Consider the following 72,089-nt stretch of genomic DNA (forward strand, 5'->3'; position numbering starts at 1 on the left):
AAAAGGGTAAACATGGTCATTTTAACGCGATAATGCCAACTTTATACCGGCCTTAAAAGTGAAACTAAGTACAAAATTATTCGTTAATAAAAATTCAAATTTATTTGTATTTCTAAATTAATGGTGTTACATGCTAGCAAATAATTGTTCACATCTAAATAAATGTATGTGTTGGTTATAAAATTATTGTTTAGAATTTAAATATAATGTGCTTTTGAATGGTTATCGTTAACTTTAGGATTCGATGAAAAAATATTTATATATGTAACATATATACTCGACTTCACGTTCTTCTTTTGTAAGAGTTTATGAATTTCTTCGTAAATTTGAAACATGATACAAAAACCTTTTTGTTACAAAAATTTTATTTTTCGCTGCTAGAAAAATATGTTTTTCATATGTTCCGATATAAACAAAATGTGTTTCGGGCAAAATTTTAAAACACAATATATTTAAGTGCAAACATGTAATGTTCCTAAACTAACACTAAATATTTGGGACATCTATGTTAATATGTTAGAATATATTATGTTTGGGGCATGAATGTTTCATAAAAATCATATGTGTGAATGCAAACATATATAAATTTACAAATTTCGACTAAACATACATATGTTGTAATATTTTATTCAAAGCGACAGAGAGAGTATAGAGAAAGAAATAGAGATGGGAACCGGGAGAGTTGACGAAAGACATCAACATAACACAGCGAAAGAATCAAAAGAGAACAATTTCTGTGAAACCGCTTGTATGTTGTTTCGGAAAACTGTTTTATGATAAGACCAAAAATTTGATATGCTTAAGTCTAAATATTATTTAATTTGAATAAAGGGAATAGACATTCGGAACCAAGAGAATAGGCATTTGAAAAACAAACAGCATATGTTTCGCCTTGAGAACAGCATTTTATGCAAAAACAATGGAAGATGAAGATGGGAAAATGGCAGCAGAGGGTATCAAACCATTGACGGCGTTCGATGCAAACGTGTCGTTTATGATTTTTTGTTCCACAAATTAAACTAATGGCGTTTTCTTTTCTTGTAAAAAATGCACACTTTTTTTGCATTTTGCCCGGAAAATGTACTCTTTAGGTTCTTTTCTAAAAAACAGGCAAAAGTGCGAAAAGGCTTCGAATTCTGTTGTGAAAATAGCGCCACGCATAGAGGCAAATTACGGGCATTTTCAGCACTGCCAACAAACGAGAGTGCTGCGATTGCCCTGTTTCCTTCTTTGAATTCTTTTCTGCCCGCTGAAATGATAGCATTTTTTTAGGTTTCTGGTAACATTTTAAAAATGCGCATTCTGTACAGACAAAATGAAGGCAAAGCACTTTTTTCAGAAAAGAAAACACCATAAGAATAAAAAGAAATTTATATCAGGGAATGACGTAGAACAATCGGTCAAAAGTTTCTCATTATTATTTACACAAAATTTAACATCATTTGTGAGTTTTTAACAAAAAATATTGCAAATTAAAAATGAACGAACGTGTATGTATCGAACACCGTAAATGCAACTTTTGGTATGACGTCGCCCATTTTCCCGTCTTCATCTTCCATTGTTTTTGATTTTATGTATGTGTGGACATGTGTTTTGTTTATCATTTTTGTATTATGGTGCCCATATTTTTTTCTTGGTTCGTTAAAAGAAATCAGGGGTCTTCATAAAAATAACGAAAGGGCACTATACTATTTTTAGAGTTGGGACAGTAAAATGAAATAAGGAGGAAATAGTGAAAAATTACACAGTAAAATGTATAAAAACAAAGTTTAGTTCCTCTTTATTAATAAGTAGTCCACGAGGAGTTGACTGACACCTTCAAATATAAAAGCGGACATTAAATTCGAGTTTTGCAGCTAAAACAATTTAAAAATTTTATTTTCTTTAAAATGAATTATTAAAGAAAACAAGTATGTACGGCCGTAAGTTCGGCCAGGCCGAAGCTTATGTACCCTCCATCATGGATTGCGTAGAGACTTCTTCTAAACACTGCCATCCACAATCGAATTACTTGAGTTGCGGTAACGCTTGCCGATGGCAAGGTATCTTAAAACCTCCTAACACCGTCTTCTAAATTGTATGTAAGTCCATACGTGGTATATATTAAATCAAAAAAAAAAGATCGATCCAATACGTATATAATTCAGTTTGACAAAGTAGACATAAAATTTTGACAAAATTTTCTACAGAAATAAAATTTTAACAAAATTTTCTATAGAAATAAAATTTTCACAAAATTTTCTATAGAAATAAAAATTTTCACAAAATTTTCTATAGAAAGAAAATTTTGACAAAAATGTCTACAGAAATAAAATTTTAACAAAATTTTCTATAGAAATAAACTTTTGACAAATTTTTCTATAAAAATAAAATCTTGGTAGATTATTTTTGGCTCGAGTGGCAACCATAATTATGAACCGAATAAAATTTGAACAAAATTTTCTATAGAAATAAAATTTTGACAATGATGAAAATTTTATTATGAACCGAATAAAATTTTAACAAAATTTTCGCTAGAAATAAAATTTTGGCAAAATTTTCTATAGAAATAAAATTTTGGTAGATTATTTTTGGCTCAGTGGCAAACATGATTATGAACCGATATGGACCAATTTTGGTATGTTTGTTAGCGACCATATACTAACACCACGTTCCTAATTTGAACCGGATCGGATGAATTGTGCTCCTCCAAGAGGCTCCGGAGGTCAAATCTGGAGAACGTTTTATATGGGGGCTATATATAATTATGGACCGATATGGACCAATTTTTGCACGGTTGCTAGAGACCATATACCAATACCATGTACCAAATTTCAGCCGGATCGGATGAAATTTGCTTCTCTTAGAGGCTCCGCAACCCAAATCTGGGGATCGGTTTATATGTGCGCTATATATAATTATGGACCGATGTGGACCAATTTTTGCACGGTTGCTAGGGACCATATACCAATACCATGTACCAAATTTCAGCCGGATCGGATGCAATTTGCTTCTCTTTGAGGCTTCGCAAGCCAAATGTGGAGATCGGTTTATATAGGGGCTATATATGGACCGATGTGGACCACTTTTTGCATGATTGTTAGAGACCATATACCAACACCATGTACCAAATTTCAGCCGGATCGGATGACATATGGTTCTCTTAGAGGCTCCACAAGCCAAATCTGGGGATCGGTTTATATGGGGGCTATATATAATTATGGACCGATGTGGACCAATTTTTGCATGGTTGTTAGAGACCATATACCAACATCATGTACCAAATTTCAGACGGATCGGATGAAATTTGCTTCTCTTTGGGGCTCCGCAAGCCAAATATGGGGATCGGTTTATATGGGGGCTATATATAATTATGGACCGATGTGGACCAATTTTTGCATGATTGTTAGAGACCATATACCAACACCACGTACCAAATTTCAGCCGGATCGGATGAAATATGCTTCTCTTAGAGGCTCCACAAGCCAAATCTGGGGATCGGTTTATATGGGGGCTATATATAATTATGGACCGATGTGGACCAATTTTTGCATGATTGTTAGAGACCATATACCAACACCATGTAGCAAATATCAGCCGGATCGGATGAAATATGCTTCTCTTAGAGGCTCCACAAGCCAAATCTGGGGATCGGTTTATATGGGGGCTATATATAATTATGGACCGATGTGGACCAATTTTTGCATGGTTGTTAGAGACCATATACCAACATCATGTACCAAATTTCAGCCGGATCGGATGAAATATGCTTCTCTTTGAGGCTCCGCAAGCCAAATCTGGGGATCGGTTTATATGGGGGCTATATATAATTATGGACCGATGTGGACCAATTTTTCCATGATTGTTAGAGACCATATACCAACACCACGTACCAAATTTCAGCCGGATCGGATGAAATATGCTTCTCTTAGAGGCTCCACAAGCCAAATCTGGGGATCGGTTTATATGGGGGCTATATATAATTATGGACCGATGTTGACTAATTTTTGCATGATTGTTAGAGACCATATGCCAACACCACGTACCAAATTTCAGCCGGATCTGATGAAATATGCGTCTGTTAGAGGCTCCACAAGCCAAATCTGAGGGTCCCTTTATATGGGGGCTATACGTAAAAGTGGACCGATATGGCCCATTTTCAATACCATCCGACCTACATCGATAACAACTACTTGTGCCAAGTTTCAAGTCGATAGCTTGTTTCGTTCGGAAGTTAGCGTGATTTCAACAGACGGACGGACGGACGGACGGACGGACGGACGGACGGACATGCTTAGATCGACTCAGAATTTCACCACGACCCAGAATATATATACTTTATGGGGTCTTAGAGCAATATTTCGATGTGTTACAAACGGAATGACAAAGTTAATATACCCCCATCCTATGATGGAGGGTATAAAAATAAAAGGCATTTTAGAGCGATGGTGTTAAATGCTAGTAAAAAACTGTTCACGCCTAAATAAATTTATGTTTATATTATAAAATTATTTATGTATGTTTATACTCGACTCCACGTTCTTCTTTTGTTAGAGTTTTTGAATTCCTTCCAAATTATAAAGTTTTGTACCAAAAACAGTTTTTTGTTACAAAATTGTTATTTTTGCAATACAAAAATAATATTTTATCCAAAAATCAGTCAATTTCGTTTATATCAAGCACTGTTACTGACTTAAATCTTTAATAACCCACATTTCGAAGTTTCATTATAAAAATTTAATATAGTATAAATATAAATGTGTAAATTAAAAAAAAGTGTTCGGTCGGAGCAGGGATTGAACCCACGACCCTTTGCATGCAAGGCTGACATGCTAACCACTGCTCCACGTGGCAAACAAATGTATGTTTCTGTTAAATAATGTTATGTTTGCATGGGCTCGTGGGCGCTGCAAAGTATGCTATATAAATGTAACTTATAACGATAATTATCTACTGGTGACTATAACAGCTACGTAGCCCAGTGGATAGTGTATTGGCTTACAACTGTATGGTCCTCGGTTCGATTCTCCGTGCAGGCGAAAGGTAAAATTTAAAAAATTTATATAAGTGAATAATTTCTTCAACATTATTTGTATTACAGAAAAAGGTGCTAAGAACTAAAAAAAACTCGTGGAAGTGAGAAAAATGTGAGGGAATATACAATTAGGCAGAAAAAATGTTTGAGCACAATCTTCTTTGGGAGAAAATTCTTCTAATCATATAATAGTTTTGGGTTCAAAATGCTTCCAAACATATTATATGTTCACATAATAACATAAAGTTTGTTGGAAGACAACATTATTGAATTTGGATGGAAAATACGAAATGTTTAGAACTTAGACTACCCAAACATATTAAATTTTTTAGACCAAATTGCTTTCAAACGTATTATATATTGGAAGAAATCAAATATATAAATGTTTGGCCAATACCCAAAAATGTACATGCTTCAAGCAAAATGTGTTTGGGAGTATATGTTACAGAAGCGAGGGTGTGTAATCAATCAAGAAGGAATCATCAAGTACTAAACCTACCTAAAAACTATTTTAGATCTACCTGTGCCAATAATTTTGTTAATGAAATATGTGTCCTTTCAAATTTTTTATAATGTAATCTAAAGCTATATGCTCCTAAAATTTGCTTACGCCTTACACAAAATGCAGGACACTCACACATGAGGTGTTTTATTGATTACTTTTCCTCCGCATCATGATAGCTCATACAATAGTCATTATACCTCGCGCTAATAGTTTTTGCAAAATCGCCTATCAGGTAGCGACCCGTTATAGCAGATATCAGGAGTGATATCTGGCGTCTCGAGAACACTAGCATATCTAGTGTGCGGTTTAAGTTTAAATGGGGCCATATTTGCTTGGTGTCGTTACAACCCTTGCAATTTTCCCATCGAATATTGACCATCATAACAGCCTTCTCACGCGGTAAGAGCTTGCAGGTGGCCAGAGGCATACCAACAGATTCTAGTTCCCCTGGAATATGTAAGGTAGTTCCTAGCCTTGCTAACACATCTGCTTCGCAGTTCCCCGGTATGTTCCTATAGCCAGGCACCCATATTAGGTTAGGTTAGGTTAGGTGGCAGCCCGATGTATCAGGCTCACTTAGACTATTCAGTCCATTGTGATACCACATTGGTGAACTTCTCTCTTATCACTGAGTGCTGCCCGATTCCATGTTAAGCTCAATGACAAGGGACCTCCTTTTATAGCCGAGTCCGAACGGCGTTTCACATTACAGTGAAACCACTTAGAGAGCTTTGAAACCCTCAGAAATGTCACCAGCATTACATTTCTGAGGGTTTCAAAAGGCACCCATATTAGGTGAATATTGTACTGCTCAGCCATCTCGTTGAGAGATTTGCGGCAGTCTATGGCCGTTTTCGAGTTAAGGAACACAGAGTCCAAGGATTTTATTGCAGGTTGACTGTCTGAGTATATATTAATGCCAATATTTGTTGGAACATTACTTCTCAGCCAATTCACCACCTCTCTTATTGCCAATATTTCAGCCTGAAAAACACTACAGTGATTAGGTAATCTTTTCGCTATTCGAATTTCCAGATCTTTAAAATATACTCCGAACCCCACTTGTCCATTCAATTTGGAGCCATCAGTATAGAAATCTATAAATCTTTTATTCCCCGGGGTCTGTGTACACCACGCCTCACTGTTGGGAATTAGAGTTTCAAACTTTTTGTCGAAAAGTGATTTTGCCAGTGTGTAATCCACTACGTTAGGCACATCTGGCATTACTTTGAGGTCCGAACTATGACCGTACATTTTTTCCGACCACAGCGAAAGCTCGCACAAACGCACAGCCGTTGTTGCAGCTGACTGTTTGGCCAAAATGTCTAAAGGCAATAGATGTAGCATGACATTAAGGGAGTCTGTTCCTGTCTTACTAAATGCGCCTGAGATACATAAGCTCGCCATACGCTGAACTTTATCTAAACAATTAGGTTTCTGAAGTGCCGGCCACCAGACTACAACACCATATAGCATTATAGGTCTAACTACTGCCGTGTATAGCCAATGCACAATTTTTGGTCTTAGTCCCCACTTTTTCCCCATTACCTTTTTGCACGAGTACAAAGATACCGTGGCTTTTCTCGCCCTCTCTTCAATATTAAGCCTAAAATTCAGCTTCCTGTCCAAAAAAACGCCAAGGTATTTTGCACACTCACCAAAGGGAATTTCAGTACCCCCTAAGGAAATGGGCCTAACCGTGGGAGTTTTGCGATCTTTGCAGTACATGACTAGTTCTGTCTTTGCTGGATTTACATCAAGACCATTATCTTTCGCCCATTTCTCAGTTATCCGGAGAGCTCTCTGTATAATATCTCTGATTGTGGATGGGAATTTTCCCCTGACTGCTAGCGCCACATCATCTGCGTATGCCACCACTTGTATCCTTTCTTTTTCTAGGGAAACCAGAAGGTTGTTTATAGCAACATTCCAAAGAAGAGGTGATAGAACTCCTCCTTGGGGAGTGCCGCTGTTCACATACCTTTGTATGTTTGCTTGCCCTAGTGTGGCTGAAATACGTCTCTTTATTAGAAGTTCGTCTAAGTATACCTGGATCAACATTCAGAGTTGTCAGTCCATTTAATATCGAGCTCGGATGGACATTATTGAACGCCCCTTCGATGTCTAGCAAACTTGAATCCACGCTAGTTCTAAGATACATGTCCATCAACCTCTCCAGGGTCTTAAGTAGGAATGAGTATAAGCTGATTGGTCGGAAATCCTTCGCACTCGAGTGAGAGGCTTTTCCTGCTTTAGGTATGAAGACGACTTTTGTTTCCCTCCACTTTTCTGGAATATATGCTAAGTTTACACATTGTTTATATATCACCGTCAACCAGGGGATAATTCTTTCAGCCACTGCCTGTAACTCCGCCGGAGTAATTCCATCAGGTCCGGGGGATTTGAATGGTCCAAAGCTATTTAAAGCCCATTTTATTCTAGATTCCGACACAATTTCCTCGATAGGAAATGATCGCTGAGCCTCTGTTACACCGCCGGAACATGGTTCAACCGTCTGATTTCCAGGGAAGTGTGTGTCAAAAAGTACCTCCAAAGTCTCCTCACTGGACGTTGTCCAATTTCCCTCCGATGTTTTAATGAAACCTGGAGCGGTGTTAGTGGATGCTAGTACCTTCCGTAGTCTGGAAGCCTCTGACGTATTCTCAATACTGCTACAGTAATAATCCCAAGAGTTTTGTTGAGACCTTCTCAGTTCTCGTTTATATGCTCTCAGATTCATATTGTAAGTGTCCCAATCCTCCGGAGCTCTTGTGGACTTTGCTTTGTTAAAGAGCTTCCTGCAGGATTTCCTCATATTACTTAACTCCGTAGTCCACCATGGCGGCCGATTTTTTCCCTTGGCTTTCCTCTAGGGCAAGCAGCTTTCAGTGAAATGTTGAAGGCCTTACTAATCCGCTCCACTGCGTGTTCGATATCTTGCACAGTGTTCATATTTGTCTCCGGCATTTCTGGTATCATCAAATTGAACGATTCCCTATACCTATTCCAATCAGCTTTCCTAACATTTGGCGGAAATATGGTCTTTGAAGTACGAACAGCCAATCTGAAACTGATGTAGCGATGATCTGAGAAGCTATATTCCCTCAAAACTTGCCACTCAGATATCTTATCATTCAGTTCCGGAGAGGTCAACGTGACGTCCAAACCCTCTTGTCTGTTCCTGGTGACGAAGGTTGGTGCATCTCCCTTATTGCAAACTACCAGGTTAGTACGCAAAATAAACTCTATTAGCGACTCTCCCCTTGCATTAGTATCACTACTTCCCCAAATACAATGATGTGCATTTGCATCGCATCCCATGATGTGCATTTGCATCGCGTCCCATGTAGACCGAAGATACCCAATAGTTGCATGTGGATATCTTTAGACTGGCTACGACAGTGTCTGTATTGCTCAATGAAGGAAGCAGAAACAAGTTTAGTTCGTTTTTAGCAATAATACATGCTCGATTTATATCGTTACCGGTATTATGCAAAAGTTTGAAACCCGAAGTTCTTAATTTACAGATCTTGTTCTTATATATGTATGGTTCTTAAATAAGAACTATATCTATGTCTCCTTTCTCTCCTTTCCTTTCATCAGGAGAAGATCTGGGTTACATTCGTTTAGTCTCTCTAGTATTGACTCAGGATCAGGAGGGTTTGCAGGTATCCATGCATGTGATCTAGGTTTAGCCGGTATGTCTTCTTTATCGACTAACTCCAAAGCGGCTCCTTCCCAAACTTCACCAATTAGCATCAATGCAGCTTTAAAGCAATCCATAGACCTCTGGTCCGCAAAAGCTATTAACTTATATCGTCCTTGATACCATCCAGCATCTTGCCGTCGAGGACTTGGTCCGGGAAACTTTTTTCGCACCTCTGAGTAGACACCAGACATCGCGTTCTCAATTTCCCCCCATTTTTGCCTTGGAATCATACCGTCCAATGCTCCTTTATTAATAATAGCCATCACAAGGCTGTCTTTTGCAACTGAGGCAAACGATCTTTGATCCCGTTTAGAGGATGGTAGCTCATCCGGTGATCGTTCCCTTTTTATACCCACCACCATAGAATGGTGACGGGGGTATAATAAGTTTGTCATTCCGTTTGTAACGCATCGAAATATCGATTTCCGACTATATAAAGTATATATATTCTTGATCAGGGAGAAATTCTAAGACGATATAACGATGTCCGTCTGTCTGTCTGTCTGTCTGTCTGTCTGTCTGTTGTAATCACGCTACAGTCTTCAATAATGCAGCAATCGTGCTGAAATTTTGCACAAGCTCGTCTTTTGTCTGCAGGAAGGTCAAGTTCGAAGATGGACTATATCGGTACAGGTTTTGATATAGTCCCCATATAAACCGACCTCCCGATTTGGGGTCTTGGGCTTATAGAAATCGTAGTTTTTATCCAATTTGCCTGAAATTTGAAATCTGGAGGTATTTTATGACCATAAAGAGATGTGCCAAAAATGGTGAGTATCGGTCCACGTTTTGGTATAGCCCCCATATAGACCGATCTCCCGATTTTACTTCTTGGGCTTATAGAAACCGCAGTTTTTATTCAATTTACATGAAATTTGAAATCTAGAGGTATTGTAGGACCACAAATACGTGTGCCAAAAATTGTGAGTATCGGTCCATATTTTGGTATAGCCCCCATATAGACTGAACTCCCGATTTTACTTCTTGGGCTTATAGAAAACGCAGTTTTTATTCAATTTACCTGAAATTGGAAATCTAGAGGTATTGCAGGACCACAAATACGTGTGCCAAAAATTGTGAGTATCGGTCCATATTTTGGTATAGACCCCATATAGACCGATCTCCCGATTTTACTTCTTGGGCTTATAGAAACCGCAGTTTTTATTCAATTTATCTGAAATTGGAAATCTAGAGGTATTGTAGGACCATAAATACGTGTGCCAAAAATTGTGAGTATCGGTCCATATTTTGGTATAGCCCCCATATAGACCGATCTCCCGATTTTACTTCTTGGGCTTATAGAAACCGCAGTTTTTATTCAATTTATCTGAAATTGGAAATCTAGAGGTATTGTAGGACCACAAATACGTGTGCCAAAAATTGTGAGTATCGGTCCATATTTTGGTATAGCCCCCATATAGACCGATCTCCCGATTTTACTTCTTGGGCTTATAGAAACCGCAGTTTTTATTCAATTTATCTGAAATTGGAAATCTAGAGGTATTGTAGGACCACAAATACGTGTGCCAAAAATTGTGAGTATCGGTCCATATTTTGGGATAGCCCCCATATAGACCGATCTCCCGATTTGGGGTCTTGGGCTTATAGAAACCGTAGTTTTTATCCAATTTGTCTGAAATTGGAAATCTAGAGGTATTTTAGGACCATAAAGAGGTGTGCCGAAAATGGTAGTATCGATCCATATTTTGGTATAGCCCCCATATAGACCGATTTCCCAATTTTACTTCTTGGGCTTCTAGAATCCGAAGTTTTTATCCTATTTGCCTGAAATTGGAAATCTAGAGGTATTTTCGGGTCACAAAGAGGTGTGCCGAAAATGGTGAGTATCGGTCCATATTTTAGTATAGCCCCCATAAGAACGATCTCCCGATTTAACTCCTTGGGTTTCTAGAAACCGTAGTTTTTATCTGATATGCCTGAAATTGTAAATATTCTGGTATTGTAGGCTCACAAAAACGTGTATCAGATTAAGTTTTTATCGGTCCATTTGGTAATGCCTCCATATAGACCGACTTCACTTCTTGAGGGTGTAGAAGGCGCACTGATCATGAAAATTGTTTGAAACTCAATGTAAAATTTCCAGATTTTACTTCTACAGATTTAAGATTTCAAATCAAGACGTTATTTTATAATTTTCTTGCACACTTACAAGAGATGTTAATGATTCCTCTAAACCTCAAACAAAAATGGTTCTTATAAATCCAGAATCTGATATAGTCCTCATAGGTGAAATCTTTAAATTTATCTTCGGGTTGTGTCCTCAAGTCCTCAAGCCCTCCTGAAATTTCAAAGGAAACCCTAATATTTGGTTCATGGTGGTGGGTATTTAAGATTCGGCCCGGCCGAACTTACTGCTGTATATACTTGTTCCAGCTTCAAGAATTCCTTGAGCCCATTTTAAGGAATCGCTTTGCTTAGCCGACAACGTGCTTGGGTCGACTGATCCTAATTTCTTTAGGATAAACAAAGCATTTCTTCGTTCCTTGAATCTCTTTCGAGAGGGATTGCCTCCTTTTGAGGTTCGACTTGCCAAAGTGTCACCACCAGTCGACCCGTCTACAGGTCGACTAATTGGACCTGACTCTTGGTCGCTGCCCAAATTTATAACTTCAGTCGTTACGCGGGGATGACTTTGAATTTCGCTGCGTGGTGGCTTATTATTTCCACCACACGTGAAATTCGTAATAAGTACTTATTACGATGAAATACTCCGCTATTAGAAAACACGTCCGTTCAGTTCGACGGTTGAATAATAAGGCTAGGTACTACCTTACATATTCCAGGGGAACTGAAATCTGTTGGTATGCCTCTGGCTATCTGCAAGCTCTTACTGCGTGAGAAGGCTGTCATGATGGCGACACCAAGCAAATATGGCCCCATTTAAACTTAAACCGCACACTAGATATGCTGGTGTTCTCGAGACGCCAGATATCACTCCTGATATCTGCTATAACGGGTCGCTGCCTGATAGGCGATTTTGCAAAAACTATTGGTGCGAAGTATAATGACTATTGTATGAGCTGTCATGATGCGGAGGAAAAGGAATCAATAAAACACCTCTTGTGTGAGTGTCCTGCATTTTGTGTAAGGCGTAAACAAATTTTAGGAGCATATAGCTTTAGATTACTGGCGGTTCTGGAAAACGTTAACTTAAGCAGACTGCTAATGTTTTTGGAACAATCTGGTTGTTTCAACAAAGAAAAATAATCAAGAAGGTTCAGCGGTTAAAACTAGAAGTGCTCATATGTAATAGCTACTTTTAGTTAATGTGGTATCACAATGGACTGAATAGTCTAAGTGAGCCTGAATTTTAATCGAGCTGCCACTTTAACCTAACCTACCACGTATTGACTAACTCATAATTTAGAAAACGATGATAAGAAGTTTTAAGATACCACAACCCAAGTAATTCGATTGTGGAGGACAGTCTTTCGTAGAAGGTTCTACGCAATCCATGGTGGAGGGTACATAAGATTCGGCCTGGCCGAACCTACGGTCGTATATACTTGTTAATTTTAAATAGCTTCATATCACTTTTAATATGTGATTATTATCAAAATTGTTTAGTGTGCCAATACTTGTGTTTGTCACATTATGTCCCCTTTAATCAGGAAGACTTTTGGGGCATATAAGGATGCTTGCAATGGGGAAGATTTACCTGAACCATAGAATCATAAAGATTTTCAACCACAAAGACGGTGGTTGAAAATCTGCCGTTTCGATAGAGTCATCCAGAATTTCCCCTTCATAGATTTTGGTGACTCTTACAAAAATTCTCGATTCATCTTTGGTACATTTTGGGGCTTTAGAGATCTTCTCTCATGTTTTCATCCCCCTCGAAGATGCCTTCATTTCTAACATAGGTTTGCGCTTGTCTGTGTCGGAATACTATGGCTGCTCGCACGAAAAAGTTTCGTTATATTAACGAAATGTTTCATTAAAAATGAGCCAATGAAACAAATTCGTTAATACAATGAAATTTTTCGTTATATAACGAATTTTAGATAAACGATTTATTTCATCGTATTAATGAAAAATTTTCGTTATATCAATGAAAAATTTTCGTTGGCTCAATTTTAATGAAATTTTCTTTGTGTGCGGTTGGACGACCCTTGAATATGGCTCGAATATGGGATTGTTAGTGATAAAACGTACTCGTATATGTTCCCCAGCCACCGTGGTGCAATGGTAAGCATGCCCGCTTTGCGTACACAAGGTCGTGGTTTCGATTCCTGCTTCGACCGAACACCAAAACGTTTTTCAACGGTGGATTATCCCACCTCAGTAATACTGGTGACATTTCTGAGGGTTTCAAAGCTTCTCTATGTGGTTTCACTGCAATGTGGAACGCCGTTCGGACTCGGCTATAAAAAGGAGGTCCCTTGTCACTGAGTTTAACACACTGAAAAAACAGTGAACCCACCAGGAAAGATAACTTTCGATTAATTTTAGAAAATTTTGAATTTTTTTAGAAAATTTTAACTAAACAGTATTACAAGCGCTGGCATCACTCCGATATGGTAAAAATAAGTAAATATTTTTCGACAAATTCAAGAAAATTTATTAGACATAATTAAGTTTTTGCACTTGTTAAAGAAAATTTTGTAGTTTTAAGAGAAATTTTGGAGTTCAAAATTGCAAGAATGTCTTTAGTGCCATACGAAGTTCATGATGGACACATTTTTGGTAAAATTTACAAATTTAAAGAAATAATGAACTATTTTGTGAGAAATACGAAATTAGGAAACCTTTATGCTTTATTTTTGTATAATTTTTTCCTGTGTTTTAGTTCATTTAACTAACGTACGCAAAAAATTATTTGAGTAAAGTAAACTTTTTCCAAACATAATGATTCTATGAACTAATATAAAGTTAAACTGGCTTTAGTGAAATAGAGAGTTCACTTTTTTTTGAGTGCATGGAATCGGGCAGCACTCAGTGATAAGAGAGATACATCGGGCTGCCACCTAGTGATACATCGGGCTACAACCTAACCTAACCTATGATCCCCAGCCAAAAATTTGCTGGCACAACTTTAAAAGCTCTCCCAAAAATGTCCTCCCACACCCAGAAAAAAGTGACCCCTTCTTTAAGTTAAAATGAACTCATTGTGAAGAAAGTTGAACTTCGTATAGCGCCAAAGACATTTTTATTTGTTTGAACGATGTGATTTTCGTAGAAATTAGGAATAATGCATTCCATATATTAGTTAACATTTTCCTATATTTATATACCACTATACTACAGAATGAAAAAATTTAACTAATTTGAATTCATATATGGAATGATTTTATTGAAATTTTTTCATTCATTTCGACAAATCTTACACATTTGTGGTAAAACTTTTACTTCATAATTAGAACTGCTTACCTTCGTTTTTAAATACAATTTTATTTATTTCTATAAGCAATTTTATCTTCAATAAAAGACATGTTTTATTAATATATTGAATATATTTATTAAGAATCAACAGCATCGAATCTCTTTGAAATATTAGTTTATTAATCCACTATTTCCAATTTCCGTGTGATATTATCAACTGTAAAACGCACTTTTTCTTCTTCTTGTACTTTTCACTTTTAATAAGTTGCTGCCTAACGATTTTGTCCTCCCTTTACAATTTCAATACCTACAAATATAAAAAATCATAAAACATTTTTGTTGCAAAAGGTTAGCGTCACTGAATATTACCTGATAATTGAAGATTCCAAAATGAAGACAAATGAAAGGGTTGTTATTCTGCTGGTGTTTTCTTTCTTTATACACTATCACGAACATTAATAGATTTATTTAAAAAAACGAAAATTTTTCTCACTAATTTAAAATAACAAATATTTTATATATTTTATTTGTTATTTATTATATTATTTTACCATATTATTTTTTAACAATCTCTCCGAAACAACGCGATTCCAACTAGAAAAAACAACCGACGCCCAAACATATCGATTACACCCACGCGCAAACACATCGATTACGATGACAGGTATCGATTACAGGTAGACAATAGAAAAAATTTCCCATATTCTAACAAGTGTGTTTCCTTAAGTTTTGAAAGGATTGCATACTTCTTAGTACGAATGAACTAAAATATTTTTCTATGCCAAGTGTTGTTGGTATGTATGAAAAACTTTCTATTATAAAGGAAGTCGCAATTATCATTTTATAAGAAATTTTACTAATTTTGAGGAAACTTGGTTTTAGTTCGGTTTTTGTTTATTTTTACGAATGCTTTGTTATCGGTGAATAATATTTTCTTTTTCAGTAGTAAATTCTTATACCCAGCGAAGAAAATAGTATGAGTAAAATTCCATGCCTTATTCTAGTTAATGAACTATTCCTAACTGCTTACAGTTTAGGATTTTTTTACTGAAACGAGTAAATTTTATTATTTTTCACAAAAATTTACCTTAATGGAAATAAAATGGATAAACTATATTGATGAAAATTTTTTCCTTTAGTTTCGAAGGCACTTTTTTCTGGGTGCAAAGATGTTCTTTATTTTAACTGCACAGAAAGTAATTTGAGTCAGTTTTTTATACCCTCCACCATAGGATGGGGTGGATGTTCTAAGACCCCATAAAGTATATATATTCTGGGTCGTGGTGAAATTCTGAGTCGATCTGAGCATGTCCGTCCGTCTGTTGAAATCACGCTAACTTCCGAACGAAACAAGCTATCGACTTGAAACTTGGCACAAGTAGTTGTTATTGATGTAGGTCGGATGGTATGCAAATGAGCCATATCGGTCCATTTTTACGAATAGCCCCCATATAAACGGACCCCCAAATTTGGCTTGCGATTGCTCTAAGAGAAGCAAATTTCATCCGATCCGGCTGAAATTTGGTACATTGTGTTAGTATATGGTCTCTAATAACCATGCAAAAATTGGTCCACATCGGTCCATAATTATATATAGCCCCCATATAAACCGATCCCCAGATTTGACCTCCGAAGCCTCTTAGAGGAGCAAAAGTCATCCGATCCGATTGAAATTTGGTACGTGGTGTTAGCATATTGTCTCTAGTAAGTAGTAGTAAGTACTTCTTTATTTAATATTATTTTCATTTTAACAATTTTGCAAATATATACATTGTTTGATTGATTTCATTTAAATTTAAAATATATCTTTAGTTTGAAGTTAATATAAAGGTTTTGCGACATGTTTTCACGTCAGTCGCATAATCATTTATTTACTTTTATTCTTTATTTTGATTTTTTTGTTTTTATTGAAATTCTGTAATTAAAAAATGTCTATAATTGTATGCTGATTTTATATAATTTACTAAGCTGCTCCAGTCACTTTCTCCTCTGCCATCCAACATTCTAAGCATTTCTTCTTCGTTCAACCTTGGTTTCCCGAAAGCTGCAATTCTAAATTCGCTTAATACAGGGCAGCAGGCAATGAAATGTTGGGTCGTTTCTTCAACTAGCATGTTACAAAGTTTACATATTTTATCCTCCTCATTCCGTCCATAATTGTTTCCATTTAAGTGAATCATTCCACTTCGGGCTTTAAATATCCAACTAATTTCTTCCAGTGTATATTTTTCATTTATGTATAACTGCGCTCTGAAGGAACTTAGGGATTTATAATGTCTGCTGCTTTAAGCTTTCGTTTGAAATCGTCTTTGCTTCAGATTTAATTTCAATGCACATAGCAAGTCTGTACTAAACGTATTCCATGATTCGATATCATTTATTACTTCAGGCCATAGCAAGTTCATGTCTTCTGCAAGTGCTTTCAGTTCTTTTACCCAGAAACAATTTCTATTCATCAATAAAGTGGTTAACTGGTGCGGAAGGCGGTTGCGGTTATAGAGAAAACAACCATGCCGAAATTGGTCCATATCGCTCCATAATTATATATAGCCCCCATTCATCCGGACCGGTTGAAATTTGGAACATGGTGTTAGAATGTGGTCTCTAAGAAACACGCACGAATTGGTCCATATCGGTCCATAATTATATATAGCCCCCATATAAACCGTTCCCCTGATTCGATCTTCGGAGCCTCTTGGAGGAGCAAAATTCATCCGATCCGGTTGAAATTTGCAACGTGGTGTTAGTATAAGGCCGCAAATAACCATGCCAAAATTGGTCCGTATCGGTCTATAGTTATATATAGCCGATCCCCAATAACACAAAAATTGGTCCTTATCGGTTCATAATCATGGTTGCCACTCGAGCCAAAAATAATCTACCAAAATTTTATTTTTATAGAAAATATTGTCAAAATGCTATTTCTATAGAAAATTTTGTCAAAAATTTATTTGTATAGAAAATTTTTTCCTAATGTTACTTCTATCAAAAATTTTATTTTGTCAAAATTTTATTTCTATAGAAACTTTAAACTTAATGATATACGTATTAAATCGACCTTTTTAGTTTAATATATACCACGTATGGACTATGTGGTATATATTACGGTGTTAGGAAGTTTTAAGATACCTTGCCATCGGCAAGTGTTACCGCAAGCCAAGTAATTCGATTGTGGATGACAGTCTTCACTAGAAGTTTCTACACAATCCATGGTGGAGGGTACATAAGCTTCGGCCTGGCCGAACTTACGGCCGTATATACTTGTTTATAACTCGCTTTTTATACCCAACACCATAGAATGGTGACGGGGGTATAATAAGTTTGTCATTCCGTTTGTAACACATCTAAATATCGATTTCCGACTATATAAAGTATATATATTCTTGATCAGGGAGAAATTCTAAGACGATATAGCCATGTCCGTTTGTCCGTCTGTCTTGCTGTCTGTCTGTTGTAATTACGCTACAGTCTTCAATAATAAAGCAATCGTGCTGAAATTTCGCAGAAACTCGTCTTTTGTCTGCAGGCAGGTCAAGTTCGAAGATAGGCTACATCGGTCCATGTGTTGATATAGTCCCCATATAAACCGACCTCCCGATTTGGGGTCTTGGGCTTATAAAAACCTTAGTTTCTATCCAATATGACTGAATTTGGAAATTTATGACCACAAAGAGGTGTGCCAAAAATGGTGAGTATTGGTCCATGTTTTGGTATAGCCCCCATATATACCGATCTCCCGATTATATTTCTAGGGCTTCTAAAATCGATAGTTTCTATCCAATTCGCCTGAAATTGGAAATCTAGAGGTATTTTAGCAGCATAAAGAGGTGTGGCAAAAATGGTGACTATCGGTTGATGTTTAGGTATAGCCCCCATTAGACCTATTTCCCGATTTTACTTCTTGGGCTTCTAGAATCCGTAGTTATTATCCAATTTGGTTGAAATTTGAAATCTAGAGGTATTTTAGCAGCATAAAGAGGTGTGCTAAAAACGGTGAGTATCGGTCCAGGTTTTGGTATATCCCCCATTTAGACCGATCTCCCGATATGGGGTCTTGGGCTTATAAAATCCGTAGTTTTTATCCAATTTGCTTGGAATTAAAAAACCTAGAGGTATTTTAGAACAATAAAGAGGTGTACTGAAAATGGTGAGTATCGGTCCATGTTTTTATATAGCCCCCATATAGACCGATCTCCAGATTTTATTCTTGGCCTTATAGAAACCCACCGTAGTGCAATGGTTAGCATACCCGCCTTGCATACACAAGGTCGTGGGTTAGATTCCTGCTTCAACCGAACACCAAAAAGTTTTTCAGCGGTGGTTTATCCCACCTCAGTATTGCTGGTGACATTTCTGAGGGTTTCAAAGCTTCTCTAAGTGGTTTCACTGCAATGTGGAACGCCGTTCGGACTCGACTATAAAAAAGGAGGTCCCTTGTCATTGAGGTTAACATGGAATCGGGCAGCACTCAGTGATAAGAGAGCAGTTCACCAATGTGGTACCACAATGGACTGAATAGTCTAAGTGAGCCTGATACATCGGGCTGCCACTATACCAAACCTATAGGTCCATGTTTTGATATAGCCATCAGATAGACCGATCTCCCGAAATTACTTTTTGGGCTTCTAGAAACCGTAGTTTTATCTAATTTGCCTGAAATGAGAAATCTATAGGTATTTTAGTACCTTAAATATGAGAGCCGAAAATGGCGTGTATTGGTCCATGTTTTGGTTTATCTTCCAAATAGACCGATCTCCCGATTTTATTTCGTGGGCTTTTATAAACCATAGTTTTTTCAATGCAAATTGCTTGAAACTGAATTATACTTTCCAGATTTTACTTCTCGTAATCATTTAAATAATGGGGGTAAAAATCTACAGATATTAGATTTCAAATCAAGGCGTTATTTCATCGTTTTATTGCACACTTGCACACGATGTTTATGATTCCTCTAAAACTCAAACAAATATGGATCTTATAAATCCAGAATCTGATCTTGTCTTCATAGGTAAAATCTTTGAATTTATCTTCGGGAAGTGTACTGGTTGAACTGATCTGCTTGTCACCAAATCCCCCTGATATTTTCACAGCAAACTATAACATTTGATTCATGGTGGTGGGTATTTAAGATTCGGACCGGACGAACTTACTGCTTTATATACTTGTTTCATATTCTTAATGGGAAATTTCAAATTTTATTGTTTAAAATAGGTTAACCCTTTCGACCCTAAAGTTGCCTGTGGGCAACTTTTTGTGTTTTGAGACTCACTGTCAGCGTTGTTTTTGTTCATAAAATTGTAACGGTATCGAAAGCTACAAGTGTTTTCTTCAAGTTGAATGAATTTGGTTGTCAATTAGCAAAAAAATTTTCATTAATACGCACGTACCTCAAGAAAAAAATATTTGCGAATTTAAAAAGAGGTTTTTATACATGTGACTTTTTTCAAAAATTACAACTAAAATGTTGAAAGTTTTTATTAAATCTATTGTAGTACATGTCAAATAAAATATTTCTGGAAGTCAAATCTTAGAACTGCAAAAAAACAACAGATGGGAAATTTTTAAAATTGAAAAGTTGCCTGTGGGCAACTTTGGCAATTGTGGTAGTAAAATTACATATTTTTGAACATAAGACCTGGATAAAAAAGGTTTGAAAAACAATGATTTTGAAAAAATTTTGAACTTCAATTGGGATGTCCCATTGACGAGAAATGCGGCGATGATGTGGAAAACATATCTGCAGTGCAGTGGGGAATTTGGAAGGAATCGTAAAAAGGGAGGAAGCCACTTCTTGGCAACTTACTAGTGGATTAGCACGAATATTGACGCTTTATAATACTTTAGTTTTTTACATCACCAGTTAAATTGACATGGGTTAAAAACAAAACATTTTCGTGAGTCACGCGTGATTCACGCGAAGCCGTGAATGAAATTTATACGAAATCTCGTGAATGAAATTTAAACGAAACCTCGTGAATGTGCGTGAACGGGATTAAAGAAAAATGTGTGGCGCGTGAGCGTGAGTAAAAGTCAAATTGTGTTCGTGGTTGTGAGTGAGTAAACTTTCTCACGCTCCCGATAAAAAATTAACTTTCACGATCCAACTCACGCTCAAGATAAAATTCACGTTAACAATAAAATTCATATTCACGATAAAATTCGCACTCACGGTAAAACAGACACAAAAAGTCACAATCACGAACAAATTCACGTTCACGATTAAATTCAAGCTCACCGATTTTAATCACCTTTACATATTTAATCGCGCTTAAGATTTTAATAGCGTGAGTCACGAGAAATTTCGTTAATTACCAGAATTTTATTGAGCCACGAAAATTGTCGTGTTCCGAAAATATTCGTGACTTACGAGATTTGTCGTGAATCGTGCGAAAGCGTGAGACATAAACATTGTTCATGTGTGAGCGTGTGCGGGTATGACTTTTCATTTCGTGACCGTGAATTCCTACCCACATGGCATGCGTGAGTACAAATATTTCTTCGTGAATGTGTTTGAGCGTGATTGAAATTCCACTCACGCGCACATCTAAGTATATATTTACTGTAAAATAACAAAAAACTTGACAAAAATCCAATAAAACGTAATACGTCTATCATTACAAAACAAAATAGTTTGTAGTCACAATTGCCCAAAGTTGCCCACAGGCAACATTCTCTACCGCCTAAACGAATGGGCGTGGCGACCCGAAATTTTGGCTAGACGCTTCTTAAATAACTTCAACATGATTAAAAGTAAAAAAAAAAATTAGCGATACCTATAAAAATTCGGGGTCGAAAGGGTTAAAAACAGATTAAGAATTAATCAAATAGTGCAATTATTTAAATTTTGCCGAAAAAATGCTAAATTCTTTCTAGAAAAATTGTGAAGTTTTGAAAATATTAGATGTCAAACGTTCTAGATAAGCGTTATAATGCGTTAAAAATCATATAAATTTGTAAAAATTATTTGTTCGTCAAAAAATCACAAAACGTCTTAACCCTACGGTCCATAACCGGGTACCCGGGTAACAATTTGAAATTTAAAGTGCTACTGTTCCTACAATATTGAAGATATCAACATGAAACTCCGAATCATCAGCCATTTCGGCTAAACTTAGAGACTAGAAAAAAGATTATCACATTTGGTTAATTATTTTAGCCAAAAACTGAGTGTAATGTTTTTGCATACAGGGGTCCTTGACCAGGGTACCCGGGTACCTTAGTGCAAATTATAAATTATTTTTCATTTCTATTGGTATATAGGCTTTGTTTCGACGCAGTGTTCCGACAATGCTTAGTTTGAAGGACATCAGCTGTTTTCCCAGTGGCAGCGTCGTAAAAAAATTGTCCATGGTGATATTACGTCCGCTTCCATGGTATGGTCCCACCAAATCTCTGACTACTCGTTCGCCTACACCAATTTCGCGAACATTGTCTTGTTTGTCAGTATAGATTTGGCCATGAAGAGGATATGAATTTTTAGCATCGCATATCCATCATACCTTGATACCATATTTCGAAGGCTTTGATGGAATATACTGTGTAAATTTCGTTCTTCCGCGGTACGAATACAATTGTTCGTCGATTGTTAAATTTTCTGTAGGCACATAATATTTTACGACATTGGCGTTCAATATTATCCAAATATCTCGTATTGGAGCAGCTTTATCTGTGCGCTGCCTCTCGTTTCTTGTTCTCGCGTCATCAAAACGTATAAAACGAATAAGATCCCAGAAGCGGCTTAATCCCATCGTTGCGCGGAATAGAGGATGCGACAAGTGCGTCCATAAGTCCCTCGCATTTTCATCGTTAGAATGATTTGTGCATGCCATTATCAGAATTCCAATGAATGCGTACATTTCTTCCACTGTCGTATCCCTCCACTTCAATTGGCGCTTTGTTGGATTCGCTGCATTGTAGGCATCATAGGTCCAATTGGCTGTTTTGTTGGTATGACGCACGATTATATCGACCATTTCTATTGTAAAATAACTCTTGATGCATTGCTTGCCAGTCATACTTTCCGTCATTCGTAATGGACCACTGCGAGTTCTAATGATGTTGTGACTCCTTATTTGTTGAAAAACAACTGGTGTTGTTTGCCACTGAGTACCATCACGCGCAGTCATACATTCTGTTGTGCTTGATGTTGGTGCATTTTCTTCAGCATTAACACTTTCATTGTCACTCTCATCTTCAAATACATCTTGCTCAATTTGCATTGGCGTATCAATACCGTTTGAAGTTTCGTTGTAATTTCCCCAGTCTTCACTCTCTGAGTCTTGCACTTCTCCAGCAAATACCTCTTGTTCTTCCTCAATTGGCCCGGAAGCGTCGTCATCCAAAGTCATATCATCAAGTAAAGACTCAATATATATTCCTCTGGCTTGTTCACTCAAACGCAGATATTGTCTTTCAGTTAAAAATTCTTTGTTGCGGTTCATTTTTCTTCAACTTCATTGTACAAGTGTTTAACTTATCATGACGAAATGTGTAACTGTACACTTGCTACCAAAAAACACAAACAAATCACATACATGAAATTTGTACAGTTGAGGCGTTAAAACTAAGCGTTTCTAATAATCTGCGACGATATATACTATTTTATTTGAAAATGAACGAAAAAACTGCACTAGGTACCCGGGTACCCTGGTTATGGACTCCTGTTCATCCAACTGGTTATGGACCGTAGGGTTAATTCACATCCAAAACACTGAATTCGCACCACACCTTAAGAAGTGATGCAAATTCAGTGCAACAGCTGTTGAAATGGTGGACATCCGTCCTATGAAAAGCCAATGTTAAATTCATCGCTTCTGCGTCAATTTTGCATAACTTACGGATCCAAGAAGAACATTTTCAATACTTTTTGGCGACGCTTTTTGTCCTGGGTCTTTGATTATCGAAGAAAAATTGCCAAATATTTAATTTCATTAATATTTCCTTCTTCGTATAAAAATATTTATATAACTGCCGTTTATAGACATAGAATTGAGTTATTTGGCTTCCTATAAGAATCGCCTATATTGGTCCATTATGTTAAGTTACACAACTATATCATTTATCCGGCTTATTCGAAGACTTAAATGCAATTTGATAACCTTCAAATGTAGCTTTTTTGTTGGGTCCTATCATGTCCTTAGTGTATTTTCTGATTTTTTTTTTGTTACAAAAAATTTGAAATATGAGGTACTTTATTTTAGGCTTTCATTTATCTTTCTATTGTTCTATTAAAAAGGAGTAGAGAGGCCAAGAACTCAAAAAGAAAACGAAAACAAGCCTTAATGGTTGACATGTGTCACAGTTCATAACATTGAACTCATTAAAGGCCTTATTTATGACCTATTTGCTGTTAAGAAAAACATTTAATTTCTGAGTATTTTCGTTTGGCATTAATAACATCGATAATGTCCACGTTTTTCACATTTATCATCTTTTTTGGTCGATTCCTAATTTCTTACGACACGCACGCACGTTTCGTGCGTTAATAAATGACCAAAATGGGAATGTGACAATTGGATGTCATAAAATGAAAATATATGGTCAAATGTTATTGTAGATCAGGTTTTGCTTAAACGAGTTTTCCGATATATATAAATGCATACATTTTTAATTTTTCAGGATGTTTTTATACCCTCCACCATAGGATGGGGGTATATTAACTTTGTCATTCTGTTTGTAACACATCGAAATATTGCTCTAAGACCCCATAAAGTATATATATTTTGGGTCGTGGTGAAATTCTGAGTCGATCGGAGCATGTCCGTCCGTCCGTCTGTTGAAATCACGCTAACTTCCGAACGACACAAGCTATTGACTTAAAACTTGGCACAAGTAGTTGTTATTGATTTAGGTCGGATGGTATTGCAAATGGGCCATAAAGGGTGATACGTATTAGGATGACGTATTTCTTTCAATTTTGCATTTAAAAAACCTGAACACCCCTCATTTTGAAGGTGTGTGTGTGTGTAGAATGTTGCTCCTATTTTGAATTTGGAATTTACTCTTCAGTTGTCAAAATGCCGTCCAAGCAAGAAGAGCAGCGTATCAAAATTTTGCTCGCGAATCGCGAAAATCCGAGCTACTCGCACGCAAAGCTGGCAAAATCGCTAAAAGTTGCCAAATCAACCGTTACAAATGTAATTAAAGTGTTTGGGGAACGTTTGTCGACAGCCAGGAAGTCTGGATCGGGGGGAAATCGAAAACCGGAAGCCGCTGAGACGACAAAGAGAGTTGCCGGTAGTTTCAAGCGAAACCCTAACCTCTCTCTCCGAGATGCCGCAAATAAGCTGGGTGTATCGTCTACAACCGTGCATCGAGCCAAACAACGAGCCGGACTATCGACTTACAAGAAGGTAGTGACTCCAAATCGCGATGATAAACAAAATACGACGGCCAAAGCGCGATCCCGGAGGCTGTACACGACGATGCTGACGAAGTTTGACTGCGTGGTAATGGATGACGAAACCTACGTCAAAGCCGACTACAAGAAGCTTCCGGGATAGGAGTTTTATACGCCAAAAGGAAGGGGAAAGGTAGCAGATATTTTCAAGCACATAAAACTGTCAAAGTTCGCAAAGAAATATCTGGTTTGGCAAGCCATTTGTACCTGTGGCTTGAAAAGTAGCATTTTCATAGCTTCCGGGACTGTCAACCAAGAAATTTACGTGAAAGATTGTTTGAATAAACGTCTGCTGCCTTTCCTGAAGAAACACGGTTGTTGTTGAATCGATTGAGGAATTAGAGATGTGAACTTAGGTTCATACGTGTTGGGTAAAAGCCAGAAAAGAGAGCGAAGGTGGAGATGGGTCTTTAAAGGCAAACGGGGACCTTAGGCATCGATATGGTATTATTAAATCACTGTGACATTGAGCTCAGGCTCACTGGATAATCATGAACTCCACACAAGAACGGTTACTTACATATTTCGCTATCAAAAAATGATCAAAGTAAAAAAAACCACGGGAGGTTTGGAATTCGTTGTAGACTTTTATTATTTGATCGAGAGATGTGTCCCAGGCGACGGCTGGATAGAGAAAGAGAAGGTGGAAAGTGAGCTCGCAGGTTACTAGATCAAAGAATAAAAGGACAGAAAAAAAGCAGAGTTGCCACTTAGACTATTTTTTCCTTTAGCCTATTACATTATTTTCATTTAATCTATTACATCTTAACGGATATTGGAAACTTAATAAGACAGAAAGAAATTCAAAATCTAGGAGAATACAATTATATCTATTTTAATTCAATCCAATGTAATTCATTTCAAATTGTTATATATATTAGACTTAATTAAGTAATGTGGCGTACTAGGAGAAAGTACATTAAACATTCTCCCCGGCTTGGGCGAGAAGACCAATTAAGGGTGGTCCAAGACTTCACTGAGTCGTTTGAGGGTTCTTATGGCAATCCGGAGAATGTGTACTGGGAGAGATCTAGGTATTCGTTGCCGTCCGGCTAATCGTATTTCTCTCATTCGTTCCTCTCGAACTTGTCGCCTAGCTTCGATACGATTGATTTCGTCTCTCAAATCTTCCTGCCTGTTCTGTGGCGCAAAATGGTACCCGGGCTCATGATGATTGCGACCTCGCTCGATGTCGTCTAAGCTTACCCTCGGTATGGGATGTATATGTAGAAGCGAATGGTGTTCGTCGTTGCATATTTTACACCCGCTTTGAGAAGTACACTCGTATGTCCTATGTGAACGCGCCAGGCAATTGAAACAATATCCTAGGCGTCGTACTTCCCGTCGGCGAGCACCAACATCTAGGTCCAAAAAACGGCGACAGAATCGTAAGGAGTGATAGCGCTCACACACTAAGCATTTGTGGAGGTCGGGGTTTCGAGGAGCCCTGTGGATATAAATGGAAAAAAAAATTGAGTATACCTATGACTAAAGCTAGCAGAAACAAATCATATTCCTGAGAGGAGAATTTTGAGGAGAACCAGCATAAACTAGTGGAGACTGGTGGAAGAGAAGAGAATATTTAGAGAAAAAACGATAGGTGTCAGGTTGAAGAGGAGGTCAACGGAAATACTTTATGAGAAGTTTGTATACTTTTGAAAAATTATTGCGATGCTGAGGATTCATTGGATTTTATGGGCGGTTCGTAGAAAAGAGGGCATATTTTTGTTATATCTCTGGTAATGGAGCCATTACTTGTGCGTATATCGACCACCCGAATAAGGCCATCACGTCCCTGATGCACAGCTTTAATACGGCCTAGTTTCCATTCGCACGGTGGTATTTGATCATCCTTGATTACAACGAGTTGGTGGATTTTTAAATTCTCAGTTGGGTAGTGCCATTTATATCGTTGTTGCAATTCCTTTAAGTATTCATCCTTCCAACGACGAGCAAATTCGTGCTGTTGTGATTTCAGTTTATCCCAACGATCAGTGTATGACAAATTATCTTGTACAGTTTCTGGAGTGGCTACGAGAGGAGCACCTCGAAGAAAATGACCGGGTGTCAAAGCAAGCATCTCGAAAGGATCGTCAGTCATGGAAGATAGCGGGCGTGAGTTTAAAACGGCTTCAATTCTTGTAAGTAGCGTCGCAAATTCTTCGAATGTGTATTTGTGATTCTGGGCAACTTTGCGGAAATGAATTTTGAAAGATTTTACCCCGGCTTCCCACAACCCTCCCATATGTGGGGCATTTGGAGGAATGAAAGACCATTCAAAACCGTATATTTCGTATTTCCTGGCGATATCCTTCGCGGCGGAATTTAGGAATGCTTTAAATTCGTACCTTAGTTTCCTTTCAGCACCGATAAAATTTGTTCCGTTGTCAGACATTATTTTCGACGGAAGACCTCTTCTTCCTACAAATCGGATAAACGCAGCGAGAAAAGATTCGGAGGAGAGGCTAGAACACAATTCCAAATGGATGGCTTTTGTACTAAAGCAGACGAAAACGCATACGTAACCCTTCTGATAGATAGCTTGTCTGAGGTTCGAGGCTTTTATAGTGAAAGGTCCTGCAAAATCTAAACCGGTAATAGTAAACGGAAGTGAAAATGAGCTTCGTTCCTGGGGAAGTGCGCTCATTTGTTGGGATAGGAGTTTCCGTTTGTAGATAGTACAAGTTTTACAAGACCGTATACATTTTTTGATCGCTGACCTTAGTCTAGACACGTAGTATTCCTCTCGCACAGATCGCATCAATAAATTGTTTTCTGCGTGCAACAAAGTCAGGTGAAGATACGCAATGTACAATTGACAGAATCGAGATTTAACTGGCAAGATTATGGGGTGACGTTCGCTAAATCGTAAATTCGAATTAGCTATTCGCCCATTTATACGCATAATACCGCTGGGATCAAGATAGGGGTTCATTGAATAAAGTGAGCTTTTGCGATGAACTTGTTTAGACAATGTTAGAGTATTATATTCATGGGGATAATATTTCCGTTGTGTGACACGAATGAGCAAGTCTCTAGTCTCTTTAAATTCCTCGTGAGAGATTGTTAACGAGGAGGAGACCATTTGTCGTCGTGATGATTTGTAAAATCGCACTACATAAGTGATAACTCGTAAAGCGTGAGCCCAGCATGAAAACCTATTCAACATATCATCGCTGCTCTCACTTAAGTGAAATGTCTCAACCTTTCGAACTTCTGGCGGATTTTCAACGAAGACAACAGATTTCGGCCAGTTTTCGGGAGGTTCAATAAGCCACTCCGGGCCGTGCCACCAAAGTGAGTTGTTCATAAGTTCCGTTGGAGAACAACCACGCGAACCCAGATCTGCCGGGTTTTCGTTAGAACGTATATGACGCCACGAGCGGTTTCCTATATTTCGTAATATTTTAGCTATGCGATTGGCTACAAAAGTTTTCCATGTGTGTGGAGGTTTTCCTAACCAACCCAAAGCAATAGAAGAATCGCACCAAAGAAACAATTCAACTTTGTTCAGGGAAATGTCTCTGAGAACATGTTTAATCAACTGAGAGAGAAGGACAGCACCACAAAGTTCTAACCGGGGTAAGCTGAGCGGATCAATGGGGGCTACCTTGGTCTTGGACACCAAGAGATTACTTAATACTGACCCTCCTGTGTCTACACGTAGGTACAGTGCAGCGCAATATGCCTTCTCAGAGGCATCACAAAATCCGTGAACCTGAGTTTTGAATTTGGGGGAGAAATGTATCCATCGAGGTATTTTTATTTGAGAGGTGTAATGAAGAGATTCTAAGAATTGATTCCATTTTAACAATGTATTCGGTTTTACATTCTCGTCCCATCCTGTGCCCTCTAACCACAAATGTTGTAGTAGAATTTTGGCCTGAATCACAATGGGAGAGATCCAACCAGCAGGATCAAATAATTTGGACACCGCAGATAAAATTTGTCGTTTTGTAGCGGATTGTGTGATTCTCGGGGGATCAATTTTGTAAGAAAAACCATCTTCGAGAGCATTCCATTGGACGCCCAAGGTTTTTGTTCCACTGGTTTCATAAAACTTGAGAAATTTTGAATCCAAAACTCTATCCTCGGCGACGGAATTGAGAATCTCCGCATTATTTGAAGTGATTTTCTTGAGTTGGAAACCAGCAGAGCTTAGCATTTCAAGTAGTTGGGACAAGGATTCTATCGCAGATTCTGGATCGTGAGCTCCAGAAAGTACATCATCCACATACATCTCGTTCCTAATGATTTGGGCGGCACGGGGATAAGAATCTTCTGAATCCTGAGCAAGTTGGATTAAGGTTCTTATAGCCAAATAGGGAGCACAATTCACTCCAAATGTCACTGTTCTAAGAGCATAATCTTTGATAGCACTTGTGGGTGAAGGACGGAAGAGTATTCGTTGGAAATGAGTGTCGTCGTCGTGGACTAATATTTGGCGATACATCTTTTCGATGTCGCCGTTAAAGACATACTTGAAAAGTCGCCATCTGAGGATAAGGGTCATTAGGTCAGATTGAAGGGTGGGACCAACATGGAGAACATCGTTGAGTGATGTACCAGAAGTGGTTCGCTTTGAGGCGTTGAAGACTACTCGAACTTTTGTACTGACACTTTGTGGTTTGAGAACAGCATGATGGGGCAGATAAAAGGATCCAAACGAGCCATTAAGAGACGTTTCCTTCGAAGTAGTGGGTCTCATTTGATCAAGATCCAGATATTCTCTAAGGACATTGTGATAAGTCTGACAAAGTTCAGGTTTGTTCTGAATGGATTGCTCCATCCGAGCGTATTGGATGAATGCCTGAGTTCGAGAATGACCCAGAGGGGATCGGAATTGGTAGTCTTCCTTGAAAGGGAGACGAACAATGTATCGACCGTCCTGGTTCCGGACAGTAGTCTTAGTGTAAAGGGCTTCACAGAGTTTATCAGAAGGGGAAAGCGCCTTTTCTTCCGGGACCTCTTCTTGCTCCCAAAACAAACGCAGCTGTTTGCTGACGGGGTCATCAGTAACATCTGTTACTTGAATGGAAAAGGAAGAAACAGACCGAGTATCGACTGGTCCACTAATTACCCAACCAAATATAGTCGCCTGAGCCAGAAGGGAATCACAAATATTCCTTACTCCATGAAGAAGTATCTGAGGGAGGATATTACTTCCTAAGAGCAAATCCACATGACCCGGGCGGTGAAATTGTGGGTCCGCCAAATCTAATTCTTGAACGTCAGAAACGTTAATTTTTTCTTTGGGAACAAAGAAGTTCGGCAAAAGCCGAGTGATTTTGGGAACGACAATAGCTTGGGTGTCAATAATAAGATCGTGAGATTGTGATAATAGGGAGAGGGAGCAAACATGACTGGAATTGGCAACAACTTGTCCACCAACACCGCGAATCTCAAAATTCTTGCTTTCAGTAGGAAGAGAAATTCTCTGCTGAATACTTCGAGAAATGAAAGTTTTCTCTGATCCTTGATCGAGAAAAGCACGGGCTTTAAATGTGTCTCCTCTGTGTTTAATGGTAACAATTGCCGTGGGTAACAAAGTGTTTTCTCTAGAGGAAGTCTCATTAGGAGAGGAAAAGTGTGCAGAAGTCTGCAAAACAGTAGCATTACCGGGTGAGCTAAATGTTTGGAACGAAGAGGTTTCAACTTGGTCTGCATCCGCTGACGCTGTTGTAAAATTCAACGTCGAAGACTGGGGATGCATTTCTGAGCCGGCAGGATTAATCGAAACTCTACTCTTCGGAAAGTGCAAAAGAGTATGATGATTCCTTTTACATTCAAGACACACGAATTTACTCTTGCAGTCCTTTCGTACATGTCTATAGGAAAGACAATTGAGACATATATTGTTATCATTTACAAATCGGTTGCGAGATGGAGGGCTTAAATCTCTGAATTTAGTACAATCCTTGAGGGGGTGACTTAGGTCACAAAGCTTGCATTTGAGACTTGCATTGCCTTCGGTCTTGAAAGAGTTGACTTCGGCAGATCTCTTAGTGGGAAAAGATTTCGGACCGTGGATACTGTCAAGCCTCTCAACAATCTCGTATCGATTGGAGAGAAAACTGTCCATTTGGGACCATGTCGGAAGTTCTTTATGAGTATGGAGAGATTGTTCCCACAAAGACAAAGTTTGGTGCGGTAACTTACTCGAACATAAGTATACTAGAATTGGGTCCCAGTCTTCCGTAGAAATATCATGGGTCTTAAGGGCAGCGAGGCAATCGTTAATGGTTGACTGAATCCTTTGCAACGCTTCACCACTTTCTGACGAAATAGCTTTCAAGTTTAAGAGAATTTTTAATTGATTATCTACAAGTATCCTTTTGTTCTCATATCTTGCACGCAATGCTTCCCAAGCCAAAGCAAAGTTCTCACCGCATAACTGGTACTTCCTCACAATACCCGCAGCCTGACCGCTTACCTTGAGGCGAAGATGGTAAAGTTTTTGAACGGGAGTCAATTTGGGGTGATTGATATACACCGCGGTAAACATATCGCGAAAAGAAGGCCACTCCTCATACCCGCCTTGAAAATTCTCAGTATCGCATGGGGGGACCTTAATACAACTGAAGGATGAGTCTGAATTACCGAGTGGTAATGAAGCCTGAGATGGGTTAGGAGGAGCTATAAAAGTCTTCTGTGCGTCCATTATCTTTGCCTTACACGTGTGAAAAAGTAAGGTACAACTTCTGTACTTTTCCTTGGCAGCGGTTATGAATTCATCGGTGAATTTTCCGCCCTGAGTGGTGAAAATCTTTTTATAGGATGTTTGGACATTTGCCCACCTTTCATGTAAATCTTGAGAGGCCACTGTTAAAGAGGAGTCGGTATGATCCGTTTCTGGTCTCTCATCGAAGTCGGTACAAAACATGACCAGATCATCGGAAAAGAAAATAAAGTCTACCTGTAAGTCGTCCATTCTGGGAGCGTATCCGTGGAAGAGAGACAGAAGAGACACAGTGTCAAGAGAAAATATATGCAGGTGAGAGTAGAGCAAAAGATTGCAACTTCACGATAAAACAAATACTCAGTCTTTCAAAAGTAAAACTCGAGGAAAAAGAGAAGATGCGGGGCCACGTTAATTCTTTTCGAGGGAATGAAGCGTAGCGTGAAATAGTAGACGGAGTATATCCGTGGTAATATCTCTTGGGACTCGAACCGTTACACAACCAAAAAAGAAATCAGAATGCACCAGGGTTTCCGAGGATTGATTTCGTTGCAGGCTACCGAAATGAGACATTGACTAGAGCAGGCGACCTAAAACCGGCAACTGGTACCAACCTTTGAGTCTGTTTCAACCTCACAAGCCATTTGAAGCCATGACACAAGCAAGCAAGTTTGAGCGCTGACCCCAGGACTGAAATTTTAGGCCTTATAGCGAGCAATGTTCAATTGGGTAGTCGTTAACTAGTCGTTCACCCAGCCAACCCGAGAGAGCAAACTTAACTTTGTTTAGCAGAGTTATAGAGACAAAATCTTGAGAGAAAAAAATATAGAAATAAATTGACGAGAAAATTTCGTATAGAAATAAAATCCTGCAGAGACTTCCGCTTCTGAGACGAAATTCTATGGAAATCTAATTCCCACAGTACGCTCTTTAAAAAATGGAATCTCGAGAACACTTTCCCCAGGAATTAAAAAGGCTGAGAAACTCTTTCTATGGGAATGAGAACAAGAGAAAACTTTCCGTAGAAATAAAATTTTGAGACAATTTCCTATGGAAACAAACCATGAGAAAGCTTTCTATAGAAATAAAATTTTGTGGAAATTTTCTATAGAAGTAAAAATCTTGAGAAGATTTTCTACAGCAATACTATTCCGAGAACCTTTTTATAAAGATAAAATTTCGAGACAGTTTGAGAAAAATTTCTACAGAAATGAAAACATGAGAAAACTTTCTATGTAAAAAAAAACTGAGACAATTTTTCTATGGAAACAAACCATGAGAAAACTTTTTATAGAAATAAAATTTTGTGAAAATTTTCTATAGAAGTAAAAAATCTTGAGAAGATTTTCTATAGCAATACTATTCCGAGAACCTTTTTATAAAGATAAAATTTCGAGACAGTTTGAGACAATTTTCTACAGAAATGAAAACATGAGAAAACTTTCTATAGAAATAAACGCTGAGAAAAAAAAAAAAAAAAATTCTATAGAAATAAAAATTCTTAGAAATTTTTCTACAGCAATGAAAGTAGAGCAAACTTTCTATGAAAATAAAATTTTGAGAACATTTTCTAGAGAAATACAATCTTGAGAAATCTTTCTGAAAAATTTGAGAAAATTTTTCATAGAAATATTATTCTGAAAAAATTTTCTATCGCAATAAAATTTTGAGAAAACAAAAAAACGGGCAACTCTGAGAAAATTCTCTATCGAAATAAACTTTTGCGACAATTTTTTATGAAAATAAAACAGTTTTCAGAAAACTTTCTATCGATATAAATCCATGAGTTTCCATAGAGATACAATTTTTGAGAACTAAATTCTTGAGAGATAAAATTTTTGAGAAAATTTTATATATAAATACAATTTTCGGGTAAAATCTTTATAAAATAGACATTTGAGAAGACTCTTTGTAGGAATAAAATCTTGAGAAAATTTTCTATAGAAATTGAAATTTGAGAAAATTTCTGTAGGAAAAAAAAAAAAAAAAAAGAATTCCGAGATCACCAAAGGCAAATGTAAGCACGAAAAAACCACAACTTATCCATTAATGTAATTCGAATAAGTCCTTAAATTGAAAATCGTACTGTGACAGCACATGTGACGAGTGAAATAGCCATTAATTAATTAATTCAATTCAGCACGAGCTCAAAATTTCTTCGTAGCTAAGGCTTGTATCACAATATGTCGAAGCTCTTAGAGTACGGTACAATCATAACAGTTTCAACATATGTCCGAGATATCAGTCTCAACATATGCCCATAAACATAAATAAAATAAAATGAGTAATAACTAAGCACCACATTTGTAGATAACCATCTTAACGAATTATTAGAATCACCAGGTACGGTTTTTAATTCCAACGAGAGGGTGCGCCACTATTTGTAACGAGATGGGCATATATATGACACATCAACGGAGTCTGTGCGACTCGTGGTTTCTGGTAACGAAACCCAATAAACTGTTCCAATAAGACCGTATTGAATCCGTTCATATATGGTTGCCCCTGGCAACTAGTTCTCGTCTCTTACTCAAAATAGTACAAGAGTTCGGTAGCGTTATGACTTTGTAACTTCTGTTACTTTATTTTTGTATGAGATTCAATGTTATAATTCATTTATCGAATGTTGTCGAGAGTAATAGTATAAAGTTCAAAATTTGATGTAGATTAGTGTTACTGATTACAATTCTAACGTTGATGGTGGTATAGGCGGCTGTTAGGAGCGCAAAGCAATTTATGCTGGATCAATTAATTATTTAAAAAAGATCTCAGATAATTAGATTATTTTTCGGTTGCTCCCAATTTAGTAGCATATAAACAAAAAAAAAAAAAAAAAAAAAACAAAAACATGTTATGGACTTGCTCCTTTACAGCAGCCTATATGTGTTTTCGTTACCGTGGTCATTACCCAATCTCCTTATAATACATCAAACCAGCTGTGGGGTTTTAGGTGTTTCGTTGGTGTCATTTGCGGTACAACAAAAAAAAGTGGCATACTCTTAGGAGGCTGCGATTAAAACAACCACTGGGAGATTGTAACGAAAACACTAATCTACTTTCTGAATAAAAATGGGCGGTGACTTACAGAATTTCCAAGAAATTGTACCAACTTTGCTGGACTACCGGTGCTGCTGTGGTCGTATCTGCCCTCAGTTGTCGAGATTATCTTGTGCCACTGCCGTTGAAAGAGAAACGCTCACAATGGTTGCTGTAGTTTTATACGTTCCATAAACCAAAACAAGTTTGCCCAAATGACTTACGGTGGCAAGAATCGTTGGCTTTCGTTCCCTTGCCTGTTGAGCTGGTGGATGGTGGAGTTCAGCAAAATGTACACTTAGGGGATGAACATATAAACACCGCAGTTGATGACATAGGCAACGGTGGCTGCGGCGTATGCCGCTACTGTCGGTGTTCGTTGTATGGGTAAAAGTCGTAGTTATGCGGTGTTGCTTGTGCGAATCGCGGAGATGGCTACGTAGATGTTGACAGACGTTTGGTGACCAGTTGCGCCGCCGTATACAAGTCTATACTGGTAAGACGATTTTGCAGCGATGTCAGACACACCGGCGCATATGTCCTCTTCTATCAAAACAAAATCAAACTTATTCGTGGTCGAGCTGGTGATGGATGAAGATTCGTGATTTGGTTGTTACGGTTAATTCTGTTTTGTATGTTTCACACTGTTGATTTGGATGATTTTTCGTCGTGTTATACACAGGTTCCACTAACGACTCCTGGGGCCTAACCTCGAACTTAGTGGCTACCTTCAAGTGCAACGTGGAAACTTACTCGCGCCTGGCAAACTGCAACAAATATCTATTCTCTTAGTAGGAATATACCACTAGTTCGTCGTGAGGGACATGGGAGATATTTGCTTTTTCCTCGTCCACTTGTTAGGTTGTTAGGTGATGGTGGTAAAAAGTATGGCCCAATTCTTCTTGCAAGTACCACACGACGGTTTGGTTACTGACGTCCCCTGAATCGTACTGCTGAAAACTAAAGGTTGGATTTGATGCAGTCCGACGGCGCCGTATAAAACAAACCTTGGACACACGTGCAGGGTGGTTACGTAACGTTACCCCTGGTAGATGCCTCCAATCCTTACCAGAAATGTTAAATCTGTCGTTGTACGCCCAACGCTATTTTCTTCATTTAACTCGTACGGATTGATACTCCCTTCGTACGGATTACTATCAACTTTTCTGCGTTCGCTCACTGTACCTTTTAATAAACTTTACTGTCACGTCTCAAATCTCAATTAATTATTATTTTTTTCCCAGTACTACCAACATTGAAAATGTCAAGTTAGTTATTTTTTTATTTTATGACAGCCTACCATAACCATTCACAATAGGGCACCTCAAAAGAACGTTGCCACTGTAAATTTGTGGGAATTATCCAAAACGGTCGGGTGAATAGAATTGCTCAAATAATTTAACTTGTTTTTTTTTTTTTTAATTAAAGGACTGTAGCGATTAACCAATGGTTACAAGAGAGGTTCGAAGGACCATGTTGAATCGATTGAGGAATTAGAGATGTGAACTTAGGTTCATACGTGTTGGGTAAAAGCCAGAAAAGAGAGCGAAGGTGGAGATGGGTCTTTAAAGGCAAACGGGGACCTTAGGCATCGATATGGTATTATTAAATCACTGTGACATTGAGCTCAGGCTCACTGGATAATCATGAACTCCACACAAGAACGGTTACTTACATATTTCGCTATCAAAAAATGATCAAAGTAAAAAAAACCACGGGAGGTTTGGAATTCGTTGTAGACTTTTATTATTTGATCGAGAGATGTGTCCCAGGCGACGGCTGGATAGAGAAAGAGAAGGTGGAAAGTGAGCTCGCAGGTTACTAGATCAAAGAATAAAAGGACAGAAAAAAAGCAGAGTTGCCACTTAGACTATTTTTTCCTTTAGCCTATTACATTATTTTCATTTAATCTATTACATCTTAACGGATATTGGAAACTTAATAAGACAGAAAGAAATTCAAAATCTAGGAGAATACAATTATATCTATTTTAATTCAATCCAATGTAATTCATTTCAAATTGTTATATATATTAGACTTAATTAAGTAATGTGGCGTACTAGGAGAAAGTACATTAAACAGTTGTTCCATACTGTTTTGGCCGGATTTGGCATCTTGGCATTACGGTAAAAAGGCCATGGAGTGGTACGCCGCCAACAACGTGCATGTGGTTCCCAAGGACAAGAACCCTCCCAACACGCCAGAGCTCCGCCCAATTGAGAAATACTGGGCTATTGTCAAGCGGAACCTAAAGAAGACCAAAAAAACTGCTAAGGACGAGCAGCAGTTCAAGGCAAACTGGCTTTCTGCGGCGAAGAAGGTGGACAAGGTGGCTGTACAAAATCTGATGGCAGGTGTCAAGCGTGAGGCTTTGGAAAAGCGAAAGCCTAACTCAATATTTTTCCTGAATTTTATACTAATTGAACTTGAAAAAGAAATTTAATTTGATTTTTTAAATAAACGATTTCAACGATTTACACGCGTTTTCCCTTGACCAAATTTTGACCGTATCACCCTTTATATACTTGTTTACAAATAAATTTACCTTACTTTTTGCCCACATACTACCTTTTTTAATTTTTCTACGAATTAATGGCATCCCACACTGTGATGTTCTCAGCGGATGTTTATTTACACTCCGTTATGCTGGTGGCCGTTGTGAGTGTTTCCAACTTCTCTAATGATATAATCTATTTTGGAAGACATGGAAAAGGAAACTTAAATGTTTATTGTTTTATTTATGTTCAGATAACTTACAAATATTTAGCTAAAATGAAAAAAAAAAAATAAAATAACTTAACTTAGGACTTAAGTCCTAATAAAAATGAAGCTATATAACTTAGGCCTATTGATATCCTTTTGGGACACATGAACGTTGTTTGTATAGTTCATGAACGTTAAGTTTCGCATGCATAGTTAGGTCTTCCCAGAAGTTTATGTCCTTCAAAACATGCGTACAATTTCAGGAATATGAAGTTCTTTACAAACTTCATAATTTAAGAAGTAGCCCTGCATACATTTTCTTTCAAAGAAGTTTATTCCTCAGACCGCCACAAGCCATATTTTGTTCGCGTCGAAAGTTCGTCTGACATTCGAATTACTACACTGTTAGAAAAATATGTTTTTCATATTGTTGTGGAAATATGGCATCTATTTACATACATGAATTCAATTGTCGTTTTAGTTAAGTTGCAGTGAAGTTTAGTCGTCACCGCGGTAAGCATTTTAATGGCATTTGTATTAAATGAATTTGTTGTACTATCTAAGTTTTCTTTAGGAATAAAACTCTCATCCTGACAAAAACTGATTTATATTAAATAGAGTGTTTTATTTCCGAGACTCAATAAAACTTTAAAAATTCTTTTATCTCGCGTGGATGTTTTATACCAAGTGAGATTGCCCAAAATATGCCAAATAGTTGTAAGACTTTAAGAAGAAGCCCAAGATTTATGACAGGAATCGTGGACGAGTTTGGAACACCACCGGAGTCACCAGAAATGAGTTCACCTAGCAAAAACGGTCCAACAAATGGAACTCATGGTTAGGTTAGGTTAGGTTAAAGTGGCAGCCCGATTAAGATTCAGGCTCACTTAGACTATTCAGTCCATTGTGATACCACATTAACTAAAAGTACCTATTACATATGGGCACTTCTAGTTTTAACCGTTGAACCTTCTCGATTATTTTCTTCTGTTGAACCAACCAGATTGTTCCAAAAACATTAGCAGACTGCTTAAGTTAACGTTTTCCAGGTCCGACAGCTCATACAATAGTCATTATACTTCGCACCAATAGTTTTTGCAAAATCGCCTATCAGGCAGCGACCCGTTATAGCAGATATCAGGAGTGATATCTGGCGTCTCGAGAACACTAGCATATCTAGTGTGCGGTTTAAGTTTAAATGGGGCCATATTTGCTTGGTGTCGTTAAAACCCTTACAATTCTCCCAGAGTCTCAAAGTGTAATCCACTACGTTAGGCACATCTGCATTATTTTGAGGACCGAACTGTGACCGTAACTTTTTTCTGACCGCAGCGATAGCTCACGCAACCGCACAGCCGTTGTTGCAGCTAACTGTTTGGCCAAAATGTCTAAAGGCAATAGATGCAGTATGACATTAAGGGAGTTTGTTCCTGTCTTGCTGAATGCACCTGAGATACACAAGCACGCCATACGCTGAACTTTGTCTAAACTTGTCGGCTGGTGAAGTGCCGGCCACCAGACTACAACACCATATAGCATTATAGGTCTAACCACTGCCGTGTATAGCCAATGTACAATTTTTGGTTTTAGTCCCCACTTTTTCCCTATTGCCTTTTTGCACGAGTATAAAGCTACCGTTGCTTTCCTCGCCCTTTCTTCAATATTAAGCTTAAAGTTCAGCTTCCTGTCCAAAATAACGCCAAGGTATTTTGCACACTCCCTAAAGGGAATTTCAATACCCCCTAAGGAAATGGGTCTAACCGTGGGAGTTTTGCGATCTTTGCAGTACATGACTAGGTCTGTCTTTGCAGGATTTACCCCAAGACCATTATCTTTCGCCCATTTCTCAGTCATCCGGAGGGCTCTCTGTATAATATCTCTAGCTGTTGATGGGAATTTTCCCCTGACTGCTAGCGCCACATCATCTGCGTATGCCACCACTTGTATCCTTTCTTTTTCTAGGGAAACCAGAAGGTCGTTTATAGCAACATTCCAAAGAAGAGGCGATAGAACTCCTCCTTGAGGAGTGCCTCTGTTCACATACCTTTGTATGTTTGCTTATCCTAGTGGGGCTGAAATGCGTCTCTTCCTTAGAAGTTCGTCTAACAGCCTAAGTATACCTGGATCAACATTCAGAGTTATCAGTCCATTTAATATCGAGCTCGGATGGACGTTATTGAACGCCCCTTCGATGTCTAGAAACGCCACGATTGTGTATTCTTTGACAGATAGTGAGCTTTCAAAAAAGCTGACTAGTTCATGTAATGCGGTCTCAGTAGACCTGCCCTTCGAGTATGCATGTTGTCGTTTCGAGAGCAAACTTGAATCGACGCTAGTTCTAAGATAAATATCTATCATCCTCTCCAGAGTCTTAAGAAGGAATGATGATAAGCTGATTGGTCGGAAATCCTTCGCATTCGAGTGAGAGGCTTTTCCCGCTTTAGGTATGAAAACGACTTTTGATTCCCTCCACTTTCGTGGAATATATGCTAAGTTGATACATCCTATATATATCGCCGACAACCAGGGGATAATTCTGTCAGCCACCGCTTGTAACTCCGCCGGAGTACTTCCATCAGGTCCGGGGGATTTGAATGATCCAAAGCTATTTAACGCCCATTTTATTCTAGATTCTGATACAATTTCCTCGATAGGAAACGGCCGCTGAGCCAGGAAAATGTGTGTCCAATAGTACCTCCAGCGTCTCCTCACTGGACGTTGTCCAATTGCCCTCCGATGTTTTAATGAAACCTGGAGCGGAGCTCGTGGATGCTAGCACCATCCGTAGTCCGGAAGCCTCGGACGTATTCTCAATGCTGCTGCAGTAATCATTCCAAGAGTTATGCTGAGCCTTTCTCAGTTCTCGCTTATATCCTCTCAGATTCTTCTTGTAAGCGTCCCAATCCACAGGAGCTCTGGTGGACTTTGCTTTCCACGATTTCCTCATATTACCTAACTCCGTAGACCACCATGGTGGTCGATTTTTCCCCTTGGCTTCCCTTTAGGGCATGCAGCTTTAAGTGAAATGTTGAAGGCCTTAGTAATCCTCTCCACTGCGTGTTCGATAACTTGCACAGTGCTCATATTTGTCTCTGGTATTTCCGGTATCATCATATGGAACGATCCTATTCCAGTCAGCTTTCCTAACATTTGGCGGAAATATGGTCTTGGTGGTATGAACATCAAATTTGAAACTGATGTAGCGATGATCTGAGAAGCTGTGTTCACTTAAAACCTGCCACTCAGATATCATTTCACTCAGTTATTGCGAGGCCAAGGTGATGTCCAAAACTTCTTGCCTGTTTTTAGTGACAAAGGTTGGGGTATCTCCCTTGTTGCAAACTACCAGATTAGTTCGCAAAATAAACTCTATTAGCGACTCTCCCCTTGTATTAGTATCACTACTTCCCCATATACTATGATGTGATGCGCATTCGCATCGCATCCCATAATGAGTTTCGTCTTTGTTTTCAGTGACTCCTCAACTAAGGTCTTAACGGCACATGGAGGCATCTCCCTGTCATGTCCCATATAGACCGAAGATACCCAATATTTGCATTTGGCCATTTCTAAACTGACAACGACAATGTCTGCATTGCACATTGAAGGAAGCAGAAACAAGTTAAGCTCGTTTTTAGCAGCACATGCAGCCTTACAATGATGAAGATTTATCTGGAGGATCCGTAGGACCATCGAGATTTTCAACAACCGTCACATCAGCCGCTTCAATCGAGTCATCAAGAATGTCCTCTTCAGAGATCTCGCAATAACCATAGGTTCAACTTTGGTGAGTTCTGAGGCAGTAGAAGCCTCCTCACGTATACGGTGTCTATCCATATCTTCAACTTTGGTATCTCCCTCAACTTCGCAAGAGGATCCGCTTACTTCTGATTCAGACAGAGGCTTGTCCATTTCTGAATCCTTTAGCTGATCGTTTTTATACACCTTCATTTGGATATAATGAAAGCCATTACATACACGGCCCTGAGACTTTGCTAGATGTGGCAAAGACTGAGTGTTCAATATAAACACTGCAGCCGTCTTGGTCCATCCACTTCATCCAAACGCCCAACCTTCCAATCAGCTGTTGGAAGATCTGGATTGCATTGTTTCAGTCTATTTAAAATAGATTCAGGGTCAGGAGGGTTTGCAGGTATCCACGCATGTGCTCTAGGTCGAGCCGGTATGTCTTTCTTCTCGACTAACTCTAGAGCAGCTCCTTCACAAACTTCACCAACTAGTATCAGAGCAGCTTTAAAACATTCTATAGACCTCTGGTCCTCAAATGCGACTAGCTTAAATCGTCCTTGATACCATCCAACATCTTGCCGTCGAGGACTTGGTCCGGGAAACTTTTTTTGCACCTCTGAGTAGACACCAGACATCGCGTTCTCAATTTCCCCCCATTTACCTTGGAACCCTACCGTCCAATGCTCCTTTATTAATGATAGCCGTCATAAGGCTGTCTTTTGCAACTGAGGCAAACGATCTTTGATCCCGTTTAGAGGATGGCAGTTCATCCGGTGATCGTTCCCTTTTGCCAGCTTCAAGAATTCCTTGAACCCATTTTAAGGAATCACTTTACTTAGCCGACAACGTGCTTGGGTCGACAGATCTTAATTTCTTTAGGATAAACAAAGAATTTCTGCGTTCTTTGAATCTCTTTCGTGAGGGATTACCTCCTTTGATGCCGCTACCTTGGAAAAGGTTCGACTTGTCAAATTGCCGCCACCTGTCGACCCGTCTAGAGGTCGACTTATTGGGCCTAACTCTTGGTCATTGCCCAAATTTATAACTCCAGTCGATACCCGTCCACTGGTCCCTGAAGTTAGCAACCCAGTGGATGTCTTTGAATTTCTCTGCATGGTGGCCTAATATCCCACCACACTTGAAATTCGTAGTAGGTAATTATTACGATGATTTTATCCGCTATTAAAAAACACTTCCGTTCGACGGTTGAATAGCCAATATGCTGTATGAGTTCAATGGAACTCATAAGGACCAATGTTTGTATGGTTATTAGATATCATATACTAACACCATGTACCAAATTTAAGCCAGATCGGATGAAGTATGCTTCTCTTAGAGGCTCCGCAAGCCAAATCTGGGGTCGGTTTATATGGGGGCTATACGTAAAAGTGGTCCAATATGTCCCATTTGCAATACTGTTTGACCTACTTTAATAACAACTGCTTATGCCAAGTTTCAAGTCGATAGCATGTTTCGTTCGGAAGTTAGCATGATTTCAACGGACGGACATGCTTAGATCGACTCAGAATTTCACCACGACCCAAAATATATATATTTTATAGGGTCTTAGAACAATATTTCGACGTGTTACTGTTGGGATAATTTATTTATATTGTATGAAAATGTACTTTGTGCTATATAACTTGTTGTATGTATTAAAAAAAAAAAAACAGTAGGCTTTGAAATTTTGTTTTCTCTGTTATACATTTTTCTTTTAAATAAAATTTGAGTTGTCAGAAATTTTTCCAACGACAAGCAAGCGTGTTTTAAATATCGTAACAGGTTATAGGCCCAGACACCCGTATTTAAAAGAGAATTTGCTGGAAAACCATTAAATGAATTGCAGAATCTCTTAATAATGGAGGACTTCAAGATGTCCAAATTGAATGGAGTGGAAGGTTGGACGCTGTGGAAGTTTCAAATAAGAGTAATTTTACGTGCCAGTGATTTATGGTCAATTGTGGACGGGTCTTTGCAGCAGCCTTCTATTGAATCAGTAAATGAATTACGCATGTGGAAAGCAAGAGATGCCAAGGCTCAAAAGCTTATCGTTGTCTCTATGGAAGAGGAACCGATGATGCATATTATTAATTGTGAAACTGCTGCCGAAATGTGGTCTGTATTGGAGAGCGTTTATGAACAAAAGTCGGCAACATCAATTCATCTATTGCAACAACAATTTTTCCAATATTCAAAAGATCCTGGGGACAGCATTTCAGTACACATATCAAAATTACAAAAAATAGCAAAACAGTTAGGTGATTTAGGTGAACAAATTACGGAAAATATGCTGATTACAAAAATACTGATGACTCTACCGGATGAATACAGGCACTTCTTCTCATCGTGGGAATCGACAGAAAAAGGTGAGCGGACTTTAAAAAATCTTTCAAGTCGTCTCTGCATGGAAGAATGCAGATTGGGTATTCAACCAGAACAGTCAGAAGCATTTGTTGCAAAACATGGCCAGAAAAAACAGAATGACAGGAAATATTTTGAGTCAAAAGTTGCTAAGAAAGGAAACTGTTTTTATTGTGGTAAGCCAGGACATTGGAAGAAAGACTGCCCAGTACAAAAACGGTGGAAGCCACAAAACGATGGTTCTGCTTTCATAAACGAAGTGATGCTTGTAACATCTGATGAAAGCGAAAAATGGTTTGTGGATTCAGGGGCAAGCGACCATATGTGTAAGCATTTGGGTTGGTTCAAAAATTATGTGAAGTTTGAAATACCAAAGAATATACGAATTGGTAATGGTTCCATGATTCCTGCCTACGGAAAAGGTGACATTTTTATTGAGGCTTTCGATGGAAATGTCTGGAATCCGAAGTATATTAAAAATGTTTTGTATGTCCCAGATATTAAATTAAATTTATTTTCATCGAATACATGCCTTGAAAAAGGGGTTTCAATGCACGCAGAAGGAATTCAATGCACATTTAAGCACAATGGAAAGGTGGTATTGAAAGGAATTAGAAAGCAGTCCAAACTCTTTGAGTTGATAATAAAGGTGAAAACTCCTGCTAATGGGGAGGCTTATGCGGGTGAACAGCAAAATAATTTGCGTATTTGGCATGAAAAGCTGTGTCATCAAGGAAAGGAACACGTAAAAACAATTTTAAAGAAATATAATATTAAGTGCGCAGGCTCTGATTTCTTTTGTGAAGGCTGTGTAATGGGTAAGCAGCACCGAAACTCCTTTGAAGATAGCCTAAAAAGAGCTAGTCAGCCTGGTGAACTAGTTCACACGGATCTGTGTGGCCCTATGCAAGAGGTATCTCTAGGAGGCTCTCGGTATATGTTGCTGTTCAGAGATGATTGTTCGAATTATCGTCACGTTTATTGCCTAAAATCAAAATCTGATGTTTCAGAAGCCTTAAGGAAGTATTTGGATACAGTGGAAGCAGAAACAGGAAAAAAGGTTCGCACAATTCGTTCTGACAATGGATCCGAATTTGTGAATAAACAGGTATGTGAAATATTACGTACTTATAAAGTTATACATCAAAGAACAAACCCCTATACGCCGGAACAAAATGGTCGAGCTGAAAGAGACATGAGGACGATTATTGAAGCGGCTAGATCAATGATTCACAGCAAAGAGTTATCACTAAAGTATTGGGGTGAAGCTGTCAATAACGTTGTCTATACGCTTAATAGAACTGGTTCAAGCCCTAACAAAGAAAATGTTCCGTATGAATTATGGTTCGAAAAAACTCCTGAAATTAATGGCTTACATGTTTTTGGTTCGACTGCTTATGTTCATATCCCAAATGAAAAACGTCGTAAGTTAAATGCAAAGTCTAAAAAGGGAATATTTGTGGGATACGAAGAAAATTGCAAGGGATATCGTATATGGATACCAAATGAAAAATATATGGAAATATCGAGAAATATTATAATAAGGGACGAAGAGAATATTTGCATTCCAAACAGGGATTGGAATAATGAAAATGAAGTCAATATAAAATTGACTAAAGAACGTGAAAGTGATGATATATCAGAGAAAAATTTGGATGTTGGACCAATCTCACCGGAAAATAGAGTTCATAATGGCAACAACTTTGAATCTCATCAGGAAGTTCCACAAGAATTAAGCCAACAAGCAACAACAAACAATAAACAAAATCGTTATAACCTGCGGTCGAGAGCATCAGAGGAAATTGATGATGTGTTTTATGCATTTATAGACGATAATGACGAACCCAACACCTATGATGAAGCAATTTCAAGTATAAATAGTGTCCAGTGGAAGGAAGCTATGGATGAAGAGTACAACTCTCTCATAAAAAATGAGACATGGAAACTAGTTGAACTGCCGACTGGAAAAAATGCTATATCAAATAAATAGGTATATAAAATAAAGAAGAATAAGGATAATTCAATTGTACGTTTCAAGGCTCGATTAGTTGTACGAGGGTTTACTCAAAAATTCGGTCAAGACTATGAGGAAACTTTTAGCCCAGTGGCAAAGTTTACATCGATTAGAGTAATTTTGGCTTTGTCAAGTATGTATAATTATCACCTCCAACAATTTGACATAAAAACTGCATTCTTGTATGGTAAACTTGAGGAGGAAATATACATGGAACAGCCAGTTGGATATGAAGATGGATCAGAGAAAGTATGCAAATTACAAAAAAGTTTATATGGCCTTAAACAAGCTTCGAGATGCTGGAATAAGCATTTTACTGAAATATTAAAAAAATTCAATTTTAAAACAAGTACTGCCAATGACTGCGTTTTTATAGGATGCGTAAAAGATAAAATGATAATTGTGACCATTTATATTGACGATGGACTTGTAGCAGCGGAATCAGCTGAGATTTGTGAAATTTTCATTAAATATCTTCAGAATGCATTTGAAGTAAAAAAGGTTGACACATTATATTATTTGGGAATGGAAATAGTGCAAGAACCAAATGAGATACACATTTCGCAGTCGTCGTATACTAAGAAGTTGTTGCGAAAATTTAATATGGAATATGCAAAACCAGTAAGTACACCCATAGAGGAAAGTTTGATTCCAGGTAAAACTGAAAAAACAATTAGGTTCCCATATCGAGAAGCAATTGGTTCATTAATGTATTTGGGCTTAGTGTCGAGACCTGATATTGCTTTCGCTATTTCGTATTTAAGCCGTTTCTTGGATTCTTATACAGAACAACATGTTACAGCAGTTAAAAGAATTTTCAAATATTTGAGTGGAACATCAAGTGAAGGAATATTTTTCAAAAAAGAAAACGACGTTTTGTTGAAATGTTATACTGATTCTGATTTTGCAGGCGATCTGGAAAGTAGACATTCCACAAGTGGATATGTTGTAACGCTTGCAGGGGGACCAGTATCATGGTTTTCTCGTAAACAATCGATAGCTTCTCTCTCAACTACTGAGGCGGAGTACGTTGCAGCTTGTGAGGGCGTGAAAGAACTAAAATGGTTACAGAGACTATTGGAAGAACTCATAACGAATCAGGAAATTTCTATACCAACAATGTACTTGGACAATCAAAGTTCAATAAAGCTAGTAAAGAATTCACAATTTCACAAGAGAACAAAGCATATTGAGGTTAACTACCACTATATACGCGAGGTATATGAAAGCAAGTTCTTTGAGTTGACATACGTCCCAACAGCAGATCAATTGGCAGATATTTTCACCAAGCCTTTAAAGAAGCAACGATTCAACACCATAAAAGACAAATTGAATATTGATAAACGAAGAATATAAATAAATAGTGGAAGTGTTGGGATAATTTATTTATATTGTATGAAAATGTACTTTGTGCTATATAACTTGTTGTATGTATTAAAAAAAAAAAACAGTAGGCTTTGAAATTTTGTTTTCTCTGTTATACATTTTTCTTTTAAATAAAATTTGAGTTGTCAGAAATTTTTCCAACGACAAGCAAGCGTGTTTTAAATATCGTAACAGTTACCAACGGAATGACAAAGGTAATATACCCCCATCCTATGGTGGAGGTTATAAAAAAAATAAACAGTGGAAAATATTTAAAAATTGCAAAAGGGATCTTTATATACACTTTTTAGAGTTGGGACAGTTAAAATGAAAAAGGGGGAAACAGTGAAAATTAAACAGTACAATGTACAGAAACAAAGTTTAGTTCCTCTTTATTAATACGTAGTCCAAGAGGAGTTGACGGACACTTTCAAAAATAAAAGCGGGCATTAAGTTCGAGTTTGTATTATTAAAGAAAAGTAAACCTGAAATCATGGCCATTGTATAGCAATAATGCCAACTTTATTCCGGCCTTAAAGGTAACAAGTATAAACGGCCGTAAGTTCGGCCAGGCCGAATCTTATGTACCCTCCACCATGGATTGCATTGAAACTTGTACTAAAGACTGCCATCCACAATCGAATTACTTGGGTTGCGGTAACTCTTGCCGATGGCAAGGTTTCTTAAAACTTCTTAACACCGTCTACTCAATAGTAAGTTAGTCCATACGGAGTATATATTAAACAAAAAAGGTCGATTAAATACTATATAATTCAGTTTGACAAAATTTTCTATAGAAATAAAATGTTGACAAAATTTTCTATAGAAATAAAATTTTTTACATAATTTTCTATAGAAATAAAATTTGGACAAAAATTTCCATAGTAATAAAATTTTGACAAAATTTTCTATAGAAATAAAATTTTGCTAGATTACCTTTGGGGATCGGCTATATATAACTATAGACGGATATGGACCAATTTTGGCATGGTTGTTAGCGGCCATATACTGCACAATGTACAAAATTTCACCTCGTACCAAATCTTAACCGGATCCGATGAATTTTGGTCCTCTAAGAGCTCCGGAGGTCAAATCTGGGGATTGGTTTAAATGGGAGTTATATAATTAAGACCGGCATGAACCAATTTTTGCATGGTTGTTACTAACACCACGTACCAAATTTCAACCGGATTGGGTGAATTTTGCTCTTCCAAGGGGCTCCGGAGGTCAAATCTGGGGATCGGTTTATATGGGGGCTATATATAATTATGGACTGATATGAACCAATTCATGCATGGTTGTTGGATACCATATAATAACATCACGTACCAAATTTCAACCGAATACGATGCATTTTTCCAAGGGGCTCCTGAGGTCAAATCTGGGGACCATTTTATATGGGGGCTATATATAATTATGGACCGATTTCGACCATTTTTTGCATAGTGGTTAGATACCATATACTAACACCATGTACCAAATTTTAGCCGGATCATGTGAAATTTTCTTCTCTTAGAGGCTCCGCAAGCCAAATCTGGGGATCGGTTTATATGGGGGCTATATATAATTATGGACCGATATGGACCAATTTTTGCATGGTTGTTGGAGACCATATACTAACACCATGTACCAAATTTCAGCCGGATCGGATGAAATTTGCTTCTCTTAGAGGCCTCGCAAGCCAAATCGGGGGATCGGTTTATATGGGGGCTATATATAATTATGGACCGATGTGGACCAATTTTTGCATGGTTGTTAGAGACCATATACTAACACCATGTACCAAATTACAGCCGGATCGGATGAAATTTGCTTCTCTTAGAGGCCTCGCAAGCCAAATCGGGGGATCGGTTTATATGGGGGCTATATATAATTATGGACCGATGTGGACCAATTTTTGCATGGTTGTTAGAGACCATATACTAACACCATGTACCAAATTACAGCCGGATCGGATGAAATTTGCTTCTCTTAGAGGCCTCGCAAGCCAAATCTGGGGATCGGTTTATATGGGGGCTATATATAATTATGAACCGATGTGGACCAATTTTTGCATGGTTGTTAGAGACCATATACTATCACCATCTACCAAATTTCAGCCGGATCGGATGAAATTTGCTTCTCTTAGAGGCCTCGCAAGCCAAATCGGGGGATCGGTTTATATGGGGGCTATATATAATTATTGACCGATGTGGACCAATTTTTGCATGGTTGTTAGAGACCATATACTAACCCCCTGTACCAAATTTCAGCCAGATCGGATGAAATTTGCTTCTCTTAGAGGCCTCGCAAGCAAAATTTGGGGGTCCGTTTATATGGGGGCTATAAGTAAAAGTGGACCGATATGGCCCATTTGCAATACCATCCGACCTACATCAATAACAACTACTTGTGCCAAGTTTCAAGTCGATAGCTTGTTTCGTTCGGAAGTTAGCGTGATTTCAACAGACGGACGGACGGACGGACGGACGGACGGACGGACGGACGGACGGACGGACGGACATGCTCAGATCGACTCAGAATTTCACCACGACCCAGAATATATATACTTTGTGGGGTCTTAGAGCAATATTTCGATGTGTTACAAACGGAATGACAAAGTTAATATACCCCCCATCCTATGGTGGAGGGTATAAAAATGAAATTAAGTTCGTTAATAAAAGTTCATATTTATTTGTGTTTCTAAATACGATAAATTTTGAATGCAATTAAAATGGTGTTAAATGCTAATAAAAACTAGTTCACTCTTAAATAAATTTATGTGTTGGCTGTAAAATTATTGTATAGGATTTAAATGTACATAATGTGCTTTTAAATAACTTTAGGATTCGATGAAAAATATTTATGTTTATACTCGACGTAAAAAAATCCTTTGGAAAGCGTAAACCAAAAACCTTTTTCTTTTGTTAGTTTTTGAATTTCTTCGAAAATTTCAAACTTTTATACCAAGAACAATTTGTCGTTACAAAATTTTTATTTTTGGAATAAAAAAAATTATATTTTATCCAAAAATTCAGTCCATTTCGTTTATATCAAGCACTGTTCTTTTCTGACTGTAAATCTTTAATAACCCACATTTCAAAGTTTCACTGTAAAAATTTAAAATAGTAATAGGAATGTCGAACATTTTTTTCGGAATTTGTGGAATATATGTAAAAATAAATGTAAAAAAAATTGGTGATCGGTCGGAACAGGGATTGTATCCACGACCCTTTGTATGCAAGGCGGACATGCTAACCATTGCTCCACGTGACCAACAAATGTATGTTTCTGTTAAATAATGTTTTGTTTGCATCGGCATATTCCCTCTATTCTCCATCCAGGCAAAAAAGTATAATTTAACAAATTTATAAAATTGAATAATATGTTCAACATTGTTTGTATTACAGAAAGAAGTACTAAGAACTACAAAATCTGGTGGAAATGAGAAAGATGTGAGGGAATATGCAATTAGGCAGAAATAATTTTTATACCCTCCACCATAAGATGGGGGGTATTTTGATGTTGGCATTCCATTTGTAACTCATCGAAATATTGTTCTAAGACCCCATATATAAGTATATATATTCTGGGTCGTGGTAAAATTCTGAGACGATCTAAGCATGTCCGTCCGTCTGCTGAAATAACGCTAACTTCCGAACGAAACATGCTATAGACTTGAAACTTGACACAAGTAATTGTTGTTGATGTAGGTCGGATGGTATTGGAAATGGGTCATATTGGACCACTTTTACGTATAGCCCCCATATAAACCGATCCACAGATTTCACCTCCGGAGCCTCTTGGAGGAGCAAAATTCATCCGATCCGGTTGAAATTTGGTACGTGGGGTTCGAATATATTCTCTAATAACCATGCAAAAATTGATCCATATCGGTTCATAATTGTATATTTCAATCGACCCCCATATTTCAATTCTGGCTCTCTACTTACGAAGTCCATGGTGGAGGGTACATAAGATTCAGCCTGGCCGAACTTACGGCCGTATATACTTGTTTTTTATGCCCACCACCATAGAATGGTGATGGGGGTATAATAAGTTTGTCATTCCGTGTGTAACACATCGAAATATCGATTTCCAACTATATAAAGTATATATATTCTTGATCAGGGAGAAATTTTAAGACGATATAAGCATGTCCGTCTGTCTGTTGTAATCACGCTACAGCCTTCAATAATGGCGATATCGTCCTGAAATTTGGCACAGATTAGTTTTTTGTTTGCAGGCAGGTCAAATTCGAAGATGGGCTATAACGGTCCAAGTTTTGATATAGTCCCCATATAAACCGACTTCCCGATTTGGGGTGTTGGGCTTGTAAAAGCCGTAGTTTTTATCCAATTGGCCTGAAATTGAAAATCTAGAGCTACTTGAGGACCATAAAAAAGGTGTGCCGAAAATGGTGCCCATCGGTCCATGTTTTGGTTTGGGGGCTATACCAAAACATAGACCGATCTCCAGATTTTGCTTCTTGGGCTTCTAGAAACTGTATTTACTATCCGATTTGTGCCTGAAATGTTAAATCTAGAGGTATTTTGCGACCATAAAGAGGTGGGTCGAAAATGGTCCATATCGGTCCATGTTTTGGTATAGCCCCCATATAGACCGATTTCCCGATTTTGCTTCTTGGGCTTCTAGAATTCGTAGTTTTCACCCAATTCGTCTGAAAGTCGAATTCTAGAGGTATTTGAGGAACATTAAGAGGTGGTGAGTATTGGTCCATGTTTTGGTATAGCCCCCATATAGACCTACCTCCCGAATTTATTTCTAGGACTTCTGGAATCCGGCTGATCACAAATAGGTCAGCCGAATATGGTGTGTGTCGACCCATGTTTTAGTATAGCCTCCACATAGACCGATCTGCAGATTTAACTCCTTGGGCTTCTAGAAACCATAGTTTTTATCAGATTTGTACAAAAATGTAAATATACTGGAATTTTAGACCCTCAAAAATCTGTATCGCATTTATTTTTATCAGTCCGTTTGGTAAGGCATTGATATAGACCGATTTCTCTTCTTGAGGGTACACCCAAAGAAAAAATATTTTCCTCCGGAATGAAATTTTAGACAAACGAAGTTCCCCTTTCGTATAAAGTATTTTCGTTTAGAGCAAACTAAGGCGATTCAACGATTGTCTCTAAAATTTGTGTCAGAAGAAAACTTTGCTTGTCAAAAATTTTGTTCCTCAGAAAAGAAAACACTTCTTTCAGGGTATAACAGGCGCACTGATCATGATTGCTTGAAACTGAAAGTAAAATTTCCAGATTTTACTCATCAGATTTAAGATTTCAAATCATCATATACACGATATGTTTATGATTTCTCTAAAACTCAAACAAAATTGGTTCTCATAAATCCTGAATCTGATCTAGTCTTCATAGGTAGAATCTGGTTGAACTGATTTGCTTGGGAGAAAATTTGTCATCAAACCCCCTAAAATTCTGTATATTATCAAGAAACCCGCTACGACGAAGAGCTCAAACTATTATATTTGATTCATGGTGGTGGGTATTTAAAATTCGGCCCGGCCGAACTTACTGATGTATATACTTGTTTTTTAGCACAAGCTTCTTTGGGAGAAAATTCTTCCAATCATATAATATTTTTGGGTTCAAAATGCTTTCAAACATTTAATATGTTCACATTAAACAAAAATAATAATGTTTCGGCAATATCCAATAATATATGCGCTTCCTGCAAAATATGTTTAGAACATACGTTAGAAAAGCTATTTTATTTTAGGGTGTACTTGTGTCCGATTCGTGTCCGAATGCACACTTCAAAAAAAGGGGCGTACTAAAAGATGTTATGTAGCATTGGTGAATACGTGTTCACTAGCCGGTTTCGGCATTTCTAGCGAAATCCCCTTAACCGGTGTCGGTTTTGGAACCCTAGTCGAATGTTAGGTTTTAAATTTACTTTTGTAGAATGCATGGATCCCAATTATATGTTGACGAAAATATTATAGTTGTCATTATTAAATATATCTCCAATCCTTATTGGTAACGTGAGCATGATAGAAATGAAAAGCGTTAGTAAAATCTTAAATCTAAAATGACTCAAATTCTGGAATAGATTGTGACTGACGCTCATGAGTTACGAAAGTTTACGTAAATCACGTCAATTTTGTGTCACAAGCACATCTCTAAAATATTGCTTGATCATGTGTTCGGGGGTATATGTTACGGAAGCGATATTTAGGTGTTACATATATATTTTACATAACTTCTTTTTGACTTCATTTAAATTTAAGCATTCGTCTTTTGTAGCTCTAAACAAAAATTTTCGTATTTACTTGAGTATTTCGTAAATTATACTCCCAAACTTGGCACGTACAGATATTGACTACTTTAAATCTCACCTTTTATTCGAGACAATTCTTCTTGATCTTCACTTTTAATTATCCAAATTTTATTCTACACTTCGTTTATTGCCAAATTTTGTAATTTCGTATTTTTATTCATTGACTTTTTTTGTGATTGGCGGGAAAATTCGCCACTCACACTAAAAAATCGTCTCTGTAACATATACTACCAATCATATTCAGCTTCAAGCATATATATTTACAGAATTTGTTCAAACAAAAAATTTGTTGTACTGTGCAAACATATTATGTTTTACCATAAGCATATCTTTTCGAAGCACCATTAGTTAATTATTTTCTTTACTATACCCTCCACCATTGGATGGGGGTATATTAACTTTGTCATTCTGTTTGTAACATATCGAAATATTGCTCTAAGACCCCATAAAGTGTATATATTCTGGGTCGTGGTGAAATTCTGAGTCGATCTGAGCATGTCCGTCCGTCCGTTCGTCCGTCTGTTGAAATCACGCTAACTTCCGAACGAAACAAGCTATCGACTTGAAACTTGGCACAAGTAGTTGTTATTGATGTAGGTCAGATGGTATTGAAAATGGGCCATATCGGTCAACTTTTACGTATAGCCCCCATATAAACGGACCCCCAAATTTGGCTTGCAGACCCTCTAAGAGAAGCAAATTTCACCCGATCCGGCTAAAATTTGCTACATGGTGTTAGTATATGGTCTCTAACAACCATGCAAAAATTGGTCCGCATCGGTCCATAATCATGTATAGCCCCCATATAAACCGATCCCCCGATTTGGCTTTCGGAGCCTCTAAGAGAAGCAAATTTCATCCGATCCGCCTGAAATTTGGTACATGGTGTAAGTATATGGTCTCTAACAACTATGCAAAAATTGGTCGAAATCGGTCCTTAATTATATATAGCCCCCATATAAACCGATCCCCAGATTTGACCTCCGGAGCCCCTTCGAAGAGCAAAATTCATCCGATTCGGTTGAAATTTGGTACGTGATGTATATATATATATGGTATCCAACAACCATGCAAGAATTGGTTCATATCAGTCTATAATTATATATAGCACCCATATAAATCGATCCCCAGATTTGATCTCCGGTGCCTTTTGGAGAAGCAAAATTCTTCCGATCTGGTTGAAATTTTGTACGTGGTGGTAGTATATGATATTTAACAACCATGCCAAAAGTGGTCCATATCGGTCCATAATCATATATAGCCCCCATATAAACCGATCCCGAGATTTAGTTTTGGAGCCTCTTGGAGGATCAAATTTCATCCGAGTCAGTTGAAACTTGGTACATTGTGCTAGTATATGGCCGTTAGCAACCATGCCTAACTAGGTCCATATCGGTCTGCAGTTATATATAGCCCTCAGATAAATCGATTCCCAATCACACAAAAATTAGTCCATATCAATAATTGTATGTAGTCCCCATATAAGCGACCTCCATATTTCAATTCTGGCTCCCTACGTACCGTGCAAAAGACCATATCGATTCGTAATTATTAGTAGACTTACCTACACATACCTTTTTTGTCTAATATATACCACGTATGTACTAACTCACAATTTAGAAAACGATTTAAGATACCACAACCCAAGTAATTCGATTGTGGATGACAGTCTTTCGTAGAAGTAGAAGTTTCTACGCAATCCATAATGGAGGGTACATATGATTCGGCCTGGCCGAACTTACTTGTTTTTTAAATAAATCTGTTCACAAATTTTTAATTACTTTTATTACTTTCTCAAATTCCGCCTCGTTTTGTTTTGATGCCACAAGAAGAATAAACAACTGAATGTGTATATTCATTAAAATTTACACTTAAACATTCCAAATTTTTAGGGTGCCTCGTTCATGTGCCAGAAACATACCAAAATGAATGCAAGCACATTTATCCTTAACAAAATGTGTCTCTCCAGTAGATCCCCCTTTGCTGTCATTTGATTCTCTCACTGTGTTATGTTGATGTCTTATTTTATCTACCTCCATCGCCACCTTTGTCTTTTTTCCATATTCTCCTTCGGACGATTCTAAACATATATATGTTTACAGGAAATTTTTAAATTATTATATATTTGCATCCAGATACATAAGAATGAAGAAACTGTGGTGTCCCAAACATAATATGTTCTAACATATTAACATATATATCCCAAACATGTTATACTAGAGTATGAACATTTTATGATTACACTTAAAAATAATGTGCTTAAAATTTGACTTCCAAACATATAATTTTTACATTGGAACATATGAAAACAGTCTTTTTCGTCCTTGCAGGAGTTAAGAACTATTATTATAAGTTATTTGCTCATGGTTCATGAAATAGAAGTTCCCAAAATTCCTAAAATTGTTTGCAGGGAGACAATATTAACGTTCATGTCCCCAAGGACATCTGCGTAAATAGAAGTAGTTTTGTAGATGTATACATGTATAGATGTATGATGTAAACAAACCCATACACACACGCACACAATATATTCCTTGTAGTACATCTTGATATATGACAGATATCTTTATGGTGATGTAGAATTACTTTAGCGTAATTTTGTTTGATGCCTTGGAATGCTGGTTTATTGTTCAGACTCAAGAAAGACATGAAGAGGACATTTGGCAAACAATCACCATCGTTATTTGTTTTCCTACTGAATGCTTGTTGGGGTTGCTGACATATATACATAATTTCCTGTTGTTCTCGTTAAAACCAACCATAAACAACGAGGATTTTCCTTGTTCTCTGTCATTTTTGATTGTTAAGACTTCTTTATGTACATCTGCATATGAGCGTTCTCATCATTCTTTTTAGGGTGCTTAAATCACAAATTCTATATGTGGTTTCACAGTGATAAATGCAACAAAAAAAAGTTCGCCAAGTAGTGCCCGAGTACAATTCGAGTCTAGTAGGTAGAAAGTTATTTACGCCATTTTTTTAAATAATTGCTTCCGTTCTCTATCATGAGGCCACATGTATTGTAACGTATTTATAAAGAGTGTGTACTCGGTTTGCCAGTCTTTTTTATACCCTCCACCATAGGATGGGGGTAACTTTGTCATCCCGTTTGTAACACATCGAAATATTGCTCTAAGACCCCATAAAGTATATATATTCTGGGTCGTGGTGAAATTCTGAGTCGATCTGAGCATGTCCGTCCGTCTGTTGAAATCACGCTAACTTCCGAACGAAACAAGCTATTGACTTGAAACTTGGCACAAGTAGTTGTTTTTGATGTAGGTCGGATGGTATTGCAAATGGGCGATATCGGTCCAATTTTACGTACAGCCCCCATATAAACGGACCCCCAAATTTGGCTTGCGATTGCTCTAAGAGAAGCAAATTTCATCCGATCCGGCTGAAAATCGGTATCTAACAGCCATGCAGAAATTGGTCCATATCGGTCCATAACTACATATAGCCCCCATATAAACCGATCCCCCGATTTGGCTTGCTGAGCCTCTAAGAAAACCAAATTCCATCCGATCCGGCTGAAATTTGGTACATGGTGTTAGTATATGGTCTCTAACAACCACGCGAAAATTGGTCCACATCGGTCCATAATTATATATAGCCTCCATATAAACCGATCCCCCGATTTGGCTTGCGGAGCCTCTAAGAGAAGCAAATTTCATCCGATCCGGCTGAAATTTGGTACATGGTGTTAGTATATGGTCTCTAACAACCACGCGAAAATTGGTCCACATCGGTCCATAATTATATATAGCCTCCATATAATCCGATCCCCAGATTTGCACTCCGGAGCCTCTTAGAGGAGCAAAAGTCATCCGATCTGATTGAAATTTTGTACGTGGTGTTAGTATATTGTCTCTACCAACAATGCCAAAATTGGTCCATATGGGTCCATAATTATATATAGCCCCCATAAAAGCCGATCACCAGTTTTGACCTGCGGAGCCTCTTAGAGGAGCAAAATTCATCCGATCCGGTTGAAATTTGGTACGTGGTGTTAGTATATGGTATCCAACAACCATGCAGGAATTGGTCCATATCGGTCCATAATTATATATAGCCCCCATATAAATCGATCCCCAGATTCAGCTTGCGGAGCCTCTACGAGAAGCAAATTTCATCCGATCCGGTTGAAATTTGGTACATGGTGTCAGCATATGATATCGGTTCACAATCATGGTTGCCACTCGAGCCAAAAATAATCTACCAAAATTTTTATAGAAAATATTGTCAAAATATTATTTCTATAGAAAATTTTTTCAAAATTTTATTTTTATAGAAAATTTTGTCAAAATTTTATTTCTATAGAAAATTGTTTCCAAATTTTATTTCTATAGAAAATTTTTTCCAAATTTTATTTCTATAGAATTTCTTTCCAAATTTTACTTCTATAGAAACTTTAAACTTAATTATATACGTATTTAATCGACCTTTTTATACCCTCCACCATAGGATGGGGGTATATTAACTTTGTCATTCCGTTTGTAACACATCGAAATATTGATCTAAGACCCCATAAAGTATATATATTCTGGGTCGTGGTGAAATTCTGAGTCGATCTGAGCATGTCCATCCGTCCGTCCGTCTGTTGAAATCACGGTAACTTCCGAACGAAACGAGCTATTGACTTGAAACTTGGCACAAGTAGTTGTTTTTGATGTAGGTCGGATGGTATTGCAAATGGGCGATATCGGTCCACTTTTACGTATAGCCCCATATAAACGGACCCCCAAATTTGGCTTGCGATTGTTCTAAGAGAAGCAAATTTCATCCGATCCGGCTGAAATTTGGTACATGGTGTTAGTATATGGTCTCTAACAACCATGCAGAAATTGGTCCATATCGGTCTATAATTACATATAGCCCCCATATAAACCGATCCCCCGATTTGGCTTGCGGAGCCTCTAAGAGAAGCAAATTTCATCCGATCCGGCTGAAATTTGGTACATGGTGTTGGTATATGTTCTCTAATGACCATGCAAAAATTTGCCCACATCGGCCCATAATTATATATAGCCCCCATATAAACCGATGCCCAGATTTGACCTCCGGAGCCTCTTAGTGGAGCAAATTTCATCCGATCCGGCTGAAATTTGGTACATGGTGTTAGTATATGGTCTCTAACAACCACGCAAAAATTGGTCCACATCGGTCCATAATTATATATAGCCCCCATATAAACCGATCCCCCGATTTGGTTTGCGGAGCCTCTAAGAGAAGCAAATTTCATCCGATCCGGCTGAAATTTGGTACATGGTGTTAGTATATGTTCTCTAATGACCGTGCAAAAATTAGTCTTCATAGGCCCATAATTTTATATAGCCCCCATATAAACCGATCCCCAGATTTGCGCTCCCGGGCCTCTTAGAGGAGCAAAAGTCATCCGATCCGATTGAAATTTTGTACGTGGTGTTAGTATATTGTCTCTAACAACCATGCCAAAATTGGTCCATATCTGTCCATAATTATATATAGCCCCCATAAAAGCCGATCCCCAGATTTGACCTCCGATCCCCCGATTTGGCTTGCGGAGCTTCTTATAGAAGCAAATTTCATCCGATCCGGCTGAAATTTGGTACATTGTGTTGGTATATGTTCTCTAATGACCATGCAAAAATTGGTCCACATCGGTCCATAATTATATATAGTCCCCATATAAACCGATCCCCAGATTTGACCTCCGGAGCCTCTTAGTGGAGCAAAATTCATCCGGATGAAATTTGGTACGTGGTGTTAGTATATGGTATTCAACAACCATACAGGAATTGGTCCATATCGGTCCATAATTATATATAGCCCCCATATAAATCCATCCCCAGATTTAGCTTGCGGAGCCTCTAAGAGAAGCAAATGTCATCCGATCCGGTTGAAATTTGGTACATGGTGTCAGCATATGATATCGGTTCATAATCATGGTTGCCACTCGAGCCAAAAATAATCTACCAAAGTTTTATTTTTATAGAAAACATTGTCAAAATATTATTTCTATAGCTATTTTTTCGTGCGAAAAATCCAGAGTTGTATAAATATGTGCTTTAAAGTGCTCAAAAAATCTTTGTTTTGAGCATTTTAAAGCACAAATTTATACAACCCTGGATTTTTCGCACGAAAAAATAGGCAGATTTATTATTTCGCATAAATAAGTTAACATCCCTGGGTTTGAGACCCTATTTACGGAGATATATGAAGATATTCATTTTTAATATGGAGGATTTTGAAAGAAATTTTGTTGAAATCCTCTACGAACCAGCTGATATTTGCCTATTGCACATCTAGTGAGATTTAGGAGGATTTCGGCCAAAATCCTCGTTTACGAGGATTTCGTGTCTAGTGCGAACGTAGTATAAATAGGGTCTCAAACCCAGAGATGTTAACTTATTTATGCGAAATAATATACCTGGCTATTTTTCGTGTGAAAAATCAAGGGTTGTATAAATATCTCTGAAACTACTCAAAACAAAGATTTCGCATTTATTTCGAGCTAAGGGTAGGTACTATGTTCGGTTTTCGAGTTGAAATCCACTTTATTATCGCGATTACTTTTCCTTAAATCAATCAAAATTATAAATTAAAAAACAAACTTATTCCTGTAAAGTCTTGCCGAAATCTAGAGGAACAAGAAACCACGCATCAATTGTGTTGATTTGCCTGATTTATATTGAACTGTTTTAATAAAGTAACCACGAAAATGTCAACGCGAAAAGCGAACATAGTACTTACCTTAACGTCGAAAACCTATGTTAGCACCTATATTACCTGTTTATTTTTCATAATACATTATGATTGTAAATATATAAATAAATAAATAAATAAATTCGCGCTAACGTTTTTTTATATGGAGTATAACAGTTTTTCGTGCGAAAACGTGATCTTAGTACTAGGCTTAAACTCGAACTTAATATCCACTTATACGCGTTGATTTAGGGAAGTATCCAATGTAGTTACTTATCGCAATGGTAAGCGACTACTCGTTTGTAAAAAAAAACGCCATATTAGAAAGATTATTGGCGGTTCCATAAAACTACTTGATTTTCGCCCCCAAAACCTATCATGTGTCATCCTATGAGTTATTCACATTAAACCCTCAAAATAAAATTAATATATAAAATAATGTACTATAACAGTACATGTTTTATTAAATTAATTTATTACGATTCTGGAGTAGATTTTCGAGCCGAGAGGATTTGATGTCAGTCACATGTTTTCCACCAGAATGTATATTGCTATTTGTACAAATCAACTCTATTCCATATAAAAAAAAATATTAAGAAGCGGGGAAAATGAAGATATCTATACAAGGACACTAAAAGATTCCTAAACTACAAAAATGTCATAAGGATCATTGTGAAAAAACAACCAGATGATGTGCAAAATGAATTGTAGTTATTTGTGTTTAAAATGCTGTTTTTTTTTTTGTAATCCAGTTTGAATTGGAAAATCAAAATAAATAATACATTTGGGAACAAATCTAGAATATAATTTTTTGGCGGAAAGACCTATTTTCGGAGTTGCAGACCACTAAAATTTTCATATATACACTGTTAGAAAAATATGTTTTTCATATGTTCCGATATAAACAAAATGTGTTTCGGGCACAATTTTTAAACACAATATATTTAAGTGCAAACATGTAATGTTTCTAAACTAACACTAAATGTTTGGGACACCTATGTTAATATGTTAGAATATATTAGTTTGGGGCATGAATGTTTCATAAAAATAATATGTGTGAATGTAACCATATATAAATTTACAAATTTCGAGTAAACATATATATTTTATGATATTTCATTCAGAGAGCGACAGAGAGAGAGAGAGAGAGAGAGAGAGTATAGAGAAAGAAACAGAGATGGAAACCGGGAGGGTTAACGAAAGATATCAACATTACACAGCGAGGGAATGAAAAGAGAGCACTTTCTGTGAAACCGCTTGTATGTTGTTTCGGAAAACTGTTTTATGATAAGGCCAAAAATGTGATATGCTTAAGTCTAAATATTATTTAATTTGAATATTATGTTAGAATGAATATTCGGAGTGAAGAGAATAGACATTCGAAAAAAAACACAGGACATTTGAAAAAAAAAACACAGCACGTGTTTTCGCCTTGAGAGCAGCATTTTATGTATTTGTGGACATGAGTTTTGTTTATCATTTTGGCATTATGGGCACAATCTTTTTCGTGGTTCGTTAAAAGAAATCGGAACGTACGAGGAGTAAAAATATTCAGGCAAAGGAAATTAAAAAAAACGGTGGAATATATACCAAAATTACAAAGGGATCTTCATAAAAATAACGAAAGGGCACTATACTCTTTTTAGAGTTGGGACAGTAAAATGAATAGACTAGGAAATAGTGAAAAATTAAACAGTAAAATGTATAAAAACAAAGTTTAGTTCCTCTTTATTAATAAGTAGTCCAAGAGGAGTTGACGGACACCTTCACCTTTATTTTCTTTAAAATTAATTATTAAAGAAAGGTAAAAGGCAAATTTTAGAGCGATAATGCCAACTTAATACCGGCCTTAAAAGTAAAAATGAAATTAAGTACAAAACACGATAAGTTTTAAATGCATTTAAAATGATGTTAAATGTTAGTAAAAAACTGTTCACGCTTAAGTAAATGTATGTGTATATTATACAATTATTTATGTATGTTTATACTCAACTCAACGTTCTTCTTTTATTAGAGTTTTTGAATTCCTTCCAAAATTTCAAACTTTTATAACAAAAACAGTTTTTTGTTACAATATTGTTATTTTTGCAATAAAAAATAATATTTTATCCAAAAGCTCAGTCCATTTCGTTTATATCAAGCACTGTTCTTTTCTGACTGTAAATCTTAAATAACCCACATTTCGAAGTTTCATTATAAAAATTTAATATAGTATAAATATAAATGTGTAAATTGGTTCGGTCGGAGCAGGGATTGAACCCACGACCCTTTGCAGACATGCTAACCACTGCTCCACGTGGCCAACAAATGTATGTTTCTTTTAAATAATATTATGCTTGCATGGGCTCGTGGGCACTGTAAACTATGTATATAAATGTAACGTATAACGATAATTTTCCACTGGTGACTATAACAGCTACGTAGCCCAATGGATAGTGTGTTAGCTTACAAACTGTATGGTCCTCGGTTCGATTCTCTGTCCAGGCGAAAGGTAAAATTTAAAAAAATTATAAAATTGAATAATATCTTCAACATTATTTGTATTACAGAAAAACGTACCAAGAACTAAAAAATTTCGTGGAAGTGAAAATTATGTGAAAATTATCACAATCTTCTTTGGGGAAAAATCTTCCAAGCATATAATATTTTTGGGCTCAAAACACTTCCAAACATATAATATGTTCACATAAAACAAACATATTAATGTTTCGGCAGTATCCAATAATATATGTGCTTCCTGCAAAATATATTTGGAACATATGTTAGAGAAGCGATTTTTTTTGAGGGTGTATGTATTGGATTTAGTATCCGAACATAATCATCCTAAAAGTAATATATTTAGAATAACATGGACTCGGAGAGGTCCTTGGTTCACGTTAGCCCTTTTTTGGGACTCTGTCCATAGGAGAATGCCCCAAACACTGACCGATAGCTGTCCACTTTGGGTTCGCGTTAGCCCACACTGGAATCTGTCATAAAAGACCCAAACCCCTGCCAAAGGCCGTCCACCTATACCCCAATTTTGAAGGGCCGGTATCTCGAAAACTACGCTCTTCCGACAACATTTTTATACCCTCCATCATAGGATGGGGGTATATTAACTTTGTCATTCCGTTTGTAACACATCGAAATATTGTTCTAAGACCCCATAAAGTATATATATTCTGGGTCGTGGTGAAATTCTGAGTCGATCTAAGCATGTCCGTCCGTCCGTCTGTTGAAATCACGTTAACTTCCGAACGAAACAAGCTATCGACTTGAAACTTGGCACAAGTAGTTGTTATCGATGTAGGTCGGATGGTATTGAAAATGGGCCATATCGGTCCACTTTTACGTATAGCCCCCATATAAAGGGACCCTCAGATTTGGCTTGTGGAGCCTCTAACAGAAGCATATTTCATCCGATCCGGCTGAAATTTGGTACATGGTGTTGGTATATGGTCTCTAACAACCATGCAAAAATTGGTCCACATCGGTTCATAATTATATATAGCCCCCATATAAACCGATCCCCAGATTTGGCTAGCGGAGCCTCAAAGAGAAGCAAATTTCATCCGATCCGGCTGAAATTTGGTACATGGTGTTGGTATATGGTCTCTAACTACCACGCAAAAATTGGTTCACATCGGTCCATAATTATATATAGCCCCGATATAAACCGATCCCCAGATTTGGCTTGCGGAGCCTCAAAGAGAAGAAAATTTCATCCGATCCGGCTGAAATTTGGTACATGATGTTGGTATATGGTCTCTAACTGCCATGCCAAAATTGGTCCATATCGATCCTTAATTATATATAGCCCCCATATAAACCGATCCCCAGATTTGGCTTGTGGAGCCTCTAAGAGAAGCATATTTCATCCGAACCGGCTGAAATTTGGTATTAGGTGTTGGTATATGGTCTCTACCAATCATGCGAAAATTGGTCCACATCGGTTCATAATTATATATGGCGCTCATATAAACCGATCCCCAGATTTGGGTTGCGGATCCTCAAAGAGAAGCAAATTTCATCCGATCCGCCTGAAATTTGGTACATGATATTGGTATATGGTCTCTAACAACCATGCAAAAATTGGTCCACATCGGTTCATAATTATATATAGCCCCCATATAAACCGATCCCCATATTTGGCTTGCGAAGTCTCCAAGAGAAGCAAATTTCAACCAATCCGGTTGTAATTTGGAACATGGTGTTAGTATATGATCTTTAACAACCGTGCCAGAATTGGTCCATATCGGTCCATATAGCCCCCATATAAAACATTCTCCGGGGCCTCTTGGAGGAGCAAAATTTATCCGATCCGGTTCAAATTAGGCACGTGGTGTTAGTATATGGTCGCTAACAACCATACCAAAATTGGTCCATATCGGTTCATAATCATGGTTACCACTAGAGCCAAAAATAATCTACCAAAGTTTTATTTCTATAGAAAATTTTGTCAAAATTTTATTTCTATAGAAAATTTTGTCAAAATTTTATCTCTATAGAAAATTTTGTCAAAATTTTATTTCTATAGAAAATTTTGTCAAAATTTTATTTCAATAGAAAATTTTGTCAAAATTTTATTTCTATAGAAAATATTGTTCAAATTTTATTCGGTTCATAATCATGGTAGCTACTCGAGCCAAAAATAATCTACCAAGATTTTATTTCTATAGAAAATTTTGTCAAAAGTTTATTTCTATAGAAAATTTTGTTAAAATTTTATTTCTGTAGAAATTTTTGTCAAAATTTTCCTTCTATAGAAAATTTTGTCAAAATTTTTATTTCTATAGAAAATTTTGTGAAAATTTTATTTCTATAGAAAATTTTGTTAAAATTTTATTTCTGTAGAAAATTTTGTCAAAATTGTATGTCTACTTTGTCAAACTGAATTATATACGTATTGGATCGATCTTTTTTGATTTAATATATACCACGTATGGACTTACATACAATTTAGAAGATGGTGTTAGGAGGTTTTAAGATACCTTGCCATCGGCAAGCGTTACCGCAACTTAAGTAATTCGATTGTGGATGGCAGTGTTTAGATGAAGTTTCTACGCAATCCATGATGGAGGGTACATAAGCTTCGGCCTGGCCGAACTTACGGCCGTATATACTTGTTACTTAATATTTTCTCTTTAAAATTTACTATTTTTACCAAATATTATTTAATATTTTTACTTCAGCCTATACAATTTTTGGCGAAGACTTATATCACAACATATATATGTTTACTCCAAATTTGTGAATTTATACTTGTTTGTATTCCTACATTTTATTTTTCCAATCTTTAATGGAATTTTCTTTGTGTATATATATTATTAAGGTATTAAGTTCGGAGAGAAAACTCATTCGGAACCAAGATAAAAGACATTTGAAAAAAAATAACAAGAGTTTTGTTTACCAATTTCGCATTACGGTCACATTTTTTTTTTGTTTCGTCAAAACAAATCGAAACGTAGGACACAATTCTCTTTTAAATTTGGTTTTTGTGTACTTGATTCTACGAACAATATAGCCTTTTTTTTAATAATAGTTGCAGTTTCTGTTACCATTTGTTACAATTTGCCTCGATTCCCATTTTTTAACTTATTTTTCAATTGTTCAATTTGTAGAAAGAAATTTTTTTGAAGACCATGAAAATAAGTGTGCGCATCTAGTTTGTAATTCGTTTTCAGATGTGTATATCCCTCACCATACTATGGAGGATATGTATATTTTTTGTCAATTTAAGGTAAATTTATTAAAAAATTACACTGAAAAAAACCTACTAAAATTCGATAATCGTTTTTAAAGAACTCTAAATTTAAGTACTATGTTCGCTTCTTGCGTTGAAATTTTCGTGGTTTCTTTATTAAAAGAGTTGAATATTCCCAGCAAAAACTCTCATTACCCGGTAATCTTGTAGGTAATCCTATTTAAAAATTAATAACCACTTATTAATTGGCATCGCTTCGGATTACATTTACATACGCCCTAGGAGGAAAGTACTTCTCCCCAGGCATACTTTCGGCCATAAAATAAGTAGTGCATTTAAAGCATATAATCACCTAATATGTAATGACTTATTCGTAGATACACCAAAGCTTGCAAAATAGCCACTTATTGTCTCAGGCAACCAAATCTCGAAAATATTGATTTCTATCGCCGATTACAATGGATCAAAATATGACGAGTGGTGCTGTAATAGGAGAACTACTTGAATAGAAATAGAATATTGTATAAATAAACAAAAAATCTAATAAATAATCTAAATAAGATTACACTCAAATTAATGTCACACTTAAAATAGAAATAAATGTAGGTTGTTTAAGGGAGTTGGAGTCGTGAATTACGTGGCATTTGAAATTTAGTTTAAGCGCATTTTGGAAGTGTAATGTCAATGAGGTATAAGAAAGCATTTATTTAAAACATAATGTGATAATGCCATTAAACACAATTATTATGAAATATTTGTGATAAAAAATTCTTAACGGAAAAATTTTCAGAATTGCCTTTACATTACATATTCTTTTTGATTTTTTATGTAAGTGCTCGATTATGTGAATAATTATATTAACTACAACTGCCTAAAAATTTGAGAATAACAATTCGAAAATTACCGAGAAGCATTTATTTTTGTCATTACAAGTTAGTCATTATAACTCGCCGCAATGTAATACAACGTGTAATGACAGCTTTACTCCTGGTAATGTCAATTGTAATGAGATGTGGTTACCTAGTTTTTGCTGGGTTGTAATGTACACGAATAAAAATTTTTATTCTGATGCATATTTTTTTTATTTATGAAGCATCATGGAAACTGATAAAAGACAGGATGACGGGAGCTATTGATAAAGCTAGCTTACAGTCTGTGGGAGGGTTCTTATCCTTTGCTTAGCAGCCCCTCTCTCTATACCCTGTCCTTCCATAATCCTACCTGGCCTGATTTTTGTGGGATCCCAAAAGTTCAATTACTCCATTATTTTTAATACATCCCTATTTGTAGAAAAACGTCACTATTAGATTTAGCAATTCATTTTGAATTCAACAGAATAATTTTATTTACATTTTTCATTTCTAAAGTAAAAAATTTAAATTTATAGTTATAGTTATATTTAGAATTTTAACTTTTCGTAGAATTTTAACTATATCAAATTTAACATTATTTAATATTTAAACATATTACTGGGATATTGAAAGAAGAAAAACTAATTAACTTTTGATTTCAATCGTTCTTACAACAATCCACAATGGGATAATAAATAACTTTATATTGAAAGAAAACACACAAAAACTGGGCAAGATTAAGATAATGAGAGCTTGAACATAGAGAAGTAAAATATCAATAACGGACATGTTGAAGGCCTTCTGCATATGCTGGATATCTGTTGTAATTTGTTGCTTGTTGTAAATTATTTGAGAGATTGGTTCCTCAGTTTAATAGGTGTGTTTTAGATTATTTAAATATTATTTTACTTTTGCTTCCTTCATGTTATACAAATTAAAAAAAAATATATAAAACTAGAAATTAGAATTATAAACTAAATAGTAAAATTGGATTTACGTTTTTTTTTAAGATCAAAGAAGATTTTAACCATATTTAACCTATTTTGATTTATAATTAATACCAGTATAGCCTACTGGTATTATTATTCATTTTTTTTAAGATTTCATATTACTTCAAATTGTAGAAAGTTTTAATTTCTTTTAGATTTTATGAATTTTAATTATCTGATCATGTTTGGAAATTTTGGTTAAAAAAAAAACAAATTTAGATTTGACTTCACATAGAATTATACATACTAATAATGAATTGTGGCCACAGATGTGGAGTTTACTTTATACTTTTATGAAAAAGTTGCTATTAATGGAATTTAGGATTCATACCGAATTAAATCTAATTTCATAAAAAAACTCAAAGTACATAAGAGAATTTGTATAACATTTAGGCAAGTTTTTCCGGAATTTGACGAGTTTTACTTATCCTTTACAATTTTATAAAAAATTGAGGTTCGACAAACCAATTTGGAATCCCAAAGGATGATGATTGATGGAAAATGATTATTGGACTTAATCACATGAAAATGTTGTATTGAGAAAAAAAATCTCAATACAACAAATACAGAGGAAGCCTAATCAGATGGTAATTTTTGTTGTCGATGATTTGGCACTCGATGGTCAAAATTTATAAATCCTTGATCATGACGGTATATGATGGTATGAATATTTTCGAAGAGAATCCACAATTTCTTCGGAGGCCGGAGAATCTTCTTGAATCACACTACCCTGTGGGTAGTGTGTTCTCTGATTGTTAATGGCGCTTAACGACATAAATATTTCTTCACAATTGGTGAAACTTCGACCCAGAGGAATTTGTACAGGTTAATTGTGCCCCTTTGATTTGCACGAGATCTCGGATCATACGCCAACAAATTCTATAAAATATGAATTTCCATGTATCATTGGAAATTTTAAGTAATATCCATGATTTACCTTCAAAATAATATTTCAATAGTATGATGGTGTTTTCTAATATTAAAAGTCAGCACTTTATCCAAATTTCCAATCTGGATGTATGTAAATATTTTTAGATTATTTTTCTTTGTCAGAGAAAAGACAACTTGTTCACGTTCGTGTGTACAGGAAGAAGAAATTTTTTTCTTAGATTTCGGCCGATCTATAGAACCGTTTAAAAATCGATAAACAAAAGGAGAACGTCGAAACTAATTGACCGTATCGATATCTATTAAACGACGTTGGCAATTTCGACCATCTATCGTACCTTGAACACTTCACATTCAGACGTAGTAATTTGGATGAGAAAATATTTTATTGTGAAAAATGGTATTAACACTTGAATTTCAAATATTTTAATAAAATTTAGAGCAAAATTTGAGATTCGTAATAATTTGAAATTATAGAAAATCCGAATAAAAAGTTTGGGGTTTTCCGATCGACCTTTCATAAAGGGTGATTCTTTTGAGGTTAGGATTTTCATGCATTAGTATTTGACAGATCACGTGGGATTTCAGACATGGTGTCAAAGAGAAAGATGCTCAGTATGCTTTGACATTTCATCATGAATAGCCGAACGATCTGCCACAACGTCGAATTTTCAGTGAATGGGCCCTAGAAAAGTTGGCAGAAAATCCGCTTTTTTATCGACAAATTTTGTTCAGCGATGAGGCTCATTTCTGGTTGAATGGCTACGTAAATAAGCAAAATTGCCGCATTTGGAGTGAAGAGCAACCAGAAGCCGTTCAAGAACTGCCCATGCATCCCGAAAAATGCACTGTTTGGTGTGGTTTGTACGCTGGTGGAATCATTGGACCGTATTTTTTCAAAGATGCTGTTGGACGCAACGTTACGGTGAATGGCGATCGCTATCGTTCGATGCTAACAAACTTTTTGTTGCCAAAAATGGAAGAACTGAACTTGGTTGACATGTGGTTTCAACAAGATGGCGCTACATGCCACACAGCTCGCGATTCTATGGCCATTTTGAGGGAAAACTTCGGAGAACAATTCATCTCAAGAAATGGACCGGTAAGTTGGCCACCAAGATCATGCGATTTGACGCATGAGACTATTTTTTGTGGGGCTACGTCAAGTCTAAAGTCTACAGAAATAAGCCAGCAACTATTCCAGCTTTGGAAGACAACATTTCCGAAGAAATTCGGGCCATTCCGGCCGAAATGCTCGAAAAAGTTGCCCAAAATTGGACTTTCCGAATGGACCACCTAAGACGCAGCCGCGGTCAACATTTAAATGAAATTATCTTCAAAAAGTAAATGTCATGGACCAATCTAACGTTTCAAATAAAGAACCGATGAGATTTTGCAAATTTTATGCGTTTTTTTTTTTTTTAAAGTTATCAAGCTCTTAACAAATCACCCTTTATATATGTCACCGTTCAAGCTAAAAGTAAACATAGACAAAATGAATGGATAATGGTCAGTAGTAAAAACGGACGTACGCTCTCTTTTATGAAGAGTAGAAAGAATATGCAAAGCATGAATGAAACAAAATGCATGCATGAGAAAACAATCATCATAGGCTTTGATCAAAACAAAAATAATAGAAATTATGTCGAAGATAAAAATGTTCAATGAATTCCTAATGCAGGTGAACAACCAAAATGCATGATTAACCCTTTAAGTACCAGCAAGATTTTTTCAATTGCCAAAAGTCTCAAAATAAACATCACCAAGTTTTAATTCCTATTTACATAAGCAAAGCAAATATATTTTGTATTAAATACCTTTATAAAAAATTATGATAAAAATTTATTGCTCAGTAACAAAATATATTCATGCCCAGACGTCCACTACAATATAAAGCAGACAAATTAACTCAATTGGTGGTGTACACTCGTGTCATGTTTCAAGTAATATTTTTTGAAGATAAAATCTTGTTAAAATTCAATTAACCATAGTTGAACGAAATTTGATTTTATGTAAAGATGCCAATTTTTAAAAACTTAACATCTTCAATGAAAAATTTACTACATTCTTTTCGTTTGAGAATAGTTAAAAAATAAAAACGTCAATTATTTTGAAATGTATGAGAAGGTATATATTTATAAAGTTTATTTAAAGTTTGATAGAAAATTATTACACATATTAAATGAATGGATGAATAGATGGATATTTTAATTAATTAATAAAATACTTATAAAAGAGATCTCACATAACTCAAACCAGCAAGTATATATAATATGTTGGTTCTTATATTTAATTTCATCTAATGTTAGTGTGTATTGAGAAAAATCAAATTAAACATTTTTCATTTCAAATGAAATTGTGTAGATTATATTCACCAATTGCTGGTGAAATCATCATCATCATTTCAAAAACCTATATGCAAATGTTTTTTTGAATGTAAATAAAAATTTTGATTTCCAATGAAACCTTTTATTTGTTGACTAGTGAATGTTTTAAAAACATTTTTCAATTCAAATATAACCGTGGAGATTATAATCAACCGACGTTCATTTTGTTTAATTTTCATTTGATGAAACAGCATTCATTACATCAACCAATATTTCTGACCAAACGTACTATTTTTAAGGAAGTTAATTTTCCTGATCACAAATTATAGAACATTTCTTTAACTAAAATTACAATTAAATAGTAGTTTCACCACATAAAAAATATGAAGAATCTTAGAGCCAAAGGTGAATTTATTCCGCATGGTTTCATTCTAATTGAAAATATTGTTTTGAAATTAAATGAAATATTTCCTTTCAAATAAAAAATATTATACTTTTCGACTAGTAGTTGTAAATATACAATATGACAAAATATAACCGATCGTCTTAGAATTAAATTCTGAGTCGATTTAGCGATGTCCGTCTGTCTGTCTGTCCGTCTGTCTGTCTGTCTGTCTGTTGATGTATTTTTGTGTGCAAAGTACAGCTCGCAGTTTTAGTCCAATTGTCCTAAAATTTGGTATAGGGTCCTGTTTCGGCTCAAAGACGATCCCTATTGATTTTGGAAAAAATCGGTTCAGATTTAGATATAGCTGCCATATATATTTTTCACCGATCTGGTCATAATTGGCGTGTATATCAACCGATCTTCCTCAAATTCCGTACATCCGAATATTTTATGAGTCTCGAAAAACTTGCAAAATATCAGCCAAATCGGTTCAGATTTAGATATAGCTCCCATATATAGTTTTCGCCCGATTTACACTCATTTGCCCACAGAGGCCAATTTTTTGCTCCGATTTAGTTGAAATTTTGCATAGGGAGTAGAATTAGCGTTGTAACTATGCGTGCCAAATTTGCTTGAAATCGGTTCAGATTTGGATATATCTCCCATATAAAGCTTTCGCCCGATTTACACTCATATGACCACAGAGGCCAATTTTTAACTCCGATTTAGTTGAAATTTTGCACAGAGAGTGGAATTAGCATTGTTGCTATGCGTGCCAAATTTGGTTGAAATCGGTTCAGATTTAGATATAGCTCCCATATATATGTTTTTCTGATTTCGACAAAAATGGTCAAAATACCAACAATTTCCTTGTAAAATCGCCACTGCTTAGTCGCAAAGTTGTAAAAATGACTCTAATTTTCCTAAACTTCTAATACATATATATCGAGCGATAAATCATAAATAAACTTTTGCAAAGTTTCCTTAAAATTGCTTCAGATTTAAATGTTTCCCATATTTATACCCTTCACCACTACTGTGGTACAGGGTATAATAAGTTTGTGCATTTGTATGTAACGCCAAGAAGGAAAAGTC

The 72,089-nt window shown here is 36.8% G+C and overlaps 1 long non-coding RNA gene across 2 annotated transcripts; it reads right to left on the bottom strand.

The window, feature by feature from the left end:
* Positions 1-25,537: 25,537 nt before the first annotated feature.
* On the bottom strand, positions 25,538-35,940 carry LOC142233780 (uncharacterized). 2 transcript variants are annotated; one of them, XR_012721488.1, is made up of 3 exons: positions 35,755-35,940; positions 34,735-35,645; positions 25,538-26,417 (listed from the first exon to the last, which is right to left on the bottom strand). It is a non-coding gene; the product is annotated as an uncharacterized LOC142233780 (long non-coding RNA). The 2 variants fall into 2 exon arrangements; XR_012721487.1 differs by having other exon boundaries at positions 34,735-35,940.
* Between the last annotated feature and the right edge of the window lie 36,149 nt (positions 35,941-72,089).

The sequence above is a fragment of the Haematobia irritans genome, chromosome 4 (assembly GCF_050003625.1).
Source record: "Haematobia irritans isolate KBUSLIRL chromosome 4, ASM5000362v1, whole genome shotgun sequence".
Taxonomy (NCBI): domain Eukaryota; kingdom Metazoa; phylum Arthropoda; class Insecta; order Diptera; family Muscidae; genus Haematobia; species Haematobia irritans.